Below are 66,074 nucleotides of genomic sequence, written 5' to 3' on the forward strand. Positions count from 1 at the left end.
GCTCTGTGTGTGTTGGGGGGGGGAGAGCGCCGGGTGAGGGGAGAGCCGCGTGCTCTGTGTGTGGGGGGGGGGGGGTGAGGGAGAGCGCCGGGTGATGGGAGAGCCGCGTGCTCTGTGTGTGGGGGGGGGGAGAGCGCCGGGTGAGGGGAGAGCCGCGTGCTCTGTGTGTGGGGGGTGGGGGGGTGAGGGAGAGCGCCGGGTGAGGGGAGAGCCGCGTGCTCTGTGTGTGTGGGGGGGTGAGGGAGAGCGCCGTGTGAGGGGAGAGCCGCGTGCTCTGTGTGTGGGGGGGGGAGAGTGCCTGGTGAAGGGAGAGCCACGTGCTCTGTGTGGGGGGGGGGTGAGGGAGAGCGCCGGGTGAGGGTAGAGCCGCGTGCTCTGTGTGTGTGGGGGGGTGAGGGAGAGCGCCGGGTGAGGGGAGAGCCGCATGCTCTGTGTGTGGGGGGGGGAGAGCGCCGGGTGAGGGGAGAGCCGCGTGCTCTGTGTGTGGGGGGGAGGGGTGAGGGAGAGCGCCGGGTAAGGGGAGAGCCACGTGCTCTGTGTGGGGGGGGGGGTGAGGGAGAGCACCGGGTGAGGGGAGAGCCACGTGCTCTGTGTGTGGGGGGGGGAAAGTCATGTGCTCTGTGTGTGGGGGGGGGTGAGGGAGAGCGCCGGGTGAGGGGAGAGCCGCGTGCTATGTGTGTGGGGGGGGGGGTGAGGGGAGAGCCGCGTGCTCTGTGTGTGTGTGGGGGGGGGGGTGAGGGAGAGCGCCGGGTGAGGAGAGAGCCGCGTGCTCTGTGTGTGTGGGGGGGGAGAGCGCCGTGTGAGGGGAGAGCCGCATGCTCTGTGTGTGTTGGGGGGGGGGGAGAGCGCCGGGTGAGGGGAGAGCCGCGTGCTCTGTGTGTGGGGGGGGGGGGTGAGGGAGAGCGCCGGGTGAGGGGAGAGCCGCGTGCTCTGTGTGTGGGGGGGGGAGAGCGCCGGGTGAGGGGAGAGCCGCGTGCTCTGTGTGTGGGGGGTGGGGGGGTGAGGGAGAGCGCCGAGTGAGGGGAGAGCCGCGTGCTCTGTGTGTGTGTGGGGGGTGGGGGTGAGGGAGAGCGCCGGGTGAGGGGAGAGCCGCGTGCTCTGTGTGTGTGTGTGTGGGGGGGTGAGGGAGAGCGCCGGGTGAGGGGAGAGCCGCGTGCTCTGTGTGTGTGGGGGGGGGTGAGGGAAAGCGCCGGGTGAGGGGAGAGCCGCGTGCTCTGTGTGTGGGGGGTGGGTGAGGGAGAGCGCCTGGTGAGGGGAGACCCGCGTGCTCTGTGTGGGGGGGGGGGGGTGAGGGAGAGCGCCGGGTGAGGGGAGAGCCGCGTGCTCTGTGTGTGTGTGGGGGGGGGGGAGGGGGGGAGGGAGAGCGCCGGGTGAGGGAGTGGCCTATGGGTGCTGAGAGCCGTGACTGTAGCGGCGCCGGGGGGGAGAGGGGGGAGTAAAAAGTGCGGGAAACCGGGAGAACTGGGGAGAGGAAGAGGTGCGCGGGGTCACGATGAGCGCTGTGTGTGTGTGTGTGTGTGTGTGTGTGTGTGTGTTTTGGCCCGTCACTCCGCCTCAGGCCAATGAGAGGTGCGGGGGCAGGCGGCCCAAGGGACCAATGAGATTTCCCCTAGGGACACAGGCCATGCAGACAAACATACAGTGCTTTCACAAATATATAGTAGATATAACACACACATACATACATACATATAGATACACACACACACACACACACACACACACACTAATATACATATATACATACACATATATATATATATACATACACTTTCCCCATCATCACCCAGCATACAGCACTTCCACTGCAGCAAGGGATTCTGGGAAATGACATGCAAATGAGCACACAGTGTCACTTTTTGCCTCAATAACCATTTTTAACATGGTTCCCTATAGGCTTAAGCTTGCTGCATGGTCACAGCTTTGAGCACAGCCAGGGTTAAGGTGCATACCCAGAAAACCACCCACAGACAGCTTTTTCGACCTTGATGGGCCTCTCTTGCATTCCCAGTAAAGCCAACCCCACACTGATGAGACCCATCAAGGTCGAAACAGCTGTCTGTGGGTGGTTTTCTGGGTATGCACCTTAACCCTGGCTGTGCTCAAAGCTGTGACCATGCAGCAAGCTTAAGCCTATAGGGAACCATGTTAAAAATGGTTATTGAGGCAAAAAGTGACACTGTGTGCTCATTTGCATGTCATTTCCCAGAATCCCTTGCTGCAGTGGAAGTGCTGTATGCTGGGTGATGATGGGGAAAGGCGGGGTTGCAGACCTGCCTAAGACATGCAGATGAGCATACAGTTATATTTGCATATATATATATATATATATATATATATACATACACACGCTAATTATATATATTGTGACAGAGTCACTGACTCAGTAGGCTGTGACAGTGAATGGAGAGATGCTGCAGCCAGTTCACAGAGTGTTAATCTCCTCAGACAGAAAGAAGCACACCTGCAGCCTAATTAAACAGGGGCTGAACTATCAGTGAAACAAGTGCTTTAAAAAGCAGGAAGTTGCTCACACAAGGTGAGCTTGTTTTTCCACAGGAAGGTGGAGAGAACTCTCCCGGCTTGGAAGCCGTAGCAGCTGCTGCTGCCCTGGTCCCCAGTCCTGCGAGAAGCTTTGCTGCTGGGACCAGCTGGGACCCCAACCCAGGATAAAGATAAACATTGCTGCGCGGCTAGACACAGCCTGCTCCCCGGAACCGTGTTCCTGTTTGCTGTTTGGAGCTGAAACAGATAAGACTTTATTCTTATTATGCTTATTGGTTATCGTTTGTGTAGCATGTTTTGGGCATGACCAGATTAGCTGGCTGTCCTGTTAGTAAGGGCTCAAGAAGTGAGTTAGTTTCCCTAAAGGGAACAGGCTTTAATTTGCAAGAAAGTAGTTTCTTAAAGGGACAGTGCACCCGTACTTATTTTGGTTGTGGCTAATAAACCACTAGTGTTTAAAGTTTCCCATCATGTCAAGCGTCTTACTGACCCCGCCGCGAGGCCGTCCTGCCACAGGTGGTGTCAGAAGTGGGATGCTACGCCTCTGGGGGTCAGTAGATGAAGATGTGTTGAGACACTGAACTCAAGCAGAAAAAAAAATGATTTTTTGCTGAAGCGTGGAATTTGCAGCTAGCAAGTGCTGTGAGGTAAAGTTTGCCCTGTCTGGTAAAAAGAAAGTGAAAATGGATTTTTGCAAAGAAGTTGCCCTAAGAAGAACCCAGAAGGTTCAAGTATTGTAAAGCAAGTACAACTTATGTGTGTTGTGCAAAGTCTGCCTCGTCGAGTGTGAAAAAAACAAAAAAAAAACGGGGTTTTAAAATGGCTGCTGTCAAGTGTCAGTTTTGCAATGTACTTAATCATACAAAACAGTGTCCCTTCAGGCCATATGATGATTATGATGACGACGCATATGTGGCCCCGAGAAGAGAGACGTACCCGCAGATGAAAGCTGCAAAAGTGTCCAGTGTGTGTGTGCCCAGTACCACTGATGTCTCTGGAACTAATAAAACAAAGAGAAAGAAGAAAAATAAAAATATTTGTCAAGTCACAGAGGAAGTGACTGAACCACTTGAGCCTGCGATATTAGGACAACAGGCGCCAGCAAGCCACCGAGATGTGCTGCAGACCGGAGTGATGGGCAGAATTGTCACAGGAACGGTGGCAAAGGAAAAGGAGGAGCAAAGGGAAGCTGAATCCTTGATCCAGGGAAAAGAGGCCTTAATTTCTGCACTCCAAACTGCCCAGCGTGATTATGATGTCTTGCAGAAACAATTGAATAGGGAGCGAGAAGCTAATGCAGAGGTACAGAGATGTATACTCCCAGCTATACAAGAGTATGCGGCTTTAAAGAAAACAGAGCAGCTCTTGCGGAGTGAGTTGGAGGAGCTGACGACAAGCTTGAATAAAGCCAACACCGCAATTGCTAACATGGAATCAGAGAGAACAAGTCCTGACTGGAGACTGTGCTATCAGATGTCCCAGAGAGATGTGCAAAACTTCATCAAAGACTTAGAAGTTTCTCACCAAGAAGCTAGCGCGCTCAAAACAGAGCTGGGTACTTTGAAGAAAGCCAATGAGACGGTCCTAAGGGATATAGAGACTGTGAAAATGGAGAATATAAACCTGAAAGAAGAGGTTTTAAACCTGACCGGTCAGGTCAGTGATGGGACTGAGAAGCTTCACCAAGCGCAGAAAGTGAAGGCGCAATTGGCGCAAGAAAAATTAGAGGTGCAGGAAGCACTGCAGAATGCAGAGAGGATGCAACGTGTCTCCCTGGAGCAGCACACACAAGCAGCGCACCTATGGCAGAGCCAGCTGCAAGAGATACATGCAAGTCTGCAAGCGGCCAAGGAGAAGCAGCAAGTGCTACAGGAACGGCTGAGTACCCAGTATGTCCCCACAGAACAGCATGAGGAGCTGAGGGCCACGCTGTATGCCACAAGTGCATCGCTGGGGGCGGAGCTTGAAAGCCAGGTGATTCTGTGTGAGAGGGAGCGCGAAAAGGTCCAGAGACTGGAGCAAGAGCTGGAGAAGCAGAGAGGCAACTCCATCTCCATGAGTCAGTACACTGGCGACACACTTTATGCTAGCTCGGCTAGTCCCACGAATTCGGGTATACCCGGGTGTATTGAGGTTTGTGACTGTTTTCTGCCCGAGTGCATTGGGTTATTTTCCAGGCAGGGATTGAAGCATTTTATTCCCGCTGGCTGCAATACTGCACAGTATATATATATATATATATATATACTGCATTACAATTCATGAATTTATGCCATCTGGTAGACACGCGAAGCATTGCAGCCTATTAAATCCTAATCATTATCATTTAACAGATCAGCCGCCCGTCAGCCAGGCATGAACCCAGGCTGGGAAGGCAAACGCAACGGGGCTTGTCAGAGGTGAGGAGCGGCGCATTCCAGGTATCTGCCAGGTACATACTGGGTATTTGCTCGAATAAAGTGTGTCGGTGCAGTATGCCAAGGAGAAAGAAGCCTGGAAAACAGAAGCAGCGGCGATACTGGCGACAAAAACTACAGAGCTCCAAAAGATGAAGGCGGCGCTGACGCAAGCCCAGAGCAAGCACCGGGAAGAGGTGAAGGCCCTGAGAGGGGATTTGCAGGATCAAATTGAAGAGCTGCAGATGCAGATTGCTGAGCGCAAAATACAACTCGCCGAGAGGGAGGTGACCGTCCGTCAGGTGGCTTGCCTGACATTGCGCTATGAAATCAAGATGGCTGATACCCACAGGCTGCTGGACGACACGGCTAATGAGAGGGACCGACTGCAGCTGGAGCTGGACAAGGTCTGGGAGGAGCACAGGCAATTGCAGGTCAGAAATAGAGGAAAAGAAACAGATTTAAGCCTTGCGCTGAACCTGCTAAGAGATGTGGAGTCGCGACTTAACGCCAAAGAGGATGAACTGGCAGCGGCACTGAGTGAAAAAAGATATGCAGAAGGACAGCTTCATGACCTGAGGAAGGACCTGGAGTCTGAGCGTGCTGGCCGCAAGTTGGCGGAGAAACAAAAGCGTGACCTGGACGAGATACTCAAGGCCCTAAAGACTGAGCATGTGGCTATGTTGGACACCGCTCAGTTGGAAAATAAGATGAGAAAGACATCACAGGTTATCCAGCAACACTCCCAACGGAGTAAATTAAAGGGACAAGAAAGAAAGGCCCAAGCCTACGAGTCTGCCGACGGTAATAGAGCGGCATCATGGGGTGCACTTAGGGTTGATAAGACCCCCACCCAAATTGAAGTTATAAAGATAAATGAGGTGAAAAACAACACTAAAAATACGCTGATGGAGAAAGGTCCAGAAGCCATCACCACTGAAGCGGAGTTACTGTCTTCACAAGAGAAGGCTAAGCTTCAAGGTAGCCCTCTAAGGAAGCTTTTCACTGGATCTGGTTTAAAGAAGCTTTCAGGCAAGAAGCATAAAGGAAAGAAGGAAGAAGAGACAAAGGCAGAGTATGTGACAGAACAAGTACCTGTCTCATTGGAGTCTCGTGATCCTGCAGAGGTAGATGGAGGAGACAGTTCGCCCTCTTCTCCTGATGAGTCTATAGAGACCTCTCCTACAGAAAATGTAATGGGAGACACAGCACAGACTGTTGAAACAGAAGGTGAAGGGGCCACTTCTGATGGAGAAAGAAAGAAGGAAGGCATTACACCATGGGCCTCTTTTAAAAAAATGGTCACCCCTAAAAAGCGTGCAAAGCTGCCTTCTGAAAGTGACAAAGAAGATGAGGTTGAAAAAGCAAAGAGTGCTACCATGTCCTCTACTGGTAGTGCTGGTTCTGTTGAAAATCAAGAGGAAGCTAAAGAAAATGGTGAGGAACAAAAGCTGGAAAAGAGCCCGGAAGATAAGAAAAAGGTTGACAGCTCTGTATCATGGGAAGCTTTAATCTGTGTGGGTTCTTCTAAGAAAAGGGACAGGAAGACTTCTGATTCAGACGAAGAAGTACAAAAATCCTTTGAGGAAGGTCAAAAAACAGAGGGAGAAGCAGGACAAGCACTGGTTAGTGAATACTATGAGCTACTGTAACTGAGGTCTTGGCTCTTCTACAGGGTAAGGGAGACTGTGAGCCCAAGAGGAAGAAGGCAGAGATAGCTGATAGACAGCAGGAGGCTTGGACATTTGCAAAAGGGGACACAACAAAGGCGGAGCTTCAACCCTAGACTCAGGATGGCACAAGAGAAAGAGGTAGAGAAGGATGAGTGTTCAGGCCCAGATGGCCTGGTAATTACCCAAAAAAGAAAATGCCTAAATTGGAAGGCAAGAAAAAAAAAAGGGGGAGGGAAGGGCCGACGTCAGACATTTTCGCCAAAAATGCTGGTGCACGGGAATGGTGCACGGGCCGCTCCACAGGACAATGTTTCACTGGGGAGAGGGATATGTGACAGAGTCACTGACTCAGTAGGCTGTGACAGTGAATGGAGAGATGCTGCAGCCAGTTCACAGAGTGTTAATCTCCTCAGACAGAAAGAAGCACACCTGCAGCCTAATTAAACAGGGGCTGAACTATCAGTGAAACAAGTGCTTTAAAAAGCAGGAAGTTGCTCACACAAGGTGAGCTTGTTTTTCCACAGGAAGGTGGAGAGAACTCTCCCGGCTTGGAAGCCGTAGCAGCTGCTGCTGCCCTGGTCCCCAGTCCTGCGAGGAGCTTTGCTGCTGGGACCCCAACCCAGGATAAAGATAAACATTGCTGCGAGGCTGGACACAGCCTGCTCCCCGGAACCGTGTTCCTGTTTGCTGTTTGGAACTGAAACAGATAAGACTTTATTCTTATTATGCTTATTGGTTATCGTTTGTGTAGCATGTTTTGGGCATGACCAGATTAGCTGGCTGTCCTGTTAGTAAGGGCTCAAGAAGTGAGTTAGTTTCCCTAAAGGGAACAGGCTTTAATTTGCAAGAAAGTAGTTTCTTAAAGGGACAGTGCATCCGTACTTATTTTGGTTGTGGCTAATAAACCACTAGTGTTTAAAGTTTCCCATCGTGTCAAGCGTCTTACTGACCCCACCGCGAGGCCGTCCTGCCACAATATATATATATAGGATAATAAAGAACCCTAGGCACTCCGTCTGAATGACTAATAAAGTGGGTGCAAATCCTGTACAGAAAGATAGGCAAAACCATACCGCTCGTGGACGAATATCAGAGGCAGCACTCCAGATGGTTATCAAAAAATAATGTATTTGTTCAACAAGACATCATTCCAACGTTTCGGTCCGCAAACGGGACCTTTGTCAAGGTGATGATTAACAGAGTGAACTAAGAACACATATAAATACCCCCAGAAACCCCAAAATATACAGGTGAAGCATATAACGCCCCTCTACAATCCCTGACTGATATCACCCAATTTCTTGGCTCCATTTCCTCTCTGAATGAGAAGAGTGAGCTGCTAGTTCTTGGAGATTTCAACTTCAATTGGCTTGACCCTAAAAACCACAAAATCCAGATACAACTCAAGTCACTTAACATAGCGCAACTAATTTCCCAACCCACACGGACAAACCTGAAATCGCATAACCATTCCTTGCTAGACTGGATTCTCTCCTCAAACCCCAGCAGAATCCAATCCTCTGGCATACTTCCTGACATTTTCAGTGACCATGCAATAGTGTACTGTGTAAGGAAAATTAAAACGCCCCATTCAAGCCCTAAAGTTCTCCTCACTAGAACATTTAAAAACTTTAACCCACAACAGTTTCTGGATGACCTTACCAACTGCCCATGGCAGAATCGATTTAATTCCTGACCCTGATTCTGCATTCAACTATTTCCAATCCGAGTTCTTAAAACTCTGCGATACCCATGCTCCACTACACAAAATAAGGGTACAGGGGGCCCACCTTCCATGGGTTACAACTGACCTTATTGCACTCTACCAGCTCAGGGATACCTTGTGGAAAAGCTACAAAGTAAATGGCACTACCAAGGATCTCAATCACTACAGATGCATGCGGAACATGTGCACAAGGCAAACACGACATGCAAAAGCACAATATTACTCTGACAATCTCCACCAAAATACATCAAACCCAGCTAACTTCTGGAAGGTTATCAACAATATATTCCAGCCTCCTAACCATCAACAACCAAGTAATATCACTAAGGGGGATATTATTCTGACAAACCCCACTGACATTGCAAATGCATTCAATGATTACTTTGTGGAGTGCGCCACTAACTTATTAGCAAAACGCAGCCCAAACCACAAACCTGAATCTCATCCTGGGAGTACCCCTATAGTCCCACCCCCTCCCAACACTGCCCACAATTTTCAATTTGGCCCAGTATCTGAAGAGGAGATTATACAAGCTCTCCTCAAACTAAAACTAAGCAGCCAATGTGGACCTGACTTACTACAATCTAGGTTCCTACGACTTGGTGCCCCAGCCATTGCCAAACCAATTGCGTCCATAGTCAACTCTATCCTGTCTGCAGGCCATATCCCTAAGACCTGGAAAACTGCCAGAGGTGTCCCAATCTTCAAAAGTGGGGAGAAAAACACTGTCTCAAACTACAGGCCAATCTCACTTCTCCCAATTCTATCCAAAGTCATGGAAAAATGTGTCCACTCCCAATTAAGCGATTTCTATACCAAGACAAATTTCCCTAGCCAATTCCAATCTGGGTTTCGTCCCAAACACTCCACCGTAACTACCCTGCTAAAAGTTTGCAATGAAATCCAGTGAGGAATGGAACGGGGACAACTCACTGGTGCAGTATTCCTAGATTTTGCAAAGGCTTTTGACACTGTTGATCATGCTATCCTGCTTAACAAACTCCAGAGCTCTGGAATAGGGAAGCATGCTTTAAACTGGTTTCAGTCCTACCTATCAGGAAGATCCCAACATGTGTCCATCTCAGGCTCTAACTCCAACCCCCTGAATATCACCTGTGGTGTCCCGCAAGGCTCTGTTCTGGGGCCCTGTAACAGGGGACTTATCCCTGTTCAGTAATGTGCCTTTAATCTAGCAGTGTGGTGGTTAACTTCTGGTAGTTAATTACTAAACACCACCTGCCTGATTGAGATGGCTTACAAAAGCCTGTCTGTTCAAACAGCAAGTGAGAACTCTTTAGCTGACACCTGAGATGAACTTGGAGACACACTTGTTTTGAGCTCTGCCAAAGTTAGCAGAGCTGCTTTCAAGACACAAGGCCCAAATAAGACTTCTAAACCTGGATGCTGATTTTCTGTGCACGCTCAGTGCGGTTCCAGGAGAGCAGAGAAGCTTACTCTACAGCTGATAAACAGATAAGACTTTCATTATTAAGAGACTGCTTATACTGTATCTGCTTATTTTCATGCTATGTTTGGGGCTGGGGAGAAATGCTTGACTAGGGAGATGTGAATTGGTTGCATAGTGTTTTCACTAGAATTACTCCCAAGTGAAAGGAAGCTTTGTTCCCCCCCCCCCCCCCCCCTGTGTTTGGATAATTTTCCTGATGAAAAGGAACAGGCACAATAAAGCCTATTATAATTTCACGTTATAAAGCCTCCTAATTGCGTACCTCTGTGAACGTCCGTCCACATATGGTGTCAGAAGTGGGATAAGAGGTGTCTTTGTAGTTAAAAAGGACCGGAGTTTTTATGTGAAATTTTTTGTTATGTTTTTTTGCCTACAAACAGTCTAAACAACTTGGAGAGAAAAAAACCCCTCATGCAGCAGAGATCAGATTTAAAGGGACACACACCACTGAAATTTACACTGCACTGAAACTTACAAAACCACAGATGGACTCTTTTCCCCAATCCCAAGAGACTGCTGAAGCAGGTAAACCTTTAATTACCTATCACAAAGTGTAATACGGTCATTGAAATAGGGATTTTGCCTTCTAGCCATAGTCAGGGTTCAAGAAGTGAGTCAGCCCTTAAAAAGGGATAGGTTTATCTTGTTTTCAAAATTTCGCTGAAGCAGTGAAAACAGATGGTGACCCACGAGTGGTACTGATTTTGCAAATAAAGGTTGCCACACCGCATAGGGCTACCAGCTGTGAATGGAGTATATGCAGAAAAGTGTGAAAATTGATACAAAGACTGTGCTGAAGCAAGGGTATTTTTAGCAAACAAATGCTGAGTGTAAAATTGCCCTATAAAGAAAAAGTTTTTTCAAAGCCAATTGCTGAGTGTTGAGTCCACTGCAAAGAATGTTTTTTTTCTGCAAGTAAAAAAGTATGCCTATTATCTTGGGAGCAAAACAGACACCCAAAGTGTGAAGTGTGAATGCCATAATACCCAAAGATGAGACTGAAAATTACTGAACTCAGGCAGAAAACCAAATTCTGTTGCTGAAGCGGAGGGATTTCACCTAGCAAATAAATGGTGTATAGCAAATAGACTTTTTTTTACCTAGCAACTGCACAATCTTGTATACCCGATAAGAGAAAATGCATGCACAGTACTGCTGATATTGAAAAAAAAAAAAATTACCCAAGAAAGAAAAATCTACAGAGATGCCTGTGAGAGCCATGACCTCTACAAGCAAAATATACCCATCTGTAGGACTATCACAATTGGGGGTTCTAGCAAATACAGTGGCAACAGCTGCAATAGCGCCTCCTGAGGTCAGGAAGAAAATGACACCTGATAGCCTAAAAATGGAGGACAAGATGCAGCGTTCCTGTAATGAACCCTACCCCACTGAAGAGTGGCCCTTCCAGTCCAATAAAGAGGAAGACATCTCTTACGGGTAGGGTGACCATTCGTACCGGTTTTACCGGTACAGTCCCGTTTTTTTGTGGCCTGTCCCGGTTTAAGTCTGTACCGGTTTTTGTCCCGGTTTTTGTCCCTGGTCCCGGTATTGCGGCGGTGCGGCGGCGGCCGGTAAGTATTTTCTATATGTGAATGCTGCCGGGGGGACTGAGTGATGGAGAATGCCGGGGGCGGGACTTAGAATGCCGGCCGGCCCGCAGGGGATTGGTCGCAGGCATGTCAGAGGAAGCCGGGGGCGGGGCTTCCGCTTTGTGAAGTGCACACGTGACTGCCTTCCCGCTCCCGGCTTCCCTGTGTGCGGTGAGTGTCCCCCTTCTGTCCCGGGTCCCAGCCAGGGGGGGTGCGCAATAGGAGGTGGTAGCGGTGGTGCGCCTGCCCTTGCCCCCCGGCGCGCGCGCCTGCCCTTGCCCCCCAGCGCGCGCGCCTGCCTTTGCCCCCCCGGCGCGCGCCTGCCTTTGCCCCCTGGCGCGCGCCTGCCTTTGCCCCCCGGCGCGCGCGCCTGCCTTTGCCCCCCGGCGCTCACTTCCCCCCCGTCCACTTGGTATGGGAGATAGGCTCGGGGGCGGGCAGTGGTGGCTGCGCGTTGTGCGGGCGGTGCAGGGGCTGGCGGGGTGTGTGTGTGTGTGTGTGTATCTGTGTGTGTGTGTGTGTGTATCTGTGTGTGTGTGTGTGTGTGTGTGTGTGTATCAGTGTGTGTGTGTGTGTGTGTGTGTGTGTGTGTGTGTGTGTGTGTGTGTGTGTGTGTGTGTGTGTGTGTGTGTGTGTGTGTATCAGTGTGTGTGTGTGTTTGTATCTATCAGTGTGTGTGTGTGTGTGTGTGTGTGTGTGTGTGTGTGTGTTTGTATCTATCAGTGTGTGTGTGTGTGTATCAGTGTGTGTGTGTGTGTGTGTGTATCAGTGGGTGTGGGTTTGTGTGTGTGTGTATCAGTGGGGGTGTGTGTGTGTGTGTGTATCAGTGGGGGGGTGTGTGTGTGTGTGTGTGTATCAGTGGGTGTGTATCAGTGTGTGTGTGTATCAGTGGGTGTGTGTGTGTGTATCAGTGGGTGGGTGTGTTTGTATCTGTGTGTGTGTGTATGTGTGTGTGTGTGTGTGTGTATCAGTGGGTGTGTGTGTGTGTGTGTGTGTGTGTATCAGTGTGTGTGTGTGTGTGTGTGTGTGTATCAGTGTGTGTGTGTGTGTGTGTGTGTGTGTGTATCAGTGCGTGTGTGTGTATCAGTGGGTGGGTGTATCAGTGGGTGTGTGTATCAGTGGGTGTGTGTATCAGTGGGTGTGTGGGTGTGTGTATCAGTGTGTGTGTGTGTGTGTGTGTGTGTGTATCAGGGTGTGTGTGTGTGTGTATCAGGGTGTGTGTGTGTGTGTGTGTGTGTATCAGGGTGTGTGTGTGTGTATCGGGGTGTGTGTGTATCAGGGTGTGTGTGTATATCAGGGGGGGTGTGTGTATCAGGGTGTGTGGGTGTATCAGGGTGTGTGTGTGTGGGTGTGTATCATGTGGGTGTGTATCATGTGGGTGTGTGTATGTGTGTGTGCGTGTATCGTGTGTGTGTGTGTGTGTGTGTGTGTGTGTATCAGTGGGTGTATGTGTGTATCAGTGTGTGTGTGTATCAGGGTGTGCATGTGTGTGTGTGTGTGTGTGTGTGTGTATCAGTGGGTGTGTGTGTGTGTATCAGTGTGTGTGTGTATCAGGGTCTGCATGTGTGTGTGTGTGTGTATATATCAGTGGGTTTGTGTGTGTATATCAGCGTGGGTGTGTGGGTATCAGTGGGTGGGTGTGGGTATCAGTGGGTGGGTGTGGGTATCAGTGGGTGTGTGTGTGTGGGTATCAGTGGGTGGGTGTGTGTGGGTATCAGTGGGTGTGGGTATCAGTGGGTGTGTGGGTATCAGTGGGTGTGTGTATCAGTGGGTGGGTGTGTGTGTGTGTATCAGTGGGTGGGGGTGTGTGTGTATCAGTGGGTGGGGGTGGGGGTGTATCAGTGGGTTGGGTGGGTGGGTGTCTGCCTCACCCTCCCTGTCTCTCCCTCCCTGTCACTCCCTGTCTCTCCCTCTCCCTCCCTCCCTGTCTCTCCCTCTCCCTCCCTCCCTGTCTCTCCCTCTCCCTCCCTGTCTCTCCCTCTCCCTCCCTGTCTCTCCCTCCCTCCCTGTCTCTCCCTCTCCCTCCCTCCCTCCCTGTCTCTCCCTCCCTCCCTGTCTCTCCCTCTCCCTCCCTCCCTGTCTCTCCCTCCCTGTCTCTCCCTCTCCCTCCCTGTCTCTCCCTCTCCCTCCCTCCCTGTCTCTCCCTCCCTCCCTGGCTCTCCCTCTCCCTCCCTCCCTGTCTCTCCCTCCCTCCCTCCCTCCCTGTCTCTCCCTCCCTCTCTCTCCCCCCCTGTCTCCCTCCCTCTCTCTCCCCCCCTGTCTCCCTCTCCCCCCCTGTCTCCCTCTCCCTCCCTCCCTCTCTCTCCCCCCCTGTCTCCCTCTCCCTCCCTCCCTCTCTCTCCCCCCTGTCTCCCTCTCTCTCCCCCTGTCTCCCTCTCTCTCCCCCCTGTCTCCCTCTCTCTCCCCCCCTGTCTCCCTCTCTCTCCCCCCTGTCTCCCTCTCTCTCCCCCCCCTGTCTCCCTCTCTCTCCCCCCCTGTCTCCCTCTCTCTCCCCCCCCTGTCTCCCTCTCTCTCCCCCCCTGTCTCCCTCTCTCTCCCCCCCTGTCTCCCTCTCTCTCCCCCCCTGTCTCCCTCTCTCTCCCCCCCTGTCTCCCTCTCTCTCCCCCCCTGTCTCCCTCTCTCTCCCCCCCCTGTCTCCCTCTCTCTCCCCCTGTCTCCCTCTCTCTCCCCCTGTCTCCCTCTCTCTCCCCCTGTCTCCCTCTCTCTCCCCCTGTCTCCCTCTCTCTCCCCCTGTCTCCCTCTCTCTCCCCCTGTCTCCCTCTCTCTCCCCCCCTGTCTCCCTCTCTCTCCCCCTGTCTCCCTCTCTCTCCCCCTGTCTCCCTCTCCCCCTGTCTCCCTCTCCCTGTCTCTCCCCCTGTCTCCCTCTCCCCCTGTCTCCCTCTCTCTCCCCCTGTCTCCCTCTCTCTCCCCCTGTCTCCCTCTCCCTCTCTCTCCCCGTCTCCCTCTCTCTCCCCCTGTCTCCCTCTCTCTCCCCCTGTCTCCCTCTCCCTCTCTCTCCCCCTGTCTCCCTCTCCCCCTGTCTCCCTCTCTCTCCCCCTGTCTCCCTCTCTCTCCCCCTGTCTCCCTCTCTCTCCCCCTGTCTCCCTCTCTCTCCCCCTGTCTCCCTCTCTCTCCCCCTGTCTCCCTCTCTCTCCCCCTGTCTCCCTCTCTCTCCCCCTGTCTCCCTCTCTCTCCCCCTGTCTCCCTCTCTCTCCCCCTGTCTCCCTCTCTCTCCCCCTGTCTCCCTCTCTCTCCCCCTGTCTCCCTCTCTCTCCCCCTGTCTCCCCCTGTCTCCCTCTCTCTCCCCCTGTCTCCCTCTCTCTCCCCCTGTCTCCCTCTCTCTCCCCCTGTCTCCCTCTCTTTCTCTCTCTCCCCCTGTCTCCCTCTCTCTCTCCCCCTGTCTCCCTCTCTCTCTCCCCTGTCTCTCTCTCTCTCTCCCTCTCTCTCTCTCTCCCCCTGTCTCTCTCTCCCCCCCTGTCTCTCTCTCTCCCCGTCTCTCTCTCTCTCTCCCCCTGTCTCTCTCTCTCTCTCTCTCCCCCTGTTTCTCTCTCCCCCTGTCTCTCTCTCTCCCCCTGTCTCTCTCTCTCTCTCTCCGTCTCCCTCCCTCTCCGTCTCCCTCCCTCTCCGTCTCCCTCCCTGTCTCCCTCTCTCTCCGTCTCCCTCCCTGTCTCCGTCTCCCTCCCTGTCTCCCTCTCTCTCCGTCTCCCTCCCTGTCTCCCTCACCCTCTATGTCTTATCTTAACTTCCGTATACCTACATTGAAGTAACCTACACTTCTTTCTTCCAGATCTGACTCAAGTTTCACGCGGGAGACATCGGAAGACAGGTAGGGAACACCTCCCCTCCAGTATAGTACCTTGAGGGACTGCGGATCAGGTAAGATCCCAGGCGGGATTGCTGCTTTAGAAATTGTGAAGAGGGGGCGTCCTGACACTGGTTAAGGGGTTCAGATTCATTCACATCTGGGTTTTTTTTTTCGATTAGTGAGGTCATCCGACGCACGCGCACACACGCACGTAACAAGGACTAATGGTAGTAAAGTATAAGTATACTACAATAAATAAACTGTTATGTAAAAAAAAAAATGTGTCCCGGTTTTTCATTTTCAAAATCTGGTCACCCTACTTACGGGGAACCCGAACCGAGTCACACCCACAAAACACCCCAAAAATGGTGGGGGTGCCTGAACTCGGCACGAACAGAAAAGACCGCTCCCTTTGATGACGAATATGATCAGCAGGAGACAGAGCGGGAGCAGTGGATCACCGAATATTTCCGTCAGCTATTACAGTTGCAAAAAAAGCCGGGTGGATCCAGTGACGCTGCTAAAACTTCAAATGAAGATGGAGACCCCAGTATCCCTGAAGGGACGGTGTCATCCAAATCAAAAAGGAAGAAAAAGAAAAGCGGTTCTTCACTTACTGTGGAAGTAACAGACACGTCCGCAGATCCTGTGGAGAAAAAGGGGGACCGAGATGCCCTGCAGGCTAGAGAAAATGGAGAATTCGTCCCACGTATAACTGAATATCCAGAGGGCCCAAGGCAGAAGTCGTGTACCCCAAAGAAGTGTCTGTCCAGTGCCAACAGTGAGGAACCCTCAACCAGTCATCCCAGGGAAGTGGAGCCGGAACCAGTGAGTGACGATCCCTTGACCAGCCCTGAAGACGCCCTGAAAATTGACAGGCATGACTGTGATCTGGTCTGTGAAGAATTGGAAAGGGAAAAAAATAATAATGCTGAGCTACAGAAGACTGTGCTCGCAATTTACTCTGCGGCCAAGACTGAATTGGAGGATCTCAAGACTGAGCTAGATACTGCAAAGGCTACTATTTCCGCCATGGATGTAAAGCAGAGCCAGTCTGACAAAATGGTGGCTACGCTAAAGCGGAAGTATGAGGAGGCACTGAAGCAGATGACAGTCTTCCAGCAAGAGGTTCACACTCTGCGCATAGAGTTGAATGCCTCACGACAGGAGGTCAACTGTGGCCGGATAGAAGTGGACGTAGCTCAGAAAGAGGTTCAGACACTCCACAGAGCACTGGATGCCTCACATCATGAGACCAACAGCTGCCACACAGACCTGGAAGTTTCCAGAAAAGAACTACACAGTCTCACTGAGGAGCTGGACATTTCAAGGAAAACTATCCTACATCTTAACTTAGATCTCAAAGTTTCTCAGAAGGAGCTTCAGAACTTAAACCTGGAGATGGAAGTCTCACGCCAGGAGACAGCCCGCCTCCAAGCAGAGCGCAGAGAGAGAAAGAGAAAGAAAGAGCGCAGAGAGAGAGAGAGAGAGAGCGCAGAGAGAGAGAGAGCGCAGAGAGAGAAAGAGCGCAGAGAGAGAAAGAGCGCAGAGAGAGAAAGAGCGCAGAGAGAAAGAAAGAGCGCAGAGAGAGAGAGAGCGCAGAGAGAGAGAGAAAGAAAGAGCGCAGAGAGAGAGAGAAAGAAAGAGCGCAGAGAGAGAGAAAGAAAGAGTGCAGAGAGAGAGAGAGCGCAGAGAGAGAGAGAGCGCAGAGAGAGAGAAAGAAAGAGCGCAGAGAGAGAGAAAGAGCGCAGAGAGAGAGAGAAAGAAAGAGCGCAGAGAGAGAGGAAGAAAGAGAGCAGAGAGAGAGCGCAGAGAGAAAGAGAGCGCAGACAGAGAGAGAGCGCAGACAGAGAGAGAGCGCAGAGAGAGAGAGAGCGCAGAGAGAGAGACAGCGCAGAGAGAAAGAGAGCATAGAGAGAGAGATAGAAAGAGCGCAGAGAGAGAGAGCGCAGAGAGAGAGAAAGGAAGAGCGCAGAGAGAGAAAGAAATAGCGCAGAGAGAGAAAGAAAGAGCGCAGAGAGAGAAAGAAAGAGCGCAGAGAGAGAAAGAAAGAGCGCAGAGAGAGAAAGAAAGAGCGCAGAGAGAGAGAGAATGAGCGCAGAGAGAGAGAAAGAAAGCAGAGAGAGAGAAAGAAAGAGCGCAGAGAGAGAGAGGAAGAAAGAGCGCAGAGAGAGAGAGAAAGAGCGCAGAGAGAAAGAGCGCAGACAGAGAGAGAGCGCAGAGAGAGAGAGAGAGACAGCGCAGAGAGAAAGAGAGCGTAGAGAGAGAGAAAGAAAGAGCGCAGAGAGAGAGAGCGCAGAGAGAGAGAGATAGAAAGAGCGCAGAGAGAGAGAGCGCAGAGAGAGAGAAAGGAAGAGCGCAGAGAGAGAAAGAAAGAGCGCAGAGAGAGAAAGAAAGAGCGCAGAGAGAGAAAGAAAGAGCGCAGAGAGAGAAAGAAAGAGCGCAGAGAGAGAGAGAATGAGCGCAGAGAGAGAGAAAGAGAGCGCAGAGAGAGAGAGGAAGAAAGAGCGCAGAGAGAGAGATAAAGAGCGCAGAGAGAAAGAGAGCGCAGACAGAGAGAGAGCGCAGAGAGAGAGAGACAGCGCAGAGAGAAAGAGAGCGTAGAGAGAGAGAAAGAAAGAGCGCAGAGAGAGAGAGCGCAGAGAGAGAGATAGAAAGAGCGCAGAGAGAAAGAAAGAGCACAGAGAGAGAGAGAGAGAGAGCGCAGAGAGAGAGAGCGCAGAGAGAAAGAAAGAGCACAGAGAGAGAGAGAGAGCGCAGAGAGAGAGAGAAAGAGCGCAGAGAGAAAGAGAGAGCGCAGAGAGAGAGCACAGACAGAGAGAGAGCGCAGAGAGAGAGAAAGAAAGAGCGCAGAGAGAGAGAGCGTAGAGAAAAAAAGCGCAGAGAGAGAGGAAGAAAGAGCGCACACAGAGAAAGAAAGAGCGCAGAGAGAGAGAGAGCGCAGAGAGAGAAAGAAAGAGCGCAGAGAGAGAGAGCGCAGAGAGAGAGCGCAGAGAGAGAGCGCAGAGAGAGAGCGCAGAGAGAGAGCGCAGAGAGAGAGAAAGAGCGCAGAGAGAGAAAGAAAGAGCGCAGAGAGAGAGAGACAGAAAGAGCGCAGAGAGAGAGAGACAGAAAGAGCGCAGAGAAAAAGAAAGAAAGAGCGCAGAGAGAGAGAGAGCGCAGAGAGAGAGAGAGCGCAGAGAGAGAGAGCGCAGAGAGAGAGAGAGAAAGAGCGCAAAGAGAGAGAGAAAGAGCGCAGAGAGAAAGAAAGAGCGCAGAGAGAAAGAAAGAGCGCAGAGTGAAAGAAAGAGCGCAGAGAGAAAGAAAGAGCGCAGAGAGAAAGAAAGAGCGCAGAGAGAGAGAGAAAGATCGCAGAGAGAGAGAAAGAGCGCAGAGAGAGAGAGAGAGTGCAGAGAGAGAAAGAGAAAGAAAGAGCGCAGAGAGAGAGAGAGAAAGAAAGAGCGCAGAGAGAGAGAAAGAAAGAGCGCAGAGAGAGAAAGAAAGAGCGCAGAGAGAGAAAGAAATAGCGCAAAGAGAGAAAAAAAGAGCGCAGAGAGAAAGAAAGAAAGAGCGCAGAGAGAGAAAGAGAATGAAAGAGCGCAGAGAGAGAAAGAGCGCAGAGAGAAAGAAAGAGCGCAGAGAGAGAGAGAGAGAAAGAGAGAGCGCAGAGAGAGAAAGAGAAAGAAAGAGCGCAGAGAGAAAGAGAATGAAAGAGCGCAGAGAGAGAGAGAGCGCAGAGAGAGAAAGAGAAAGAAAGAGCGTAGAGAGAGAGAGAGAAAGAAAGAGCGCAGAGAGAGAAAGAGAAAGAAAGAGCGCAGAGAGAGAAAGAGAATGAAAGAGCGCAGAGAGAGAGAGAGCGCAGAGAGAGAAAGAGAAAGAAAGAGCGCAGAGAGAAAGAGAATGAAAGAGCGCAGAGAGAGAAAGAGCGCAGAGAGAGAGAGAGCGCAGAGAGAGAGAGAGCGCAGAGAGAGAAAGAGAAAGAAAGAGCGCAGAGAGAGAGAGAGAAAGAAAGAGCGCAGAGAGAGAAAGGGAAAGAAAGAGCGCAGAGAGAGAAAGAGAATGAAAGAGCGCAGAGAGAGAAAGAGCGCAGAGAGAGAAAGAGCGCAGAGAGAAAGAAAGAGCGCAGAGAGAGAGAGAATGAAAGAGCGCAGAGAGAGAGAGAGCGCAGAGAGAGAGAGAAAGAAAGAGCGCAGAGAGAGAAAGAGAGTGCAGAGAGAGAGAAAGAGCGCAGAGAGAGAGAGAGCGCAGAGAGAGAGAAAGAGCACAGAGAGAGAGAGAAAGAAAGAGCGCAGAGAGAGAAAGAGCGCAGAGAGAGAGAGAGCACAGAGAGAGAAAGAGAAAGAAAGAGCGCAGAGAGAGAAAGAGAAAGAAAGAGCGCAGAGAGAGAAAGAGAATGAAAGAGCGCAGAGAGAGAGAGCGCAGAGAGAGAAAGAGCGCAGAGAGAAAGAAAGAGCGCAGAGAGAGAGAGAATGAAAGAGCGCAGAGAGAGAGAGAGAGAGCGCAGAGAGAGAAAGAGTAAGAAAGAGCGCAGAGAGAGAAAGAGAAAGAAAGAGCGCAGAGAGAGAAAGAGAATGAAAGAGCGCAGAGAGAGAGCGCAGAGAGAGAAAGAGCGCAGAGAGAAAGAAAGAGCGCAGAGAGAGAGAGAATGAAAGAGCGCAGAGAGAGAGAGAGCGCAGAGAGAGAGAGAGCGCAGAGAGAGAGAGAAAGAAAGATTTCAGAGAGAGAAAGAAAGAGTGCAGAGAGAGAGAAAGAGCGCAGAGAGAGAGAAAGAGCGCAGAGAGAGAGAAAGAGCGCAGAGAGAGAGAAAGAGCACAGAGAGAGAGAGAGAGAGAAAGAGCACAGAGAGAGAGAGAGAGCGCAGAGAGAGAAAGAAAGAGCGCAGAGAGAGAGAGAGCGCAGAGAGAAAGAGCGCAGAGAGAGAGAAAGAAAGAGCGCAGAGAGAGAAAGAAAGAGCACAGAGAGAGAGAAAGAAGGAGCGCAGAGAGAGAGAGAAAGAGCGCAGAGAGAAAGAAAGAGTGCAGAGAGAGAGAGAGAGCGCAGAGAGAGAGAGAGCACAGAGAGAAAGAAAGAGCGCAGAGAGAAAGTAAGAGCGCAGAGAGAGAAAGTAAGAGCGCAGAGAGAGAAAGTAAGAGCGCAGAGAGAGAAAGAAAGAGCGCAGAGAAAGAAAGAGCGCAGAGAGAGAGAGAAAGAAAGAGCGCAGAGAGAGAGAAAGAAAGAGCGCAGAGAGAGAGAGAAAGAAAGAGCTAAAGTTGAAGTATGAGGATGCACTGAAGCAGATGACTGTGGCCGGATAGAAGTGGACGTAGCTCAGAAAGAGGTTCAGACACTCCACAGAGCACTGGATGCCTCACATCATGAGACCAACAGCTGCCACACAGACCTGGAAGTTTCCAGAAAAGAACTACACAGTCTCACTGAGGAGCTGGACATTTCAAGGAAAACTATCCTACATCTTAACTTAGATCTCAAAGTTTCTCAGAAGGAGCTTCAGAACTTAAACCTGGAGATGGAAGTCTCACGCCAGGAGACAGCCCGCCTCCAAGCAGAGCGCAGAGAGAGAAAGAGAAAGAAAGAGCGCAGAGAGAGAAAGAGTGCAGAGAGAGAAAGAGTGCAGAGAGAGAAAGAGTGCAGAGAGAGAAAGAGTGCAGAGAGAGAGAGAGCGCAGAGAGAGAAAGAGCGCAGAGAGAAAGAAAGAGCGCAGAGAGAGAGAGAGAAAGAGCGCAGAGAGAGAGAAAGAGCGCAGAGAGAGAGAAAAAGCGCTGAGAAAGAAAGAGCGCAGAGAGAGAGAGGAAGAAAGAGCGCAGAGAGAGAGAGAAAGAAAGAGCGCAGAGAGAGAAAGAGCGCAGAGAGAGAGAAAGAGCGCAGAGAGAGAGAAATAGCGCAGAGAGAGAAAGAGCGCAGAGAGAGAGAGAGCACAGAGAGAGAGAAAGAAAGAGCGCAGAGAGAGAGAGAGTGCAGAGAGAGAGAAAGAGTGCAGAGAGAGAAAGAGTGCAGAGAGAGAAAGAGTGCAGAGAGAGAAAGAGCGCAGAGAGAGAGAGCGCAGAGAGAGAAAGAGCGCAGAGAGAAAGAAAGAGCGCAGAGAGAGAGAGGAAGAAAGAGCGCAGAGAGAGAAAGAAAGAGCGCAGAGAGAGAGAAAGAGTGCAGAGAGAGAGAAAGAGCGCAGAGACAGAGAAAGAGCGCAGAGACAGAGAAAGAGCACACAGAGAGAGAAAGAAAGAGCGCAGAGAGAAAGAAAGAGCGCAGAGAGAGAGAAAGAGCGCAGAGAGAGAGAAAGAGCGCAGAGAGAGAGAAAGAGCGCAGAGAGAGAGAAAGAGTGCAGAGAGAAAGAAAGAGTGCAGAGAGAGAGAGCGCAGAGAGAGAGAGCGCAGAGAGAGAAAGAAAAGGCGCAGAGAGAAAGAAAGAGCGCAGAGAGAGAAAGAAAGAGCGCAGAGAGAGAGAAAGAAAGAGCGCAGAGAGAAAGAAAGAGCGCAGAGAGAGAAAGAAAGAGCGCAGAGAGAGAGCGCAGAGAGAAAGAAAGAGCGCAAAGAGAGAGAAAGTGCGCAGAGAGAGAGAAAGTGCGCAGAGAGAAAGAAAGAGCGCAGAGAGAGAGAAAGGAAGAGCGCAGAGAGAGAAAGAAAGAGCGCAGAGAGAGAAAGAAAGAGCGCAGAGAGAGAAAGATAGAGCGCAGAGAGAGAAAGAAAGAGCGCAGAGAGAGAAAGAAATAGCGCAGAGAGAGAGAGAATGAGCGCAGAGAGAGAGAAAGAGCGCAGAGAGAGAGAAAGAGCGCAGCGAGAGAGAGAGAGAGCGCAGAGAGAGAGAAAGAAAGAGCGCAGAGAGAGAGAGAGAGCGCAGAGAGAGAAAGAAAGAGCGCAGAGAGAGAGAGAGAGCGCAGAGAGAGAGGAAGAAAGAGCGCAGAGAGAGAGAGAGAGCGCAGAGAGAGAGAGCGCAGAGAGAGAGAGCGCAGAGAGAAAGAGAGTGCAGACAGAGAGAGAGCGCAGAGAGAAAGAGAGCGTAGAGAGAGAGATAGAAAGAGCGCAGAGGGAGAGAGCGCAGGGAGAGAGAAAGGAAGAGCGCAGAGAGAGAAAGAAAGAGCGCAGAGAGAGAAAGAAAGAGCGCAGAGAGAGAAAGAAAGAGCGCAGAGAGAGAGAGAATGAGCGCAGAGAGAGAGAAAGAAAGAGCGCAGAGAGAGAGAGGAAGAAAGAGCGCAGAGAGAGAGAGAAAGAGCGCAGAGAGAAAGAGAGCGCAGACAGAGAGTGAGCGTAGAGAGAGAGAGAGACAGCGCAGAGAGAAAGAGAGCGTAGAGAGAGAGAAAGAAAGAGCGCAGAGAGAGAGAGCGCAGAGAGAGAGATAGAAAGAGCACAGAGAGAAAGAAAGAGCACAGAGAGAGAGAGAGAGCGCAGAGAGAGAGAGAGAAAGAGCGCAGAGAGAAAGAGAGAGCGCAGAGAGAGAGCACAGACAGAGAGAGAGCGCAGAGAGCGCAGAGAGAGAGAAAGAAAGAGCGCAGAGAGAGAGAAAGAGCGTAGAGAAAAAAAGCGCAGAGAGAGAGGAAGAAAGAGCGCACACAGAGAAAGAAAGAGCGCAGAGAGAGAGAGAAAGAAAGAGCGCAGAGAGAGAGAAAGAGCGCCGAGAGAGAGAAATAGCGCCGAGAGAGAAAGAAAGAGCGCAGAGAGAGAGAGACAGAAAGAGCGCAGAGAGAAAGAAAGAAAGAGCGCAGAGAGAGAGAGAGCACAGAGAGAGAGAGAGCGCAAAGAGAGAGAGAGAGAAAGAGCGCAAAGAGAGAGAAAAAGAAAGAGCGCAGAGAGAAAGAAAGAGCGCAGAGAGAAAGAAAGAGCGCAGAGAGAAAGAAAGAGCGCAGAGAGAGAGAGAGAGCGCAGAGAGAGAGAGAAAGAGCGCAGAGAGAGAAATAAAGAGCGCAGAGAAAGAAAGAGCGCAGAGAGAGAGAAAGAAAGAGCGCAGAGAGAGAAAGAGAATGAAAGAGCGCAGAGAGAAAGAAAGAGCGCAGAGAGAGAGAATGAAAGAGCGCAGAGAGAGAAAGAGCGCAGAGAGAGAAAGAGCGCAGAGAGAGAGAGAGAGCGCAGAGAGAGAAAGAGAAAGAAAGAGCGCAGAGAGAGAAAGAGAAAGAAAGAGCGCAGAGAGAGAAAGAGAAAGAAAGAGCGCAGAGAGAGAAAGAGAATGAAAGAGATCAGAGAGAGAAAGAGCGCAGAGAGAGAGAGAGCGCAGAGAGAGAGAGAGCGCAGAGAGAGAAAGAGCGCAGAGAGAGAAAGAGCGTAGAGAGAAAGAAAGAGCGCAGAGAGAGAGAATGAAAGAGCGCAGAGAGAGAAAGAGCGTAGAGAGAGAGAGCGCAGAGAGAGAGAGAGCGCAGAGAGAGAGAGAGAAAGAAAGAGCGCAGAGAGAGAAAGAAAGAGTGCAGAGAGAGAGAAAGAGCGCAGAGAGAAAGAAAGAGCGCAGAGAGAGAGAGAGAGCACAGAGAGAGAGAGAAAGAAAGAGCGCAGAGAGAGAAAGAGCGCAGAGAGAGAGAGAGAGCGCAGAGAGAGAAAGAGAAAGAAAGAGCGCAGAGAGAGAAAGAGAAAGAAAGAGCGCAGAGAGAGAAAGAGAAAGATAGAGCGCAGAGAGAGAAAGAGAATGAAAGAGCGCAGAGAGAGAAAGAGCGCAGAGAGAGAAAGAGCGCAGAGAGAGAAAGAGCGCAGAGAGAAAGAAAGAGCGCAGAGAGAGAGAGAATGAAAGAGCGCAGAGAGAGAAAGAGCGCAGAGAGAGAGAGAGAGCGCAGAGAGAGAAAGAGTAAGAAAGAGCGCAGAGAGAGAAAGAGAGAGAAAGAAAGAGCGCAGAGAGAGAAAGAGAATGAAAGAGCGCAGAGAGAGAAAGAGCGCAGAGAGAGAAAGAGCGCAGAGAGAGAAAGAGCGCAGAGAGAAAGAAAGAGCACAGAGAGAGAGAGAATGAAAGAGCGCAGAGAGAGAGAGAGCGCAGAGAGAGAGAGAGCGCAGAGAGAGAGAGAAAGAAAGAGCGCAGAGAGAGAAAGAAAGAGTGCAGAGAGAGAGAAAGAGTGCAGAGAGAGAGAAAGAGTGCAGAGAGAGAGAAAGAGTGCAGAGAGAGAGAAAGAGCGCAGAGAGAGAGAAAGAGCGCAGAGAGAGAGAAAGAGCGCAGAGAGAACGAGCGCAGAGAGAGAGAAAGAAAGAGCGCAGAGAGAGAAAGAAAGAGCACAGAGAGAGAGAAAGAAAGAGCGCAGAGAGAGAGAGAAAGAGCGCAGAGAGAAAGAAAGAGTGCAGAGAGAGAGAGAGCGCAGAGAGAGAGAGAGAGAGTACAGAGAGGGAAAGAAAGAGCGCAGAGAGAGAAAGTAAGAGCGCAGAGAGAGAAAGTAAGAGCGCAGAGAGAGAAAGAAAGAGCGCAGAGAAAGAAAGAGCGCAGAGAGAGAGAGAAAGAAAGAGCGCAGAGAGAGAGAGAGAAAGAGCGCAGAGAGAGAGAAAGAAAGAGCGCAGAGAGAGAGAAAGAAAGAGCTAAAGCGGAAGTATGAGGAGGCACTGAAGCAGATGACAGTCTTCCAGCAAGAGGTTCACACTCTGCGCATAGTGTTGAATGCCTCATGACAGGAGGTCAACTGTGGCCGGATAGAAGTGGACGTAGCTCAGAAAGAGGTTCAGACACTCCACAGAGCACTGGATGCCTCACATCATGAGACCAACAGCTGCCACACAGACCTGGAAGTTTCCAGAAAAGAACTACACAGTCTCACTGAGGAGCTGGACATTTCAAGGAAAACTATCCTACATCTTACTGTAACTTAGATCTCAAAGTTTCTCAGAAGGAGCTTCAGAACTTAAACCTGGAGATGGAAGTCTCACGCCAGGAGACAGCCCGCCTCCAAGCAGAGCGCAGAGAGAGAAAGAGAAAGAAAGAGCGCAGAGAGAGAAAGAGTGCAGAGAGAGAGAAAGAGCGCAGAGAGAGAGAAAAAGCGCTGAGAAAAAAGAGCGCAGAGAGAGAGGAAGAAAGAGCGCAGAGAGAGAGAGAAAGAAAGAGCGCAGAGAGAGAAAGAGAGCGCAGAGAGAGAGAGAGCGCAGAGAGAGACAGCGCAGAGAGAAAGAGAGCGTAGAGAGAGAGATAGAAAGAGCGCAGAGAGAGAGCGCAGAGAGAGAGAAAGAAAGAGCGCAGAGAGAAAGAAAGAGCACAGAGAGAGAGAAAGAGCGCAGAGAGAGAGAGAGAGCGCAGAGAGAAAGAGAGAGCGCAGAGAGAGAGCGCAGACAGAGAGAGAGCGCAGAGAGAAGAGAGAGAGAAAGAGCGCAGAGAGAGAGAAAAAGCGCTGAGAAAAAAGAGCGCAGAGAGAGAGAGGAAGAAAGAGCGCAGAGAGAGAGAGAAAGAAAGAGCGCAGAAAGAGAAAGAAAGAGTGCAGAGAGAAAAAGAGCGCAGACAGAGAGAGAGCGCAGAGAGAGAGAGAGCGCAGAGAGAGACAGCGCAGAGAGAAAGAGAGCGTAGAGAGAGAGATAGAAAGAGCGCAGAGAGAGAGCGCAGAGAGAGAGAAAGAAAGAGCGCAGAGAGAAAGAAAGAGCACAGAGAGAGAGAAAGAGCGCAGAGAGAGAGATAGAGCGCAGAGAGAGAGAGAGAGCGCAGAGAGAAAGAGAGAGCGCAGAGAGAGAGCGCAGACAGAGAGAGAGCGCAGAGAGAAAGAGAGAGCGCAGAGAGAGAGAAAGAAAGAGTGCAGAGAGAGAGAAAGAGCGTAGAGAGAGAGGAAGAAAGAGCGCAGACAGAGAAAGAAAGAGCGCAGAGAGAGAAAGAAAGAGCGCAGAGAGAGAGAAAGAGCGCAGAGAGAGAAAGAAAGAGCGCAGAGAGAGAGAAAGAAAGAGCGCAGAGAGAGAGCGCAGAGATAGAGAAAGAGCGCAGAGAGAGAAAGAAAGAGCGCAGAGAGAGAAAGAAAGAGCGCAGAGAGAGAGAGACAGAAAGAGCGCAGAGAGAGAGACAGAAAGAGCGCAGAGAGAAAGAAAGAAAGAGCGCAGAGAGAGAGAGCGCAGAGAGAAAGAGAGAGAGAGAGCGCAAAGAGAGAGAGAGAGAAAGAGCGCAAAGAGAGAGAGATAGAAAGAGCGCAGAGAGAAAGAAAGAGCACAGAGGGAGAGAGAAAGAGCGCAGAGAGAGAGAGCGCAGAGAGAGAAATAAAGAGCGCAGAGAGAGAAAGAAAGAGCGCAGAGAAAGAAAGAGCGCAGAGAGAGAGAAAGAAAGAGCGCAGAGAGAGAAAGAAAGAGCGCAAAGAGAGAAATAAAGAGCGCAGAGAGAAAGCAAGAAAGAGCGCAGAGAGAGAAAGAGAATGAAAGAGCGCAGAGAGAGAAAGAGCGCAGAGAGAGAAAGAGCGCAGAGAGAGAAAGAGCGCAGAGAGAGAAAGAGCGCAGAGAGAAAGAAAGAGCGCAGAGAGAGAGAGAATGAAAGAGCGCAGAGAGAGAAAGAGCGCAGAGAGAGAAAGAGCGCAGAGAGAGAGAGCGCAGAGAGAGAGAGAGCGCAGAGAGAGAAAGAGAAAGAAAGAGCGCAGAGAGAGAAAGAGAATGAAAGAGCGCAGAGAGAGAAAGAGCGCAGAGAGAAAGAAAGAGCGCAGAGAGAGAGAGAGAAAGAGCGCAGAGAGAGAGCGCAGAGAGAGAGCGCAGAGAGAGAGAAAGAGCGCAGAGAGAGAAAGAAAGAGCGCAGAGAGAGAGAGAGACAGAAAGAGCGCAGAGAGAGAGACAGAAAGAGCACAGAGAGAAAGAAAGAAAGAGCGCAGAGAGAGAGAGAGAGAGAGCGCAAAGAGAGAGAGAAAGAAAGAGCGCAGAGAGAAAGAAAGAGCGCAGAGAGAAAGAAAGAGCGCAGAGAGAGAGAGAGAGCGCAGAGAGAGAGAGAAAGAGCGCAGAGAGAGAAATAAAGAGCGCAGAGAGAGAAAGAAAGAGCGCAGAGAAAGAAAGAGCGCAGAGAGAGAGAAAGAAAGAGCGCAGAGAGAGAAAGAAAGAGCGCAGAGAGAGAAAGAAAGAGCGCAAAGAGAGAAAAAAAGAGCGCAGAGAGAAAGAAAGAGCGCAGAGAGAGAGAGAATGAAAGAGCGCAGAGAGAGAAAGAGCGCAGAGAGAGAAAGAGAATGAAAGAGCGCAGAGAGAGAAAGAGCGCAGAGAGAGAAAGAGCGCAGAGAGAGAAAGAGCGCAGAGAGAAAGAAAGAGCACAGAGAGAGAGAGAATGAAAGAGCGCAGAGAGAAAGAGCGCAGAGAGAGAAAGAGCGCAGAGAGAGAAAGAGCGCAGAGAGAGAAAGAGCGCAGAGAGAGAAAGAGCGCAGAGAGAGAGAGAGCGCAGAGAGAGAAAGAGAAAGAAAGAGCGCAGAGAGAGAAAGAGAATGAAAGAGCGCAGAGAGAGAAAGAGCCCAGAGAGAGAAAGAGCGCAGAGAGAAAGAAAGAGCGCAGAGAGAGAAAGAAAGAGCGCAGAGAGAGAGAGAGACAGAAAGAGCGCAGAGAGAGAGACAGAAAGAGCACAGAGAGAAAGAAAGAAAGAGCGCAGAGAGAGAGAGAGAGAGAGCGCAAAGAGAGAGAGAAAGAAAGAGCGCAGAGAGAAAGAAAGAGCGCAGAGAGAAAGAAAGAGCGCAGAGAGAGAGAGAGAGCGCAGAGAGAGAGAGAAAGAGCGCAGAGAGAGAAATAAAGAGCGCAGAGAGAGAAAGAAAGAGCGCAGAGAGAAAGAAAGAGCACAGAGGGAGAGAGAAAGAGCGCAGAGAGAGAGAGCGCAGAGAGAGAAATAAAGAGCGCAGAGAGAGAAAGAAAGAGCGCAGAGAAAGAAAGAGCGCAGAGAGAGAGAAAGAAAGAGCGCAGAGAGAGAAAGAAAGAGCGCAAAGAGAGAAATAAAGAGCGCAGAGAGAAAGCAAGAAAGAGCGCAGAGAGAGAAAGAGAATGAAAGAGCGCAGAGAGAGAAAGAGCGCAGAGAGAGAAAGAGCGCAGAGAGAGAAAGAGCGCAGAGAGAGAAAGAGCGCAGAGAGAAAGAAAGAGCGCAGAGAGAGAGAGAATGAAAGAGCGCAGAGAGAGAAAGAGCGCAGAGAGAGAAAGAGCGCAGAGAGAGAGAGCGCAGAGAGAGAGAGAGCGCAGAGAGAGAAAGAGAAAGAAAGAGCGCAGAGAGAGAAAGAGAATGAAAGAGCGCAGAGAGAGAAAGAGCGCAGAGAGAAAGAAAGAGCGCAGAGAGAGAGAGAGAAAGAGCGCAGAGAGAGAGCGCAGAGAGAGAGCGCAGAGAGAGAGAAAGAGCGCAGAGAGAGAAAGAAAGAGCGCAGAGAGAGAGAGAGACAGAAAGAGCGCAGAGAGAGAGACAGAAAGAGCACAGAGAGAAAGAAAGAAAGAGCGCAGAGAGAGAGAGAGAGAGAGCGCAAAGAGAGAGAGAAAGAAAGAGCGCAGAGAGAAAGAAAGAGCGCAGAGAGAAAGAAAGAGCGCAGAGAGAGAGAGAGAGCGCAGAGAGAGAGAGAAAGAGCGCAGAGAGAGAAATAAAGAGCGCAGAGAGAGAAAGAAAGAGCGCAGAGAAAGAAAGAGCGCAGAGAGAGAGAAAGAAAGAGCGCAGAGAGAGAAAGAAAGAGCGCAGAGAGAGAAAGAAAGAGCGCAAAGAGAGAAAAAAAGAGCGCAGAGAGAAAGAAAGAGCGCAGAGAGAGAGAGAATGAAAGAGCGCAGAGAGAGAAAGAGCGCAGAGAGAGAAAGAGAATGAAAGAGCGCAGAGAGAGAAAGAGCGCAGAGAGAGAAAGAGCGCAGAGAGAGAAAGAGCGCAGAGAGAAAGAAAGAGCACAGAGAGAGAGAGAATGAAAGAGCGCAGAGAGAAAGAGCGCAGAGAGAGAAAGAGCGCAGAGAGAGAAAGAGCGCAGAGAGAGAAAGAGCGCAGAGAGAGAAAGAGCGCAGAGAGAGAGAGAGCGCAGAGAGAGAAAGAGAAAGAAAGAGCGCAGAGAGAGAAAGAGAATGAAAGAGCGCAGAGAGAGAAAGAGCCCAGAGAGAGAAAGAGCGCAGAGAGAAAGAAAGAGCGCAGAGAGAGAGAGAGAGAGAGAAAGAGCGCAGAGACAGAGAAAGAGCGCAGAGAGAGAGAAAGAAAGAGCGCAGAGATAGAGAAAGAAAAAGCGCAGAGAGAGACAAAGAGCGCAGAGAGAGAGAAAGAAAGAGCGCAGAGAGAGAAAGAAAGAGCGCAGAGAGAGAAAGAAAGAGCGCAGAGAGAGAAAGAGCGCAGAGAGAAAGAGCGCAGAGAGAGAAAGAGCGCAGAGAGTGAGAGAGAAAGAGCGCAGAGAGAGAGAAAGAAAGAGCGCAGAGAGAAAGAAAGAGCGCAGAGAGAAAGAAAGAAAGAGCGCAGACAGAGAGAGAGAGAGCGCAAAGAGAGAGAGAGAAAGAGCGCAGAGAGAAAGAGAGAGCGCAGAGAGAGAGAGTGCAGACAGAGAGAGAGCGCAGAGAGAGAGAGCGCAGAGAGAAAGAGAGACCGCAAAGAGAGAGAAAGAAAGAGCGCAGAGAGAGAGAAAGAGCGTAGAGAAAAAAATAGCGCAGAGAGAGATAGGAAGAAAGAGCGCAGAGAGAGAAAGAAAGAGCGCAGAGAGAGAGAAGAGCGCAGAGAGAGAGAGAAAGAAAGAGCGCAGAGAGAGAGAGAAAGAAAGAGCGCAGAGAGAGAGAGAAAGAAAGAGCGCAGAGAGAGAAAGAAAGAAAGAGCGCAGAGAGAGAGAGCGCAGAGAGAGAGGAAGAAAGAGCGCAGAGAGAAAGAGAAAGAAAGAGCGCAAAGAGAGAGAGAGCGCGCATAGAGAGAGAAAGAAAGAGCGCAGAGAGAGAGAAAGAGCGCAGAGAAAGAAAGAGCGCAGAGAGAGAGAGAGGAAGAAAGAGCGCAGAGAAAGAAAGAAAGAGCGCAGAGAGAGAAAGAAAGAGCGCAGAGAGAGAGAGCGCAGAGAGAGAGAGTGCAGAGAGAGAGAGTGCAGAGAGAAAGAAAGAGCGCAAAGAGAGAGAGAGCGCAGAGAGAGAGAGTGCGCAGAGAGAAAGAAAGAGCGCAGAGAGAGAGAAAGGAAGAGCGCAGAGAGAGAAAGAAAGAGCACAGAGAGAGAGAATGAGCGCAGAGAGAGAGAAAGAGCGCAGCTAGAGAGAGAGAGAGCGCATAGAGAGAGAAAGAAAGAGCGCAGAGAGAGAGAGAAAGAAAGGGCGCAGAGAGAGAGAAAGAAAGAGCGCAGAGAGAGAGAGAGAGCGCAGAGAGAGGAAGAAAGAGTGCAGAGAGAGAGAGAGAGCGCAGAGAGAGAGAAAGAGCGCAGAGAGAAATAGAGCGCAGACAGAGAGAGAGCGCAGAGAGAGAGAGAGTGCAGAGAGAGCGTAGAGAGAGAGAAAGAAAGAGCGCAGAGAGAGAGAGCGCAGAGAGAGAGAAAGAAAGAGCGCAGAGAGAAAGAAAGAGCACAGAGAGAGAGAAAGAGCGCAGAGAGAGAGAAAGAGAGAGAGAAAGAGCGCAGAGAGAGAGAGAAAGAGCGCAGAGAGAAAGAAAGAGCGCAGAGAGAAAGAAAGAGCGCAGAGAGAAAGAAAGAGCGCAGAGAGAAAGAAAGAGCGCAGAGAGAAAGAAAGAGCGCAGAGAGAGAAAGAGCGCAGAGAGAGAAAGAAAGAGCGCAGAGAAAGAAAGAGCGCAGAGAGAGAGAAAGAAAGAGCGCAGAGAGAGAAAGATAGAGCGCAGAGAGAGAAAGATAGAGCGCAAAGAGAGAAAAAAAGAGCGCAGAGAGAAAGAAAGAGCACAGAGAGAGAGAAAGAGCGCAGAGAGAGAGATAGAGCGCAGAGAAAGAGAGAGAGCGCAGAGAGAAAGAGAGAGCGCAGAGAGAGAGAGCGCAGAGAGAAAGAGAGAGCGCAGAGAGAGAGAAAGAAAGAGCGCAGAGAGAGAGAAAGAGCGTAGAGAAAAAAAGCGCAGAGAGAGAGGAAGAAAGAGCGCAGACAGAGAAAGAAAGAGCGCAGAGAGAGAAAGAAAGAGCGCAGAGAGAGAAAGAGCACAGACAGATAGAAAGAGCGCAGAGAGAGAGAAAGAAAGAGCGCAGAGAGAGAAAGAAAGAGCGCAGAGAGAGAAAGAAAGAGCGCAGAGAGAGAAAGAAAGAGCGCAGAGAGAGAGAAAGAAAGAGCGCAGAGAGAGAGAAAGAAAGAGCGCAGAGAGAGAGCGCAGAGAGAGAGCGCAGAGAGAGAGAGAAAGAGCACAGAGAGAGAGAGAAAGAGCACAGAGAGAGAGAGAAAGAGCGCAGAGAGAGAAATAAAGAGCGCAGAGAGAGAAAGAAAGAGCGCTGAGAAAGAAAGAGCGCAGAGAGAGAGAAAGAAAGAGCGCAGAGAGAGAAAGAAAGAGCGCAGAGAGAGAAAGAAAGAGCGCAAAGAGAGAAAAAAAGAGCGCAGAGAGAAAGAAAGAAAGAGCGCAGAGAGAGAAAGAGAATGAAAGAGCGCAGAGAGAGAAAGAGCGCAGAGAGAGAAAGAGCGCAGAGAGAGAAAGAGCGCAGAGAGAAAGAAAGAGCGCAGAGAGAGAGAGAATGAAAGAGCGCAGAGAGAGAAAGAGCGCAGAGAGAGAAAGAGCGCAGAGAGAGAAAGAGCGCAGAGAGAGAGAGAGCGCAGAGAGATAAAGAGAAAGAAATAGCGCAGAGAGAGAAAGAGAATGAAAGAGCGCAGAGAGAGAGCGCAGAGAGAGAAAGAGCGCAGAGAGAAAGAAAGAGCGCAGAGAGAGAGAATGAGCGCAGAGACAGAGAAAGAGCGCAGAGATAGAGAAAGAAAAAGCGCAGAGAGAGACAAAGAGCGCAGAGAGAGAGAAAGAAAGAGCGCAGAGAGAGAAAGAAAGAGCGCAGAGAGAGAAAGAAAGAGCGCAGAGAGTGAGAGAGAAAGAGCGCAGACAGAGAGAGAGAAAGAGCGCAGAGAGAGAGAGAAAGAGCGCAGAGAGAAAGAGAGAGCGCAGACAGAGAGAGAGCGCAGAGAGAGAGAGCGCAGAGAGAAAGAGAGAGCGCAAAGAGAGAGAAAGAAAGAGCGCAGAGAGAGAGAAAGAGCGTAGAGAAAAAAATAGCGCAGAGAGAGATAGGAAGAAAGAGCGCAGAGAGAGAAAGAAAGAGCGCAGAGAGAGAAAGAAAGAGCGCAGAGAGAGAGAGAAGAGCACAGAGAGAGAAAGAGCACAGAGAGAGAGAGAGAGCACAGAGAGAGAGAAAGAAAGAGCGCAGAGAGAGAAAGAAAGAAAGAGCGCAGAGAGAGAGAGAGAGAGCGCAGAGAGAGAGGAAGAAAGAGCGCAGAGAGAAAGAGAAAGAAAGAGCGCAAAGACAGAGAGAGCGCGCAAAGAGAGAGAAAGAAAGAGCGCAGAGAGAGAGAAAGAGCGCAGAGAAAGAAAGAGCGCAGAGAGAGAGAGGAAGAAAGAGCGCAGAGAAAGAAAGAAAGAGCGCAGAGAGAGAAAGAAAGAGCGAAGAGAGAGAAAGAAAGAGCGAAGAGAGAGAAAGAAAGAGCGCAGAGAGAGAGAAAGAGTGCAGAGAGAGAGAAAGAAAGAGCGCAGAGAGAGAAAGAAAGAGCGCAGAGAGAGAGAGCGCAGAGAGAGAGAGAGTGCAGAGAGAGAGTACAGAGAGAAAGAAAGAGCGCAAAGAGAGAGAGAGCGCAGAGAGAGAGAAAGTGCGCAGAGAGAAAGAGAGAGCGCAGAGAGAGAGCGCAGAGAGAGAGAGAGCGCAGAGAGAAAGAGAGAGCGCAGAGAGAGAGAAAGAAAGAGCGCAGAGAGAGAGAAAGAGCGTAGAGAAAAAAAGCGCAGAGAGAGAGGAAGAAAGAGCGCAGACAGAGAAAGAAAGAGCGCAGAGAGAGAAAGAAAGAGCGCAGAGAGAGAAAGAGCACAGAGAGATAGAAAGAGCGCAGAGAGAGAGAAAGAAAGAGCGCAGAGAGAGAGAAAGAGCGCAGAGAGAGAAAGAAAGAGCGCAGAGAGAGAGAAAGAAAGAGCGCAGAGAGAGAGCGCAGAGAGAGAGCACAGAGAGAGAGCGCAGAGAGAGAAAGAACGCAGAGAGAGAAAGAAAGAGCGCAGAGAGAGAGAGACAGAAAGAGCGCAGAGAGAAAGAAAGAAAGAGCGCAGAGAGAGAGAGCGCAGAGAGAGAGAGAGATAGAGCGCAAAGAGAGAGAGAGAGAAAGAGCGCAAAGAGAGAGAGATAGAAAGAGCGCAGAGAGAAAGAAAGAGCGCAGAGAGAAAGAAAGAGCGCAGAGAGAGAGAGAAAGAGCGCAGAGAGAGAAAGAAAGAGCGCTGAGAAAGAAAGAGTGCAGAGAGAGAGAAAGAAAGAGCGCAGAGAGAGAAAGAAAGAGCGCAGAGAGAGAAAGAAAGAGCGCAGAGAGAGAGAAAGAAAGAGCGCAGAGAGAGAGCGCAGAGAGAGAGCGCAGAGAGAGAGCGCAGAGAGAGAGAGAAAGAGCACAGAGAGAGAGAGAAAGAGCGCAGAGAGAGAAATAAAGAGCGCAGAGAGAGAAAGAAAGAGCGCTGAGAAAGAAAGAGCGCAGAGAGAGAGAAAGAAAGAGCGCAGAGAGAGAAAGAAAGAGCGCAGAGAGAGAAAGAAAGAGCGCAAAGAGAGAAAAAAAGAGCGCAGAGAGAAAGAAAGAAAGAGCGCAGAGAGAGAAAGAGAATGAAAGAGCGCAGAGAGAGAAAGAGCGCAGAGAGAGAAAGAGCGCAGAGAGAAAGAAAGAGCGCAGAGAGAGAGAGAATGAAAGAGCGCAGAGAGAGAAAGAGCGCAGAGAGAGAAAGAGCGCAGAGAGAGAGAGAGCGCAGAGAGAGAAAGAGAAAGAAATAGCGCAGAGAGAGAAAGAGAAAGAAATAGCGCAGAGAGAGAAAGAGAATGAAAGAGCGCAGAGAGAGAGAGCGCAGAGAGAGAAAGAGCGCAGAGAGAAAGAAAGAGCGCAGAGAGAGAGAAAGAGCGCAGAGACAGAGAAAGAGCGCAGAGATAGAGAAAGAAAAAGCGCAGAGAGAGACAAAGAGCGCAGAGAGAGAGAAAGAAAGAGCGCAGAGAGAGAAAGAAAGAGCGCAGAGAGAGAAAGAAAGAGCGCAGAGAGAGAGAAAGAAAGAGCGCAGAGAGAGAGAAAGAAAGAGCGCAGAGAGAGAGCGCAGAGAGAGAGAGAAAGAGCACAGAGAGAGAGAGAAAGAGCACAGAGAGAGAGAGAAAGAGCGCAGAGAGAGAAATAAAGAGCGCAGAGAGAGAAAGAAAGAGCGCTGAGAAAGAAAGAGCGCAGAGAGAGAGAAAGAAAGAGCGCAGAGAGAGAAAGAAAGAGCGCAGAGAGAGAAAGAAAGAGCGCAAAGAGAGAAAAAAAGAGCGCAGAGAGAAAGAAAGAAAGAGCGCAGAGAGAGAAAGAGAATGAAAGAGCGCAGAGAGAGAAAGAGCGCAGAGAGAGAAAGAGCGCAGAGAGAGAAAGAGCGCAGAGAGAAAGAAAGAGCGCAGAGAGAGAGAGAATGAAAGAGCGCAGAGAGAGAAAGAGCGCAGAGAGAGAAAGAGCGCAGAGAGAGAAAGAGCGCAGAGAGAGAGAGAGCGCAGAGAGAGAAAGAGAAAGAAATAGCGCAGAGAGAGAAAGAGAATGAAAGAGCGCAGAGAGAGAAAGAGCGCAGAGAGAAAGAAAGAGCGCAGAGAGAGAGAATGAGCGCAGAGACAGAGAAAGAGCGCAGAGATAGAGAAAGAAAAAGCGCAGAGAGAGACAAAGAGCGCAGAGAGAGAGAAAGAAAGAGCGCAGAGAGAGAAAGAAAGAGCGCAGAGAGAGAAAGAAAGAGCGCAGAGAGTGAGAGAGAAAGAGCGCAGACAGAGAGAGAGAAAGAGCGCAGAGAGAGAGAGAAAGAGCGCAGAGAGAAAGAGAGAGCGCAGACAGAGAGAGAGCGCAGAGAGAGAGAGCGCAGAGAGAAAGAGAGAGCGCAAAGAGAGAGAAAGAAAGAGCGCAGAGAGAGAGAAAGAGCGTAGAGAAAAAAATAGCGCAGAGAGAGATAGGAAGAAAGAGCGCAGAGAGAGAAAGAAAGAGCGCAGAGAGAGAAAGAAAGAGCGCAGAGAGAGAGAGAAGAGCACAGAGAGAGAAAGAGCACAGAGAGAGAGAGAGAGCACAGAGAGAGAGAAAGAAAGAGCGCAGAGAGAGAAAGAAAGAAAGAGCGCAGAGAGAGAGAGAGAGCGCGCAGAGAGAGAGGAAGAAAGAGCGCAGAGAGAAAGAGAAAGAAAGAGCGCAAAGAGAGAGAGAGCGCGCAAAGAGAGAGAAAGAAAGAGCGCAGAGAGAGAGAAAGAGCGCAGAGAAAGAAAGAGCGCAGAGAGAGAGAGGAAGAAAGAGCGCAGAGAAAGAAAGAAAGAGCGCAGAGAGAGAAAGAAAGAGCGAAGAGAGAGAAAGAAAGAGCGAAGAGAGAGAAAGAAAGAGCGCAGAGAGAGAGAAAGAGTGCAGAGAGAGAGAAAGAAAGAGCGCAGAGAGAGAAAGAAAGAGCGCAGAGAGAGAGCGCAGAGAGAGAGAGAGTGCAGAGAGAGAGTACAGAGAGAAAGAAAGAGCGCAAAGAGAGAGAGAGCGCAGAGAGAGAGAAAGTGCGCAGAGAGAAAGAGAGAGCGCAGAGAGAGAGCGCAGAGAGAGAGAGAGCGCAGAGAGAAAGAGAGAGCGCAGAGAGAGAGAAAGAAAGAGCGCAGAGAGAGAGAAAGAGCGTAGAGAAAAAAAGCGCAGAGAGAGAGGAAGAAAGAGCGCAGACAGAGAAAGAAAGAGCGCAGAGAGAGAAAGAAAGAGCGCAGAGAGAGAAAGAGCACAGAGAGATAGAAAGAGCGCAGAGAGAGAGAAAGAAAGAGCGCAGAGAGAGAGAAAGAGCGCAGAGAGAGAAAGAAAGAGCGCAGAGAGAGAGAAAGAAAGAGCGCAGAGAGAGAGCGCAGAGAGAGAGCACAGAGAGAGAGCGCAGAGAGAGAAAGAACGCAGAGAGAGAAAGAAAGAGCGCAGAGAGAGAGAGACAGAAAGAGCGCAGAGAGAAAGAAAGAAAGAGCGCAGAGAGAGAGAGCGCAGAGAGAGAGAGAGATAGAGCGCAAAGAGAGAGAGAGAGAAAGAGCGCAAAGAGAGAGAGATAGAAAGAGCGCAGAGAGAAAGAAAGAGCGCAGAGAGAATGAAAGAGCGCAGAGAGAGAGAGAAAGAGCGCAGAGAGAGAAAGAAAGAGCGCTGAGAAAGAAAGAGTGCAGAGAGAGAGAAAGAAAGAGCGCAGAGAGAGAAAGAAAGAGCGCAGAGAGAGAAAGAAAGAGCGCAGAGAGAGAGAAAGAAAGAGCGCAGAGAGAGAGCGCAGAGAGAGAGCGCAGAGAGAGAGCGCAGAGAGAGAGAGAAAGAGCACAGAGAGAGAGAGAAAGAGCGCAGAGAGAGAAATAAAGAGCGCAGAGAGAGAAAGAAAGAGCGCTGAGAAAGAAAGAGCGCAGAGAGAGAGAAAGAAAGAGCGCAGAGAGAGAAAGAAAGAGCGCAGAGAGAGAAAGAAAGAGCGCAAAGAGAGAAAAAAAGAGCGCAGAGAGAAAGAAAGAAAGAGCGCAGAGAGAGAAAGAGAATGAAAGAGCGCAGAGAGAGAAAGAGCGCAGAGAGAGAAAGAGCGCAGAGAGAAAGAAAGAGCGCAGAGAGAGAGAGAATGAAAGAGCGCAGAGAGAGAAAGAGCGCAGAGAGAGAAAGAGCGCAGAGAGAGAGAGAGCGCAGAGAGAGAAAGAGAAAGAAATAGCGCAGAGAGAGAAAGAGAATGAAAGAGCGCAGAGAGAGAGAGCGCAGAGAGAGAAAGAGCGCAGAGAGAAAGAAAGAGCGCAGAGAGAGAGAAAGAGCGCAGAGACAGAGAAAGAGCGCAGAGATAGAGAAAGAAAAAGCGCAGAGAGAGACAAAGAGCGCAGAGAGAGAGAAAGAAAGAGCGCAGAGAGAGAAAGAAAGAGCGCAGAGAGAGAAAGAAAGAGCGCAGAGAGTGAGAGAGAAAGAGCGCAGACAGAGAGAGAGAAAGAGCGCAGAGAGAGAGAGAAAGAGCGCAGAGAGAAAGAGAGAGCGCAGACAGAGAGAGAGCGCAGAGAGAGAGAGCGCAGAGAGAAAGAGAGAGCGCAAAGAGAGAGAAAGAAAGAGCGCAGAGAGAGAGAAAGAGCGTAGAGAAAAAAATAGCGCAGAGAGAGATAGGAAGAAAGAGCGCAGAGAGAGAAAGAAAGAGCGCAGAGAGAGAAAGAAAGAGCGCAGAGAGAGAGAGAAGAGCACAGAGAGAGAAAGAGCACAGAGAGAGAGAGAGAGCACAGAGAGAGAGAAAGAAAGAGCGCAGAGAGAGAAAGAAAGAAAGAGCGCAGAGAGAGAGAGAGAGAGAGCGCAGAGAGAGAGGAAGAAAGAGCGCAGAGAGAAAGAGAAAGAAAGAGCGCAAAGAGAGAGAGAGCGCGCAAAGAGAGAGAAAGAAAGAGCGCAGAGAGAGAGAGAGAAAGAGCGCAGAGAAAGAAAGAGCGCAGAGAGAGAGAGGAAGAAAGAGCGCAGAGAAAGAAAGAAAGAGCGCAGAGAGAGAAAGAAAGAGCGAAGAGAGAGAAAGAAAGAGCGAAGAGAGAGAAAGAAAGAGCGAAGAGAGAGAAAGAAAGAGCGCAGAGAGAGAGAAAGAGTGCAGAGAGAGAGAAAGAAAGAGCGCAGAGAGAGAAAGAAAGAGCGCAGAGAGAGAGAGCGCAGAGAGAGAGGGAGTGCAGAGAGAGAGTACAGAGAGAAAGAAAGAGCGCAAAGAGAGAGAGAGCGCAGAGAGAGAGAAAGTGCGCAGAGAGAAAGAGAGAGCGCAGAGAGAGAGCGCAGAGAGAGAGAGAGCGCAGAGAGAAAGAGAGAGCGCAGAGAGAGAGAAAGAAAGAGCGCAGAGAGAGAGAAAGAGCGTAGAGAAAAAAAGCGCAGAGAGAGAGGAAGAAAGAGCGCAGACAGAGAAAGAAAGAGCGCAGAGAGAGAAAGAAAGAGCGCAGAGAGAGAAAGAGCACAGAGAGATAGAAAGAGCGCAGAGAGAGAGAAAGAAAGAGCGCAGAGAGAGAGAAAGAGCGCAGAGAGAGAAAGAAAGAGCGCAGAGAGAGAGAAAGAAAGAGCGCAGAGAGAGAGCGCAGAGAGAGAGCGCAGAGAGAGAAAGAACGCAGAGAGAGAAAGAAAGAGCGCAGAGAGAGAGAGACAGAAAGAGCGCAGAGAGAAAGAAAGAAAGAGCGCAGAGAGAGAGAGCGCAGAGAGAGAGAGAGATAGAGCGCAAAGAGAGAGAGAGAGAAAGAGCGCAAAGAGAGAGAGATAGAAAGAGCGCAGAGAGAAAGAAAGAGCGCAGAGAGAAAGAAAGAGCGCAGAGAGAGAAAGAGCGCAGAGAGAGAAAGAAAGAGCGCTGAGAAAGAAAGAGTGCAGAGAGAGAGAAAGAAAGAGCGCAGAGAGAGAAAGAAAGAGCGCAGAGAGAGAAAGAAAGAGCGCAAAGAGAGAAAAAAAGAGCGCAGAGAGAAAGAAAGAAAGAGCGCAGAGAGAGAAAGAGAATGAAAGAGCACAGAGAGAGAAAGAGCGCAGAGAGAGAAAGAGCGCAGAGAGAAAGAAAGAGCGCAGAGAGAGAGAGAATGAAAGAGCGCAGAGAGAGAAAGAGCGCAGAGAGAGAAAGAGCGCAGAGAGAGAAAGAGCGCAGAGAGAGAGAGAGCGCAGAGAGAGAAAGAGAAAGAAAGAGCGCAGAGAGAGAAAGAGAATGAAAGAGCGCAGAGAGAGAGAGCGCAGAGAGAGAAAGAGCCCAGAGAGAGAAAGAGCGCAGAGAGAGAGAGAGAGAGAAAGAGCGCAGAGACAGAGAAATAGCGCAGAGAGAGAGAAAGAAAGAGCGCAGAGATAGAGAAAGAAAAAGCGCAGAGAGAGACAAAGAGCGCAGAGAGAGAGAAAGAAAGAGCGCAGAGAGAGAAAGAAAGAGCGCAGAGAGAGAAAGAAAGAGCGCAGAGAGAGAGAGAAGAGCACAGAGAGAGAGAAAGAGCACAGAGAGAGAGAGAGAGAAAGAAAGAGCGCAGAGAGAGAAAGAAAGAAAGAGCGCAGAGAGAGAGAGAGAGAGAGCGCAGAGAGAAAGAGAAAGAAAGAGCGCAAAGAGAGAGAGAGCGCGCAAAGAGAGAGAAAGAAAGAGCGCAGAGAGAGAGAAAGAGCGCAGAGAAAGAAAGAGCGCAGAGAGAGAGAGGAAGAAAGAGCGCAGAGAAAGAAAGAAAGAGCGCAGAGAGAGAAAGAAAGAGCGAAGAGAGAGAAAGAAAGAGCGAAGAGAGAGAAAGAAAGAGCGAAGAGAGAGAAAGAAAGAGCGAAGAGAGAGAAAGAAAGAGCGCAGAGAGAGAGAAAGAGTGCAGAGAGAGAGAAAGAAAGAGCGCAGAGAGAGAAAGAAAGAGCGCAGAGAGAGAGAGCGCAGAGAGAGAGAGAGTGCAGAGAGAGAGTACAGAGAGAAAGAAAGAGCGCAAAGAGAGAGAGAGCGCAGAGAGAGAGAAAGTGCGCAGAGAGAAAGAGAGAGCGCAGAGAGAGAGCGCAGAGAGAGAGAGAGCGCAGAGAGAAAGAGAGAGCGCAGAGAGAGAGAAAGAAAGAGCGCAGAGAGAGAGAAAGAGCGTAGAGAAAAAAAGCGCAGAGAGAGGAAGAAAGAGCGCAGACAGAGAAAGAAAGAGCGCAGAGAGAGAAAGAAAGAGCGCAGAGAGAGAAAGAGCACAGAGAGATAGAAAGAGCGCAGAGAGAGAGAAAGAAAGAGCGCAGAGAGAGAGAAAGAGCGCAGAGAGAGAAAGAAAGAGCGCAGAGAGAGAGAAAGAAAGAGCGCAGAGAGAGAGCGCAGAGAGAGAAAGAACGCAGAGAGAGAAAGAAAGAGCGCAGAGAGAGAGAGACAGAAAGAGCGCAGAGAGAAAGAAAGAAAGAGCGCAGAGAGAGAGAGCGCAGAGAGAGAGAGAGATAGAGCGCAAAGAGAGAGAGAGAGAAAGAGCGCAAAGAGAGAGAGATAGAAAGAGCGCAGAGAGAAAGAAAGAGCGCAGAGAGAAAGAAAGAGCGCAGAGAGAGAGAGAAAGAGCGCAGAGAGAGAAAGAAAGAGCGCTGAGAAAGAAAGAGTGCAGAGAGAGAGAAAGAAAGAGCGCAGAGAGAGAAAGAAAGAGCGCAGAGAGAGAAAGAAAGAGCGCAGAGAGAGAGAAAGAAAGAGCGCAGAGAGAGAGCGCAGAGAGAGAGCGCAGAGAGAGAGCGCAGAGAGAGAGAGAAAGAGCACAGAGAGAGAGAGAAAGAGCACAGAGAGAGAGAGAAAGAGCGCAGAGAGAGAAATAAAGAGCGCAGAGAGAGAAAGAAAGAGCGCTGAGAAAGAAAGAGCGCAGAGAGAGAGAAAGAAAGAGCGCAGAGAGAGAAAGAAAGAGCGCAGAGAGAGAAAGAAAGAGCGCAAAGAGAGAAAAAAAGAGCGCAGAGAGAAAGAAAGAAAGAGCGCAGAGAGAGAAAGAGAATGAAAGAGCGCAGAGAGAGAAAGAGCGCAGAGAGAGAAAGAGCGCAGAGAGAGAAAGAGCGCAGAGAGAGAAAGAGCGCAGAGAGAGAAAGAGCGCAGAGAGAAAGAAAGAGCGCAGAGAGAGAGAGAATGAAAGAGCGCAGAGAGAGAAAGAGCGCAGAGAGAGAAAGAGCGCAGAGAGAGAGAGAGCGCAGAGAGAGAAAGAGAAAGAAATAGCGCAGAGAGAGAAAGAGAATGAAAGAGCGCAGAGAGAGAGAGCGCAGAGAGAGAAAGAGCGCAGAGAGAAAGAAAGAGCGCAGAGAGAGAGAAAGAGCGCAGAGACAGAGAAAGAGCGCAGAGATAGAGAAAGAAAAAGCGCAGAGAGAGACAAAGAGCGCAGAGAGAGAGAAAGAAAGAGCGCAGAGAGAGAAAGAAAGAGCGCAGAGAGAGAAAGAAAGAGCGCAGAGAGTGAGAGAGAAAGAGCGCAGACAGAGAGAGAGAAAGAGCGCAGAGAGAGAGAGAAAGAGCGCAGAGAGAAAGAGAGAGCGCAGACAGAGAGAGAGCGCAGAGAGAGAGAGCGCAGAGAGAAAGAGAGAGCGCAAAGAGAGAGAAAGAAAGAGCGCAGAGAGAGAGAAAGAGCGTAGAGAAAAAAATAGCGCAGAGAGAGATAGGAAGAAAGAGCGCAGAGAGAGAAAGAAAGAGCGCAGAGAGAGAAAGAAAGAGCGCAGAGAGAGAGAGAAGAGCACAGAGAGAGAGAAAGAGCACAGAGAGAGAGAGAGCACAGAGAGAGAGAAAGAAAGAGCGCAGAGAGAGAAAGAAAGAAAGAGCGCAGAGAGAGAGAGAGAGAGAGCGCAGAGAGAGAGGAAGAAAGAGCGCAGAGAGAAAGAAAGAAAGAGCGCAAAGAGAGAGAGAGCGCGCAAAGAGAGAGAAAGAAAGAGCGCAGAGAGAGAGAAAGAGCGCAGAGAAAGAAAGAGCGCAGAGAGAGAGAGGAAGAAAGAGCGCAGAGAAAGAAAGAAAGAGCGCAGAGAGAGAAAGAAAGAGCGAAGAGAGAGAAAGAAAGAGCGAAGAGAGAGAAAGAAAGAGCGAAGAGAGAGAAAGAAAGAGCGCAGAGAGAGAGAAAGAGTGCAGAGAGAGAGAAAGAAAGAGCGCAGAGAGAGAAAGAAAGAGCGCAGAGAGAGAGAGCGCAGAGAGAGAGAGAGTGCAGAGAGAGAGTACAGAGAGAAAGAAAGAGCGCAAAGAGAGAGAGAGCGCAGAGAGAGAGAAAGTGCGCAGAGAGAAAGAGAGAGCGCAGAGAGAGAGCGCAGAGAGAGAGAGAGCGCAGAGAGAAAGAGAGAGCGCAGAGAGAGAGAAAGAAAGAGCGCAGAGAGAGAGAAAGAGCGTAGAGAAAAAAAGCGCAGAGAGAGAGGAAGAAAGAGCGCAGACAGAGAAAGAAAGAGCGCAGAGAGAGAAAGAAAGAGCGCAGAGAGAGAAAGAGCACAGAGAGATAGAAAGAGCGCAGAGAGAGAGAAAGAAAGAGCGCAGAGAGAGAGATAGAGCGCAGAGAGAGAAAGAAAGAGCGCAGAGAGAGAGAAAGAAAGAGCGCAGAGAGAGAGCGCAGAGAGAGAGCGCAGAGAGAGAAAGAACGCAGAGAGAGAAAGAAAGAGCGCAGAGAGAGAGAGACAGAAAGAGCGCAGAGAGAAAGAAAGAAAGAGCGCAGAGAGAGAGAGCGCAGAGAGAGAGAGAGATAGAGCGCAAAGAGAGAGAGAGAGAAAGAGCGCAAAGAGAGAGAGATAGAAAGAGCGCAGAGAGAAAGAAAGAGCGCAGAGAGAAAGAAAGAGCGCAGAGAGAGAGAGAAAGAGCGCAGAGAGAGAAAGAAAGAGCGCTGAGAAAGAAAGAGTGCAGAGAGAGAGAAAGAAAGAGCGCAGAGAGTGAAAGAAAGAGCGCAGAGAGAGAAAGAAAGAGCGCAAAGAGAGAAAAAAAGAGCGCAGAGAGAAAGAAAGAAAGAGCGCAGAGAGAGAAAGAGAATGAAAGAGCGCAGAGAGAGAAAGAGCGCAGAGAGAGAAAGAGCGCAGAGAGAAAGAAAGAGCGCAGAGAGAGAGAGAATGAAAGAGCGCAGAGAGAGAAAGAGCGCAGAGAGAGAAAGAGCGCAGAGAGAGAAAGAGCGCAGAGAGAGAGAGAGCGCAGAGAGAGAAAGAGAAAGAAAGAGCGCAGAGAGAGAAAGAGAATGAAAGAGCGCAGAGAGAGAGAGCGCAGAGAGAGAAAGAGCCCAGAGAGAGAAAGAGCGCAGAGAGAGAGAGAGAGAGAAAGAGCGCAGAGACAGAGAAAGAGCGCAGAGAGAGAGAAAGAAAGAGCGCAGAGATAGAGAAAGAAAAAGCGCAGAGAGAGACAAAGAGCGCAGAGAGAGAGAAAGAAAGAGCGCAGAGAGAGAAAGAAAGAGCGCAGAGAGAGAAAGAAAGAGCGCAGAGAGAGAGAGAAGAGCACAGAGAGAGAAAGAGCACAGAGAGAGAGAGAGAGCACAGATAGAGAGAAAGAAAGAGCGCAGAGAGAGAAAGAAAGAAAGAGCGCAGAGAGAGAGAGAGAGGAAGAAAGAGCGCAGAGAGAAAGAGAGCGCGCAAAGAGAGAGAAAGAAAGAGCGCAGAGAGAGAGAGAGCGCGCAAAGAGAGAGAAAGAAAGAGCGCAGAGAGAGAGAAAGAGCGCAGAGAAAGAAAGAGCGCAGAGAGAGAGAGGAAGAAAGAGCGCAGAGAAAGAAAGAAAGAGCGCAGAGAGAGAAAGAAAGAGCGAAGAGAGAGAAAGAAAGAGCGAAGAGAGAGAAAGAAAGAGCGAAGAGAGAGAAAGAAAGAGCGCAGAGAGAGAGAAAGAGTGCAGAGAGAGAGAAAGAAAGAGCGCAGAGAGAGAAAGAAAGAGCGCAGAGAGAGAGAGCGCAGAGAGAGAGAGAGTGCAGAGAGAGAGTACAGAGAGAAAGAAAGAGCGCAAAGAGAGAGAGAGCGCAGAGAGAGAGAAAGTGCGCAGAGAGAAAGAGAGAGCGCAGAGAGAGAGCGCAGAGAGAGAGAGAGCGCAGAGAGAGAGAAAGAAAGAGCGCAGAGAGAGAGAAAGAAAGAGCGCAGAGAGAGAGAAAGAGCGTAGAGAAAAAAAGCGCAGAGAGAGAGGAAGAAAGAGCGCAGACAGAGAAAGAAAGAGCGCAGAGAGAGAAAGAAAGAGCGCAGAGAGAGAAAGAGCACAGAGAGATAGAAAGAGCGCAGAGAGAGAGAAAGAAAGAGCGCAGAGAGAGAGAAAGAGCGCAGAGAGAGAAAGAAAGAGCGCAGAGAGAGAGAAAGAAAGAGCGCAGAGAGAGAGCGCAGAGAGAGAGCGCAGAGAGAGAGCGCAGAGAGAGAAAGAACGCAGAGAGAGAAAGAAAGAGCGCAGAGAGAGAGAGACAGAAAGAGCGCAGAGAGAAAGAAAGAAAGAGCGCAGAGAGAGAGAGCGCAGAGAGAGAGAGAGATAGAGCGCAAAGAGAGAGAGAGAGAAAGAGCGCAAAGAGAGAGAGATAGAAAGAGCGCAGAGAGAAAGAAAGAGCGCAGAGAGAAAGAAAGAGCGCAGAGAGAGAGAGAAAGAGCGCAGAGAGAGAAAGAAAGAGCGCTGAGAGAGAAAGAAAGAGCGCAGAGAGAGAGAAAGAAAGAGCGCAGAGAGAGAGCGCAGAGAGAGAGAGAAAGAGCACAGAGAGAGAGAGAAAGAGCACAGAGAGAGAGAGAAAGAGCGCAGAGAGAGAAATAAAGAGCGCAGAGAGAGAAAGAAAGAGCGCTGAGAAAGAAAGAGCGCAGAGAGAGAGAAAGAAAGAGCGCAGAGAGAGAAAGAAAGAGCGCAGAGAGAGAAAGAAAGAGCGCAAAGAGAGAAAAAAAGAGCGCAGAGAGAAAGAAAGAAAGAGCGCAGAGAGAGAAAGAGAATGAAAGTGCGCAGATAGAGAAAGAGCGCAGAGAGAGAAAGAGCGCAGAGAGAGAGAGCGCAGAGAGAGAAAGAGCGCAGAGAGAAAGAAAGAGCGCAGAGAGAGAGAGAATGAAAGAGCGCAGAGAGAGAAAGAGCGCAGAGAGAGAAAGAGCGCAGAGAGAGAGAGAGCGCAGAGAGAGAAAGAGAAAGAAATAGCGCAGAGAGAGAAAGAGAATGAAAGAGCGCAGAGAGAGAGAGCGCAGAGAGAGAAAGAGCGCAGAGAGAAAGAAAGAGCGCAGAGAGAGAAAGAAAGAGCGCAGAGAGTGAGAGAGAAAGAGCGCAGACAGAGAGAGAGAAAGAGCGCAGAGAGAGAGAGAAAGAGCGCAGAGAGAAAGAGAGAGCGCAGACAGAGAGAGAGCGCAGAGAGAGAGAGCGCAGAGAGAAAGAGAGAGCGCAAAGAGAGAGAAAGAAAGAGCGCAGAGAGAGAGAAAGAGCGTAGAGAAAAAAATAGCGCAGAGAGAGATAGGAAGAAAGAGCGCAGAGAGAGAAAGAAAGAGCGCAGAGAGAGAAAGAAAGAGCACAGAGAGAGAGAGAAGAGCACAGAGAGAGAAAGAGCACAGAGAGAGAGAGAGAGCACAGAGAGAGAGAAAGAAAGAGCGCAGAGAGAGAAAGAAAGAAAGAGCGCAGAGAGAGAGAGAGAGAGAGCGCAGAGAGAGAGGAAGAAAGAGCGCAGAGAGAAAGAGAAAGAAAGAGCGCAAAGAGAGAGAGAGCGCGCAAAGAGAGAGAAAGAAAGAGCGCAGAGAGAGAGAAAGAGCGCAGAGAAAGAAAGAGCGCAGAGAGAGAGAGGAAGAAAGAGCGCAGAGAAAGAAAGAAAGAGCGCAGAGAGAGAAAGAAAGAGCGAAGAGAGAGAAAGAAAGAGCGAAGATAGAGAAAGAAAGAGCGAAGAGAGAGAAAGAAAGAGCGCAGAGAGAGAGAAAGAGTGCAGAGAGAGAGAAAGAAAGAGCGCAGAGAGAGAAAGAAAGAGCGCAGAGAGAGAGAGCGCAGAGAGAGAGAGAGTGCAGAGAGAGAGTACAGAGAGAAAGAAAGAGCGCAAAGAGAGAGAGAGCGCAGAGAGAGAGAAAGTGCGCAGAGAGAAAGAGAGAGCGCAGAGAGAGAGCGCAGAGAGAGAGAGAGCGCAGAGAGAAAGAGAGAGCGCAGAGAGAGAGAAAGAAAGAGCGCAGAGAGAGAGAAAGAGCGTAGAGAAAAAAAGCGCAGAGAGAGAGGAAGAAAGAGCGCAGACAGAGAAAGAAAGAGCGCAGAGAGAGAAAGAAAGAGCGCAGAGAGAGAAAGAGCACAGAGAGATAGAAAGAGCGCAGAGAGAGAGAAAGAAAGAGCGCAGAGAGAGAGAAAGAGCGCAGAGAGAGAAAGAAAGAGCGCAGAGAGAGAGAAAGAAAGAGCGCAGAGAGAGAGCGCAGAGAGAGAGCGCAGAGAGAGCGCAGAGAGAGAAAGAACGCAGAGAGAGAAAGAAAGAGCGCAGAGAGAGAGAGACAGAAAGAGCGCAGAGAGAAAGAAAGAAAGAGCGCAGAGAGAGAGAGCGCAGAGAGAGAGAGAGATAGAGCGCAAAGAGAGAGAGAGAGAAAGAGCGCAAAGAGAGAGAGATAGAAAGAGCGCAGAGAGAAAGAAAGAGCGCAGAGAGAAAGAAAGAGCGCAGAGAGAGAGAGAAAGAGCGCAGAGAGAGAAAGAAAGAGCGCTGAGAAAGAAAGAGTGCAGAGAGAGAGAAAGAAAGAGCGCAGAGAGAGAAAGAAAGAGCGCAGAGAGAGAAAGAAAGAGCGCAAAGAGAGAAAAAAAGAGCGCAGAGAGAAAGAAAGAAAGAGCGCAGAGAGAGAAAGAGAATGAAAGAGCGCAGAGAGAGAGCGCAGAGAGAGAAAGAGCGCAGAGAGAAAGAAAGAGCGCAGAGAGAGAGAGAATGAAAGAGCGCAGAGAGAGAAAGAGCGCAGAGAGAGAAAGAGCGCAGAGAGAGAGAGAGCGCAGAGAGAGAAAGAGAAAGAAAGAGCGCAGAGAGAGAAAGAGAATGAAAGAGCGCAGAGAGAGAGAGCGCAGAGAGAGAAAGAGCCCAGAGAGAGAAAGAGCGCAGAGAGAGAGAGAGAGAAAGAGCGCAGAGACAGAGAAAGAGCGCAGAGAGAGAGAAAGAAAGAGCGCAGAGATAGAGAAAGAAAAAGCGCAGAGAGAGACAAAGAGCGCAGAGAGAGAGAAAGAAAGAGCGCAGAGAGAGAAAGAAAGAGCGCAGAGAGAGAAAGAGCGCAGAGAGTGAGAGAGAAAGAGCGCAGAGAGAAAGAAAGAGCGCAGAGAGAAAGAAAGAAAGAGCGCAGACAGAGAGAGAGAAAGAGCGCAGAGAGAGAGAGAAAGAGCGCAGAGAGAAAGAGAGAGCGCAGAGAGAGAGAGTGCAGACAGAGAGAGAGCGCAGAGAGAAAGAGAGAGCGCAAAGAGAGAGAAAGAAAGAGCGCAGAGAGAGAGAAAGAGCGTAGAGAAAAAAATAGCGCAGAGAGAGATAGGAAGAAAGAGCGCAGAGAGAGAAAGAAAGAGCGCAGAGAGAGAAAGAAAGAGCGCAGAGAGAGAGAAGAGCGCAGAGAGAGAAAGAGCACAGAGAGAGAGAGAGAGAAAGAGCACAGAGAGAGAGAAAGAAAGAGCGCAGAGAGAGAAAGAAAGAAAGAGCGCAGAGAGAGAGAGAGAGAGCGCGCAGAGAGAGAGGAAGAAAGAGCGCAGAGAGAAAGAGAAAGAAAGAGCGCAAAGAGAGAGAGGAAGAAAGAGCGCAGAGAGAGAGAGAGAGAGCACGCAGAGAGAGAGGAAGAAAGAGCGCAGAGAGAAAGAGAAAGAAAGAGCGCAAAGAGAGAGAGAGCGCGCATAGAGAGAGAGAAAGAGCGCAGAGAGAGAGAAAGAGCGCAGAGAAAGAAAGAGCGCAGAGAGAGAGAGGAAGAAAGAGCGCAGAGAAAGAAAGAAAGAGCGCAGAGAGAGAAAGAAAGAGCGAAGAGAGAGAAAGAAAGAGCGCAGAGAGAGAAAGAAAGAAAGAGCGCAGAGAGAGAGAGCACGCAGAGAGAGAGGAAGAAAGAGCGCAGAGAGAAAGAGAAAGAAAGAGCGCAAAGAGAGAGAGAGCGCGCATAGAGAGAGAGAAAGAGCGCAGAGAGAGAGAAAGAGCGCAGAGAAAGAAAGAGCGCAGAGAGAGAGAGGAAGAAAGAGCGCAGAGAAAGAAAGAAAGAGCGCAGAGAGAGAAAGAAAGAGCGAAGAGAGAGAAAGAAAGAGCGCAGAGAGAGAGAAAGAGTGCAGAGAGAGAGAAAGAAAGAGCGCAGAGAGAGAAAGAAAGAGCGCAGAGAGAGAAAGAAAGAGCGCAGAGAGAGAGAGCGCAGAGAGAGAGAGAGTGCAGAGAGAGAGTGCAGAGAGAAAGAAAGAGCGCAAAGAGAGAGAGAGCGCAGAGAGAGAGAAAGTGCGCAGAGAGAAAGAAAGAGCGCAGAGAGAGAGAAAGGAAGAGCGCAGAGAGAGAAAGAAAGAGCGCAGAGAGAGAAAGAAAGAGCGCAGAGAGAGAGAATGAGCGCAGAGAGAGAGAAAGAGCGCAGCGAGAGAGAGAGAGAGCGCAGAGAGAGAGAAAGAAAGAGTGCAGCGAGAGAGAGAGAAAGAGCGCAGAGAGAAAGAGAGAGCGCAGAGAGAGAGAGTGCAGATAGAGAGAGAGCGCAGAGAGAGAGAGCGCAGAGAGAAAGAGAGAGCGCAAAGAGAGAGAAAGAAAGAGCGCAGAGAGAGAGAAAGAGCGTAGAGAAAAAAATAGCGCAGAGAGAGATAGGAAGAAAGAGCGCAGAGAGAGAAAGAAAGAAAGAGCGCAGAGAGAGAGAGAGAGAGAGCGCAGAGAGAGAGGAAGAAAGAGCGCAGAGAGAAAGAGAAAGAAAGAGCGCAAAGAGAGAGAGAGCGCGCATAGAGAGAGAAAGAAAGAGCGCAGAGAGAGAGAAAGAGCGCAGAGAAAGAAAGAGCGCAGAGAGAGAGAAAGAGCGCAGAGAGAGAAAGAAAGAGCGCAGAGAGAGAGAAAGAAAGAGCGCAGAGAGAGAGCGCAGAGAGAGAGCGCAGAGAGAGAGCGCAGAGAGAGAGCGCAGAGAGAGAGAAAGAGCGCAGAGAGAGAAAGAAAGAGCGCAGAGAGAGAGAGCGCAGAGAGAGAGAGAGATAGAGCGCAAAGAGAGAGAGAAAGAGCGCAAAGAGAGAGAGATAGAAAGAGCGCAGAGAGAAAGAAAGAGCGCAGAGACAAAGAAAGAGCGCAGAGAGAGAGAGAAAGAGCGCAGAGAGAGAAAGAAAGAGCGCTGAGAAAGAAAGAGCGCAGAGAGAGAGAAAGAAAGAGCGCAGAGAGAGAGAAAGAAAGAGCGCAGAGAGAGAAAGAAAGAGCGCAAAGAGAGAAAAAAAGAGCGCAGAGAGAAAGAAAGAAAGAGCGCAGAGAGAGAAAGAGAATGAAAGAGCGCAGAGAGAGAAAGAGCGCAGAGAGAGAAAGAGCGCAGAGAGAAAGAAAGAGCGCAGAGAGAGAGAGAATGAAAGAGCGCAGAGAGAGAAAGAGCGCAGAGAGAGAAAGAGCGCAGAGAGAGAAAGAGCGCAGAGAGAGAGAGAGCGCAGAGAGAGAAAGAGAAAGAAAGAGCGCAGAGAGAGAGAGCGCAGAGAGAGAAAGAGCCCAGAGAGAGAAAGAGCGCAGAGAGAGAGAGAGAGAAAGAGCGCAGAGACAGAGAAAGAGCGCAGAGAGAGAGAAAGAAAGAGCGCAGAGATACTGTAGAGAAAGAAAAAGCGCAGAGAGAGACAAAGAGCGCAGAGAGAGAGAAAGAAAGAGCGCAGAGAGAGAAAGAAAGAGCGCAGAGAGAGAAAGAAAGAGCGCAGAGAGTGAGAGAGAAAGAGCGCAGAGAGAGAAAGAAAGAGCGCAGAGAGAAAGAAAGAAAGAGCGCAGACAGAGAAAGAGAGAGAGCGCAGAGAGAGAGAGAAAGAGCGCAGAGAGAAAGAGAGAGCGCAGAGAGAGAGAGTGCAGACAGAGAGAGAGCGCAGAGAGAGAGAGCGCAGAGAGAAAGAGAGAGCGCAAAGAGAGAGAAAGAAAGAGCGCAGAGAGAGAGAAAGAGCGTAGAGAAAAAAATAGCTCTGAGAGAGATAGGAAGAAAGAGCGCAGAGAGAGAAAGAAAGAGCGCAGAGAGAGAAAGAAAGAGCGCAGAGAGAGAGAAGAGCGCAGAGAGAGAAAGAGCACAGAGAGAGAGAGAGAGAAAGAGCACAGAGAGAGAGAAAGAAAGAGCGCAGAGAGAGAAAGAAAGAAAGAGCGCAGAGAGAGAGAGAGAGAGCACGCAGAGAGAGAGGAAGAAAGAGCGCAGAGAGAAAGAGAAAGAAAGAGCGCAAAGAGAGAGAGAGCGCGCATAGAGAGAGAGAAAGAGCGCAGAGAAAGAAAGAGCGCAGAGAGAGAGAGGAAGAAAGAGCGCAGAGAAAGATAGAAAGAGCGCAGAGAGAGAAAGAAAGAGCGAAGAGAGAGAAAGAAAGAGCGCAGAGAGAGAGAAAGAGTGCAGAGAGAGAGAAAGAAAGAGCGCAGAGAGAGAAAGAAAGAGCGCAGAGAGAGAAAGAAAGAGCGCAGAGAGAGAGAGCGCAGAGAGAGAGAGAGTGCAGAGAGAGAGTGCAGAGAGAAAGAAAGAGCGCAAAGAGAGAGAGAGCGCAGAGAGAGAGAAAGTGCGCAGAGAGAAAGAAAGAGCGCAGAGAGTGAGAAAGGAAGAGCGCAGAGAGAGAAAGAAAGAGCGCAGAGAGAGAAAGAAAGAGCGCAGAGAGAGAAAGAAAGAGCGCAGAGAGAGAGAATGAGCGCAGAGAGAGAGAAAGAGCGCAGCGAGAGAGAGAGAGAGCGCAGAGAGAGAGAAAGAAAGAGTGCAGCGAGAGAGAGAGAAAGAGCGCAGAGAGAAAGAGAGAGCGCAGAGAGAGAGAGTGCAGATAGAGAGAGAGCGCAGAGAGAGAGAGCGCAGAGAGAAAGAGAGAGCGCAAAGAGAGAGAAAGAAAGAGCGCAGAGAGAGAGAAAGAGCGTAGAGAAAAAAATAGCGCAGAGAGAGATAGGAAGAAAGAGCGCAGAGAGAGAAAGAAAGAAAGAGCGCAGAGAGAGAGAGAGAGAGAGCGCAGAGAGAGAGGAAGAAAGAGCGCAGAGAGAAAGAGAAAGAAAGAGCGCAAAGAGAGAGAGAGAGCGCAAAGAGAGAGAAAGAAAGAGCGCAGAGAGAGAGAGAGCGCAGAGAAAGAAAGAGCGCAGAGAGAGGAAGAAAGAGCGCAGAGAAAGAAAGAAAGAGCGCAGAGAGAGAAAGAAAGAGCGAAGAGAGAGAAAGAAAGAGCGCAGAGAGAGAGAAAGAGTGCAGAGAGAGAGAAAGAAAGAGCGCAGAGAGAGAAAGAAAGAGCGCAGAGAGAGAAAGAAAGAGCGCAGAGAGAGAAAGAAAGAGCGAGAGAGAGAGCGCAGAGAGAGAGAGAGAGAGCGCAGAGAGAGAGAAAGAAAGAGCGCAGCGAGAGAGAGAGAAAGAGCGCAGAGAGAGAGAAAGAAAGAGCGCAGAGAGAGAGAGAAAGAAAGGGCTCAGAGAGAGAAAGAAAGAGCGCAGAGAGAGAGAGAGCGCAGAGAGAGGAAGAAAGAGTGCAGAGAGAGAGAGAGAGCGCAGAGAGAGAGAAAGAGCGCAGAGAGAAAGAGAGCGCAGACAGAGAGAGAGCTCAGAGAGAGAGAGAGTACAGAGAGAGAGAGAGCGTAGAGAGAGAGAAAGAAAGAGCGCAGAGAGAGAGAGCGCAGAGAGAGAGAAAGAAAGAGCACAGAGAAAGAGAAAGAGCGCAGATATAGAGAGAGCGCAGAGAGAGAGAGAAAGAGCGCAGAGAGAGAGAGAAAGAGCGCAGAGAGAAAGGGAGAGCGCAGAGAGAGAGAGCGCAGAGAGAGAGAGCGCAGAGAGAAAGAGAGAGCACAGAGAGAGAGAAAGAAAGAGCGCAGAGAGAGAGAAAGAGCGTAGAGAAAAAAAGAGCGCAGAGAGAGAGGAAGAAAGAGCGCAGACAGAGAAAGAAAGAGCGCAGAGAGAGAAAGAAAGAGCGCAGAGAGAGAGAAAGAGCACAGAGAGAGAGAAAGAAAGAGCGCAGAGAGAGCGCAGAGAGAGAGAAAGAGCGCAGAGAGAGAAAGAAAGCGCAGAGAGAGAGAGGAAGAAAGAGCGCAGACAGAGAAAGAAAGAGCGCAGAGAAAGAAAGAAATAGCACAGAGAGAGAGAAAGAGCGCAGAGAGAGAGAAAGAAAGAGCGCAGAGAGAGCGCAGAGAGAGAGAGAAAGAGCGCAGAGAGAGAAAGAAAGAGCGCAGAGAGAGAAAGAAAGAGCGCAGAGAGTGAAAGAGCGCAGAGAGAGAGAGCGCAGAGAGAGAGAAAGAGCGCAGAGAGAGAAAGAAAGAGTGCCGAGAGAGAGAGAAAGAAAGAGCGCAGAGAGAGAGAGACAGAAAGAGCGCAGAGAGAAAGAAAGAAAGAGTGCAGAGAGAGAGAGAGAGCGCAGAGAGAGAGAGAGAAAGAGCGCAGAGAGAGAGAGAAAGAGCGCAGAGAGAGAGAGAAAGAAAGAGCGCAGAGAGAGAGAGAGAGAGCGCAGAGAGAGAGAAAGAGCGCAGAGAGAAAGAGATCGCAGACAGAGAGAGAGCGCGCAGAGAGAGAGAGAGTGCAGAGAGAGAGAGAGCGTAGAGAGAGAGAAAGAAAGAGCGCAGAGAGAGAGAGCGCAGAGAGAGAGAAAGAAAGAGCGCAGAGAGAAAGAAAGAGCACAGAGAGAGAAAGAGCGCAGAGAGAGAGAGAGCGCAGAGAGAGAGAGAAAGAGCGCAGAGAGAGAGAGAAAGAGCGCAGAGAGAAAGAAAGAGCGCAGAGAGAAAGAAAGAGCGCAGAGAGAAAGAAAGAGCGCAGAGAGAAAGAAAGAGCGCAGAGAGAGAAAGAGCGCAGAGAGAGAAATAAAGAGCGCAGAGAGAGAAAGAAAGAGCGCAGAGAAAGAAAGAGCGCAGAGAGAGAGAAAGAAAGAGCGCAGAGAGAGAAAGATAGAGCGCAGAGAGAGAAAGAAAGAGCGCAAAGAGAGAAAAAAAGAGCGCAGAGAGAAAGTGCGCAGAGAGAGAGATAGAGCGCAGAGAAAGAGAGAGAGAAAGAGAGAAAGAGAGAGCGCAGAGAGAGAGCGCAGACAGAGAGAGAGCGCAGAGAGAGAGAGAGCGCAGAGAGAAAGAGAGAGCGCAGAGAGAGAGAAAGAAAGAGCGCAGAGAGAGAGAAAGAGCGTAGAGAAAAAAAGCGCAGAGAGAGAGGAAGAAAGAGCGCAGACAGAGAAAGAAAGAGGGCAGAGAGAGAAAGAAAGAGCGCAGAGAGAGAAAGAGCACAGAGAGATAGAAAGAGCGCAGAGAGAGAGAAAGAAAGAGCGCAGAGAGAGAGAAAGAAAGAGCGCAGAGAGAGAGAAAGAGCGCAGAGAGAGAAAGAAAGAGCGCAGAGAGAGAGAAAGAGAGAGCGCAGAGAGAGAGCGCAGAGAGAGAGCGCAGAGAGAGAGAAAGAGCGCAGAGAGAGAAAGAAAGAGCGCAGAGAGAGAGAGACAGAAAGAGCGCAGAGAGAAAGAAAGAAAGAGCGCAGAGAGAGAGAGCGCAGAGAGAGAGAGAGAGAGAGCGCAAAGAGAGAGAGAGAGAAAGAGCGCAAAGAGAGAGAGATAGAAAGAGCGCAGAGAGAAAGAAAGAGCGCAGAGAGAAAGAAAGAGCGCAGAGAGAGAGAGAAAGAGCGCAGAGAGAGAGAGAAAGAGCGCAGAGAGAGAAATAAAGAGCGCAGAGAGAGAAAGAAAGAGCGCTGAGAAAGAAAGAGCGCAGAGAGAGAGAAAGAAAGAGCGCAGAGAGAAAGAAAGAAAGAGCGCAGAGAGAAAAAGAGAATGAAAGAGCGCAGAGAGAGAAAGAGCGCAGAGAGAGAAAGAGCGCAGAGAGAAAGAAAGAGCGCAGAGAGAGAGAGAATGAAAGAGCGCAGAGAGAGAAAGAGCGCAGAGAGAGAGCGCAGAGAGAGAAAGAGCGCAGAGAGAGAAAGAGCGCAGAGAGAGAGAGAGCGCAGAGAGAGAAAGAGAATGAAAGAGCGCAGAGAGAGAGAGAGCGCAGAGAGAGAAAGAGCCCAGAGAGAGAAAGAGCGCAGAGAGAAAGAAAGAGCGCAGAGAGAGAGAGAGAGAAAGAGCGCAGAGACAGAGAAAGAGCGCAGAGAGAGAGAAAGAAAGAGCGCAGAGATAGAGAAAGAAAAAGCGCAGAGAGAGACAAAGAGCGCAGAGAGAGAGAAAGAAAGAGCGCAGAGAGAGAAAGAAAGAGCGCAGAGAGAGAAAGAAAGAGCGCAGAGAGTGAGAGAGAAAGAGCGCAGAGAGAGAGAAAGAAAGAGCGCAGAGAGAAAGAAAGAGCGCAGAGAGAAAGAAAGAAAGAGCGCAGACAGAGAGAGAGAAAGAGCGCAGAGAGAGAGAGAAAGAGCGCAGAGAGAGAGAGAGAGCGCAGAGAGAGAGAGAGTGCAGACAGAGAGAGAGCGCAGAGAGAGAGAGCGCAGAGAGCAAGAGAGAGCGCAAAGAGAGAGAAAGAAAGAGCGCAGAGAGAGAGAAAGAGCGTAGAGAAAAAAATAGCGCAGAGAGAGATAGGAAGAAAGAGCGCAGAGAGAGAAAGAAAGAGCGCAGAGAGAGAAAGAGCACAGAGAGAGAGAGAGAGAGAGAAAGAGCACAGAGAGAGAGAGAAAGAGCGCAGAGAGAGAGAGAAAGAAAGAGCGCAGAGAGAGAGAGAAAGAAAGAGCGCAGAGAGAGAGAGAAAGAAAGAGCGCAGAGAGAGAAAGAAAGAGCGCAGAGAGAGAGAGAGAGCGCGCAGAGAGAGAGGAAGAAAGAGCGCAGAGAGAAAGAGAAAGAAAGAGCGCAAAGAGAGAGAGAGCGCGCATAGAGAGAGAAAGAAAGAGCGCAGAGAGAGAGAAAGAGCGCAGAGAAAGAAAGAGCGCAGAGAGAGAGAGGAAGAAAGAGCGCAGAGAAATAAAGAAAGAGCGCAGAGAGAGAAAGAAAGAGCGAAGAGAGAGAAAGAAAGAGCGCAGAGAGAGAGAAAGAGTGCAGAGAGAGAGAAAGAAAGAGTGCAGAGAGAGAGAAAGGAAGAGCGCAGAGAGAGAAAGAAAGAGCGCAGAGAGAGAAAAAAAGAGCGCAGAGAGAGAGAATGAGCGCAGAGAGAGAGAAAGAGCGCAGCGAGAGAGAGAGAGAGCGCAGAGAGAGAGAAAGAAAGAGCGCAGCGAGAGAGAGAGAAAGAGCGCAGAGAGAGAGAAAGAAAGAGCGCAGAGAGAGAGAAAGAAAGAGCGCAGAGAGAGAGAGAAAGAAAGGGCGCAGAGAGAGAGAAAGAAAGAGCGCAGAGAGAGAGAGAGAGCGCAGAGAGAGGAAGAAAGAGTGCAGAGAGAGAGAGAGAGAGTGCAGAGAGAGAGAAAGAGCGCAGAGAGAAAGAGAGCGCAGAGAGAGAGAGTGCAGAGAGAGAGAGAGCGTAGAGAGAGAGAAAGAAAGAGCGCAGAGAGAGAGAGCGCAGAGAGAGAGAAAGAAAGAGCACAGAGAGAGAGAAAGAGCGCAGAGAGAGAGAGAGCGCAGAGAGAGAGAGAAAGAGCGCAGAGAGAAAGGGAGAGCGCAGAGAGAGAGAGCGCAGAGAGAGAGAGCGCAGAGAGAAAGAGAGAGCGCAGAGAGAGAGAAAGAAAGAGCGCAGAGAGAGAGCGCAGAGAGAGAGAAAGAGCGCAGAGAGAGAAAGAAAGAGCGCAGAGAGAGAGACAGAAAGAGCGCAGAGAGAAAGAAAGAAAGAGCGCAGAGAGAGAGAGCGCAGAGAGAGAGAGAGAGAGAGCGCAAAGAGAGAGAGAGAGAAAGAGCGCAAAGAGAGAGAGATAGAAAGAGCGCAGAGAGAAAGAAAGAGCGCAGAGAGAAAGAAAGAGCGCAGAGAGAGAGAGAAAGAGCGCAGAGAGAGAGAGAAAGAGCGCAGAGAGAGAGAGAAAGAGCGCAGAGAGAGAAATAAAGAGCGCAGAGAGAGAAAGAAAGAGCGCTGAGAAATAAAGAGCGCAGAGAGAGAGAAAGAAAGAGCGCAGAGAGAAAGAAAGAAAGAGCGCAGAGAGAAAAAGAGAATGAAAGAGCGCAGAGAGAGAAAGAGCGCAGAGAGAGAAAGAGCGCAGAGAGAAAGAAAGAGCGCAGAGAGAGAGAAAATGAAAGAGCGCAGAGAGAGAAAGAGCGCAGAGAGAGAAAGAGCGCAGAGAGAGAAAGAGCGCAGAGAGAGAAAGAGCGCAGAGAGAGAAAGAGCGCAGAGAGAGAGAGAGAGCGCAGAGAGAGAAAGAGAATGAAAGAGCGCAGAGAGAGAGAGAGAAAGAGCGCAGAGAGAGAGAGAAAGAGCGCAGAGAGAGAGAAAGAGTGCAGAGAGAGAAAGAGCGCAGAGAGAGAAAGAGCGCAGAGAGAGAGCGCAGAGAGAGAGCGCAGAGAGAGAAAGAGCCCAGAGAGAGAAAGAGCGCAGAGAGAAAGAAAAAGCGCAGAGAGAGACAAAGAGCGCAGAGAGACAGAAAGAAAGAGCGCAGAGAGAGAAAGAAAGAGCGCTGAGAAAGAAAGAGCGCAGAGAGAGAGAAAGAAAGAGCGCAGAGATAGAGAAAGAAAAAGCGCAGAGAGAGACAAAGAGCGCAGAGAGACAGAAAGAAAGAGCGCAGAGAGAGAAAGAAAGAGCGCTGAGAAAGAAAGAGCGCAGAGAGAGAGAAAGAAAGAGCGCAGAGAGAAAGAAAGAAAGAGCGCAGAGAGAAAAAGAGAATGAAAGAGCGCAGAGAGAGAAAGAGCGCAGAGAGAGAAAGAGCGCAGAGAGAAAGAAAGAGCGCAGAGAGAGAGAGAATGAAAGAGCGCAGAGAGAGAAAGAGCGCAGAGAGAGAGCGCAGAGAGAGAAAGAGCGCAGAGAGAGAAAGAGCGCAGAGAGAGAAAGAGCGCAGAGAGAGAGAGAGCGCAGAGAGAGAAAGAGAATGAAAGAGCGCAGAGAGAGAGAGAGCGCAGAGAGAGAAAGAGCCCAGAGAGAGAAAGAGCGCAGAGAGAAAGAAAGAGCGCAGAGAGAGAGAGAGAGAAAGAGCGCAGAGACAGAGAAAGAGCGCAGAGAGAGAGAAAGAAAGAGCGCAGAGATAGAGAAAGAAAAAGCGCAGAGAGAGACAAAGAGCGCAGAGAGAGAGAAAGAAAGAGCGCAGAGAGAGAAAGAAAGAGCGCAGAGAGATAAAGAAAGAGCGCAGAGAGTGAGAGAGAAAGAGCGCAGAGAGAGAGAAAGAAAGAGCGCAGAGAGAAAGAAAGAGCGCAGAGAGAAAGAAAGAAAGAGCGCAGACAGAGAGAGAGAAAGAGCGCAGAGAGAGAGAGAAAGAGCGCAGAGAGAAAGAGAGAGCGCAGAGAGAGAGAGTGCAGACAGAGAGAGAGCGCAGAGAGAGAGCGCAAAGAGAGAGAAAGAAAGAGCGCAGAGAGAGAGAAAGAGCGTAGAGAAAAAAATAGCGCAGAGAGAGATAGGAAGAAAGAGCGCAGAGAGAGAAAGAAAGAGCGCAGAGAGAGAAAGAGCACAGAGAGAGAGAGAGAGAGAGAAAGAGCACAGAGAGAGAGAGAAAGAGCGCAGAGAGAGAGAGAAAGAAAGAGCGCAGAGAGAGAGAGAAAGAAAGAGCGCAGAGAGAGAGAGAAAGAAAGAGCGCAGAGAGAGAAAGAAAGAGCGCAGAGAGAGAGATTGAGAGAGAGCGCAGAGAGAGAGGAAGAAAGAGCGCAGAGAGAAAGAGAAAGAAAGAGCGCAAAGAGAGAGAGAGCGCGCATAGAGAGAGAAAGAAAGAGCGCAGAGAGAGAGAAAGAGCGCAGAGAAAGAAAGAGCGCAGAGAGAGAGAGGAAGAAAGAGCGCAGAGAAAGAAAGAAAGAGCGCAGAGAGAGAAAGAAAGAGCGAAGAGAGAGAAAGAAAGAGCGCAGAGAGAGAGAAAGAGTGCAGAGAGAGAGAAAGAAAGAGCGCAGAGAGAGAGAAAGGAAGAGCGCAGAGAGAGAAAGAAAGAGCGCAGAGAGAGAAAAAAAGAGCGCAGAGAGAGAGAATGAGCGCAGAGAGAGAGAAAGAGCGCAGCGAGAGAGAGAGAGAGCGCAGAGAGAGAGAAAGAAAGAGCGCAGCGAGAGAGAGAGAAAGAGCGCAGAGAGAGAGAAAGAAAGAGCGCAGAGAGAGAGAAAGAAAGAGCGCAGAGAGAGAGAGAAAGAAAGGGCGCAGAGAGAGAGAAAGAAAGAGCGCAGAGAGAGAGAGAGAGCGCAGAGAGAGGAAGAAAGAGTGCAGAGAGAGAGAGAGTGCAGAGAGAGAGAAAGAGCGCAGAGAGAAAGAGAGCGCAGAGAGAGAGAGCGCAGAGAGAGAGAGAGTGCAGAGAGAGAGAGAGCGTAGAGAGAGAGAAAGAAAGAGCGCAGAGAGAGAGAGCGCAGAGAGAGAGAAAGAAAGAGCACAGAGAGAGAGAAAGAGCGCAGAGAGAGAGAGAGCGCAGAGAGAGAGAGAAAGAGCGCAGAGAGAAAGGGAGAGCGCAGAGAGAGAGAGCGCAGAGAGAGAGAGCGCAGAGAGAAAGAGAGAGCGCAGAGAGAGAGAAAGAAAGAGCGCAGAGAGAGAGCGCAGAGAGAGAGAAAGAGCGCAGAGAGAGAAAGAAAGAGCGCAGAGAGAGAGAGACAGAAAGAGCGCAGAGAGAAAGAAAGAAAGAGCGCAGAGAGAGAGAGCGCAGAGAGAGAGAGAGAGAGCGCAAAGAGAGAGAGAGAGAAAGAGCGCAAAGAGAGAGAGATAGAAAGAGCGCAGAGAGAAAGAAAGAGCGCAGAGAGAAAGAAAGAGCGCAGAGAGAGAGAGAAAGAGCGCAGAGAGAGAGAGAAAGAGCGCAGAGAGAGAAATAAAGAGCGCAGAGAGAGAAAGAAAGAGCGCTGAGAAAGAAAGAGCGCAGAGAGAGAGAAAGAAAGAGCGCAGAGAGAAAGAAAGAAAGAGCGCAGAGAGAAAAAGAGAATGAAAGAGCGCAGAGAGAGAAAGAGCGCAGAGAGAGAAAGAGCGCAGAGAGAAAGAAAGAGCGCAGAGAGAGAGAGAATGAAAGAGCGCAGAGAGAGAAAGAGCGCAGAGAGAGAGCGCAGAGAGAGAAAGAGCGCAGAGAGAGAAAGAGCGCAGAGAGAGAAAGAGCGCAGAGAGAGAAAGAGCGCAGAGAGATAGAGAGCGCAGAGAGAGAAAGAGAATGAAAGAGCGCAGAGAGAGAGAGAGCGCAGAGAGAGAAAGAGCCCAGAGAGAGAGAGAGCGCAGAGAGAAAGAAAGAGCGCAGAGAGAGAGAGAGAGAAAGAGCGCAGAGACAGAGAAAGAGCGCAGAGAGAGAGAAAGAAAGAGCGCAGAGATAGAGAAAGAAAAAGCGCAGAGAGAGACAAAGAGCGCAGAGAGAGAGAAAGAAAGAGCGCAGAGAGAGAAAGAAAGAGCGCAGAGAGAGAAAGAAAGAGCGCAGAGAGTGAGAGAGAAAGAGCGCAGAGAGAGAGAAAGAAAGAGCGCAGAGAGAGAGAGAAAGAGCGCAGAGTGAAAGAGAGAGCGCAGAGAGAGAGAGTGCAGACAGAGAGAGAGCGCAGAGAGAGAGAGCGCAGAGAGCAAGAGAGAGCGCAAAGAGAGAGAAAGAAAGAGCGCAGAGAGAGAGAAAGAGCGTAGAGAAAAAAATAGCGCAGAGAGAGATAGGAAGAAAGAGCGCAGAGAGAGAAAGAAAGAGCGCAGAGAGAGAAAGAGCACAGAGAGAGAGAGAGAGAAAGAGCACAGAGAGAGAGAGAAAGAGCGCAGAGAGAGAGAGAAAGAAAGAGCGCAGAGAGAGAGAGAAAGAAAGAGCGCAGAGAGAGAGAGAAAGAAAGAGCGCAGAGAGAGAAAGAAAGAGCGCAGAGAGAGAGAGAGCGCAGAGAGAGAGGAAGAAAGAGCGCAGAGAGAAAGAGAAAGAAAGAGCGCAAAGAGAGAGAGAGCGCGCATAGAGAGAGAAAGAAAGAGCGCAGAGAGAGAGAAAGAGCGCAGAGAAAGAAAGAGCGCAGAGAGAGAGAGGAAGAAAGAGCGCAGAGAAAGAAAGAAAGAGCGCAGAGAGAGAAAGAAAGAGCGAAGAGAGAGAAAGAAAGAGCGCAGAGAGAGAGAAAGAGTGCAGAGAGAGAGAAAGAAAGAGCGCAGAGAGAGAAAGAAAGAGCGCAGAGAGAGAAAGAAAGAGCGCAGAGAGAGAGAGTGCAGAGAGAGAGTGCAGAGAGAAAGAAAGAGCGCAAAGAGAGAGAGAGCGCAGAGAGAGAGAAAGTGCGCAGAGAGAAAGAAAGAGCGCAGAGAGAGAGAAAGGAAGAGCGCAGAGAGAGAAAGAAAGAGCGCAGAGAGAGAAAAAAAGAGCGCAGAGAGAGAGAATGAGCGCAGAGAGAGAGAAAGAGCGCAGCGAGAGAGAGAGAGAGCGCAGAGAGAGAGAAAGAAAGAGCGCAGCGAGAGAGAGAGAAAGAGCGCAGAGAGAGAGAAAGAAAGAGCGCAGAGAGAGAGAGAAAGAAAGGGCGCAGAGAGAGAGAAAGAAAGAGCGCAGAGAGAGAGAGAGAGCGCAGAGAGAGGAAGAAAGAGTGCAGAGAGAGAGAGAGAGAGTGCAGAGAGAGAGAAAGAGCGCAGAGAGAAAGAGAGCGCAGAGAGAGAGAGCGCAGAGAGAGAGAGAGAGTGCAGAGAGAGAGAGAGCGTAGAGAGAGAGAAAGAAAGAGCGCAGAGAGAGAGAGCGCAGAGAGAGAGAAAGAAAGAGCACAGAGAGAGAGAAAGAGCGCAGAGAGAGAGAGCGCAGAGAGAGAGAGAAAGAGCGCAGAGAGAAAGGGAGAGCGCAGAGAGAGAGAGCGCAGAGAGAAAGAGAGAGCGCAGAGAGAGAGAAAGAAAGAGCGCAGAGAGAGAGAAAGAGCGTAGAGAAAAAAAGAGCGCAGAGAGAGAGGAAGAAAGAGCGCAGACAGAGAAAGATAGAGCGCAGAGAGAGAAAGAAAGAGCGCAGAGAGAGAGAAAGAGCGCAGAGAGAGAGAAAGAAAGAGCGCAGAGAGAGCGCAGAGAGAGAGAAAGAGCGCAGAGAGAGAAAGAAAGAGCGCAGAGAGAGAAAGAAAGAGCGCAGAGAGAGAAAGAAAGAGCACAGAGAGAGAAAGAAAGAGCGCAGAGAGAGAAAGAAAGAGCGCAGAAAGAGAGCGCAGAGAGAGAGAGAGTGCAGAGAGAGAGAGAGCGCAGAGAGAGAGAAAGAAAGAGCGCAGAGAGAGCGCAGAGAGAGAAAGAGCGCAGAGAGAGAGAGAAAGAGCGCAGAGAGAGAGAGAAAGAGCGCAGAGAGAGAAAGAAAGAGCGCAGAGAGAGAAAGAAAGAGCGCAGAGAGAGAAAGAAAGAGCGCAGAGAGAGAAAGAAAGAGCGCAGAGAGAGAAAGAAAGAGCGCAGAGAGAGAGAGCGCAGAGAGAGAGAGAGTGCAGAGAGAGAGAGAGCGCAGAGAGAGTGAAAGAGAGCGCAGAGAGAGAGAAAGAAAGAGCGCAGAGAGAGAGAGAGAGCGCAGAGAGAGGAAGAAAGAGTGCAGAGAGAGAGAGAGAGTGCAGAGAGAGAGAAAGAGCGCAGAGAGAAAGAGAGCGCAGAGAGAGAGAGCGCAGAGAGAGAGAGAGTGCAGAGAGAGAGAGCGTAGAGAGAGAGAAAGAAAGAGCGCAGAGAGAGAGAGCGCAGAGAGAGAGAAAGAAAGAGCACAGAGAGAGAGAAAGAGCGCAGAGAGAGAGAGAGCGCAGAGAGAGAGAGAAAGAGCGCAGAGAGAAAGGGAGAGCGCAGAGAGAGAGAGCGCAGAGAGAGAGAGCGCAGAGAGAGAGAAAGAGAGAGCGCAGAGAGAGAGAAAGAAAGAGCGCAGAGAGAGAGAAAGAGCGCAGAGAGAGAAAGAAAGAGCGCAGAGAGAGAGAGACAGAAAGAGCGCAGAGAGAAAGAAAGAAAGAGCGCAGAGAGAGAGAGCGCAGAGAGAGAGAGAGAGAGAGCGCAAAGAGAGAGAGAGAGAAAGAGCGCAAAGAGAGAGAGATAGAAAGAGCGCAGAGAAAGAAAGAGCGCAGAGAGAAAGAAAGAGCGCAGAGAGAGAGAGAAAGAGCGCAGAGAGAGAGAGAAAGAGCGCAGAGAGAGAAATAAAGAGCGCAGAGAGAGAAAGAAAGAGCGCTGAGAAAGAAAGAGCGCAGAGAGAGAGAAAGAAAGAGCGCAGAGAGAAAGAAAGAAAGAGCGCAGAGAGAAAAAGAGAATGAAAGAGCGCAGAGAGATAAAGAGCGCAGAGAGAAAGAAAGAGCGCAGAGAGAGAGAGAATGAAAGAGCGCAGAGAGAGAAAGAGCGCAGAGAGAGAGCGCAGAGAGAGAAAGAGCGCAGAGAGAGAAAGAGCGCAGAGAGAGAGAGAGCGCAGAGAGAGAAAGAGAATGAAAGAGCGCAGAGAGAGAGAGAGCGCAGAGAGAGAGAGAGCGCAGAGAGAGAAAGAGCCCAGAGAGAAAGAGCGCAGAGAGAAAGAAAGAGCGCAGAGAGAGAGAGAGAGAAAGAGCGCAGAGACAGAGAAAGAGCGCAGAGAGAGAGAAAGAAAGAGCGCAGAGATAGAGAAAGAAAAAGCGCAGAGAGAGACAAAGAGCGCAGAGAGAGAGAAAGAAAGAGCGCAGAGAGAAAGAAAGAGCGCAGAGAGAGAAAGAAAGAGCGCAGAGAGTGAGAGAGAAAGAGCGCAGAGAGAGAGAAAGAAAGAGCGCAGAGAGAGAGAAAGAAAGAGCGCAGAGAGAAAGAAAGAGCGCAGAGAGAAAGAAAGAAAGAGCGCAGACAGAGAGAGAGAAAGAGCGCAGAGAGAGAGAAAGAGCGCAGAGAGAGAGAAAGAGCGTAGAGAGAAAGAGAGAGCGCAGAGAGAGAGAGTGCAGATAGAGAGAGAGCGCAGAGAGAAAGAGAGAGCGCAAAGAGAGAGAAAGAAAGAGCGCAGAGAGAGAGAAAGAGCGTAGAGAAAAAAATAGCGCAGAGAGAGATAGGAAGAAAGAGCGCAGAGAGAGAAAGAAAGAAAGAGCGCAGAGAGAGAGAGAGAGCGCAGAGAGAGAGGAAGAAAGAGCGCAGAGAGAAAGAGAAAGAAAGAGCGCAAAGAGAGAGAGAGAGCGCGCATAGAGAGAGAAAGAAAGAGCGCAGAGAGAGAGAAAGAGCGCAGAGAAAGAAAGAGCGCAGAGAGAGAGAAAGAGCGCAGAGAGAGAAAGAAAGAGCGCAGAGAGAGAGAAAGAAAGAGCGCAGAGAGAGAGTGCAGAGAGAGAGCGCAGAGAGAGAGCGCAGAGAGAGAAAGAGCGCAGAGAGAGAAAGAAAGAGCGCAGAGAGAGAGACAGAAAGAGCGCAGAGAGAGAGAGACAGAGCGCAGAGAGAAAGAAAGAAAGAGCGCAGAGAGATAGAGAGATAGAGCGCAAAGAGAGAGAGAGAGAAAGAGCGCAAAGAGAGAGAGAAAGAAAGAGCGCAGAGAGAAAGAAAGAGCGCAGAGAGAAAGAAAGAGCGCAGAGAGAGAGAGAAAGAGCGCTGAGAAAGAAAGAGCGCAGTGAGAGAGAAAGAAAGAGCGCAGAGAGAGAAAGAAAGAGCGCAGAGAGAGAAAGAAAGAGCGCAAAGAGAGAAAAAAAGAGCGCAGAGAGAAAGAAAGAAAGAGCGCAGAGAGAGAAAGAGAATGAAAGAGCGCAGAGAGAGAAAGAGCGCAGAGAGAAAGAAAGAGCGCAGAGAGAGAGAGAATGAAAGAGCGCAGAGAGAGAAAGAGCGCAGAGAGAGAAAGAGCGCAGAGAGAGAGAGAGCGCAGAGAGAGAAAGAGAAAGAAAGAGCGCAGAGAGAGAAAGAGAATGAAAGAGCGCAGAGAGAGAGAGCGCAGAGAGAGAAAGAGCCCAGAGAGAGAAAGAGCGCAGAGAGAGAGAGAGAGAAAGAGCGCAGAGACAGAGAAAGAGCGCAGAGAGAGAGAAAGAAAGAGCGCAGAGATACTGTAGAGAAAGAAAAAGCGCAGAGAGAGACAAAGAGCGCAGAGAGAGAGAAAGAAAGAGCGCAGAGAGAGAAAGAAAGAGCGCAGAGAGAGAAAGAAAGAGCGCAGAGAGAGAAAGAAAGAGCGCAGAGAGTGAGAGAGAAAGAGCACAGAGAGAGAAAGAAAGAGCGCAGAGAGAAAGAAAGAGCGCAGAGAGAAAGAAAGAAAGAAAGAGCGCAGACAGAGAGAGAGAAAGAGCGCAGAGAGAGAGAGAAAGAGTGCAGAGAGAAAGAGAGAGCGCAGAGAGAGAAAGCTCAGAGAGAGAGAGCGCAGAGAGAATGAGAGAGCGCAAAGAGAGAGAAAGAAAGAGCGCAGAGAGAGAGAAAGAGCGTAGAGAAAAAAATAGCGCAGAGAGAGATAGGAAGAAAGAGCGCAGAGAGAGAGAGAGCACAGAGAGAGAGAGAGAGAAAGAGCACAGAGAGAGAGAAAGAAAGAAAGAGCGCAGAGAGAGAAAGAAAGAAAGAGCGCAGAGAGAGAAAGAAAGAGCGCAGAGAGGGAGAATGAGCGCAGAGAGAGAGAAAGAGCGCAGCGAGAGAGAGAGAGAGCGCAGAGAGAGAGAAAGAAAGAGTGCAGCGAGAGAGAGAGAAAGAGCGCAGAGAGAAAGAGAGAGCGCAGAGAGAGAGAGTGCAGATAGAGAGAGAGCGCAGAGAGAGAGAGCGCAGAGAGAAAGAGAGAGCGCAAAGAGAGAGAAAGAAAGAGCGCAGAGAGAGAGAAAGAGCGTAGAGAAAAAAATAGCGCAGAGAGAGATAGGAAGAAAGAGCGCAGAGAGAGAAAGAAAGAAAGAGCGCAGAGAGAGAGAGAGAGAGAGCGCAGAGAGAGAGAGAGAGAGAGCGCAGAGAGAGAGGAAGAAAGAGCGCAGAGAGAAAGAGAAAGAAAGAGCGCAAAGAGAGAGAGAGCGCGCATAGAGAGAGAAAGAAAGAGCGCAGAGAGAGAGAAAGAGCGCAGAGAAAGAAAGAGCGCAGAGAGAGAGAGGAAGAAAGAGCGCAGAGAAAGAAAGAAAGAGCGAAGAGAGAGAAAGAAAGAGCGCAGAGAGAGAGAAAGAGTGCAGAGAGAGAGAAAGAAAGAGCGCAGAGAGAGAAAGAAAGAGCGCAGAGAGAGAAAGAAAGAGCGCAGAGAGAGAAAGAAAGAGCGCAGAGAGAGAGAGCGCAGAGAGAGAGAGAGTGCAGAGAGAGAGTGCAGAGAGAAAGAAAGAGCGCAAAGAGAGAGAGAGCGCAGAGAGAGAGAAAGTGCGCAGAGTTAAAGAAAGAGCGCAGAGAGAGAGAAAGGAAGAGCGCAGAGAGAGAAAGAAAGAGCGCAGAGAGAGAAAGAAAGAGCGCAGAGAGAGAGAATGAGCGCAGAGAGAGAGAAAGAGCGCAGCGAGAGAGAGAGAGAGCGCAGAGAGAGAGAAAGAAAGAGCGCAGCGAGAGAGAGAGAAAGAGCGCAGAGAGAGAGAAAGAAAGAGCGCAGAGAGAGAGAGAAAGAAAGGGCGCAGAGAGAGAAAGAAAGAGCGCAGAGAGAGAGAGAGCGCAGAGAGAGGAAGAAAGAGTGCAGAGAGAGAGAGAGAGCGCAGAGAGAGAGAAAGAGCGCAGAGAGAAAGAGAGCGCAGACAGAGAGAGAGCGCAGAGAGAGAGAGAGTACAGAGAGAGAGAGAGCGTAGAGAGAGAGAGAAAGAGCGCAGAGAGAGAGAGAAAGAGCGCAGAGAGAAAGGGAGAGCGCAGAGAGAGAGAGCGCAGAGAGAAAGAGAGAGCACAGAGAGAGAGAAAGAAAGAGCGCAGAGAGAGAGAAAGAGCGTAGAGAAAAAAAGAGCGCAGAGAGAGAGGAAGAAAGAGCGCAGACAGAGAAAGAAAGAGCGCAGAGAGAGAAAGAAAGAGCGCAGAGAGAGAGAAAGAGCGCAGAGAGAGAGAAAGAAAGAGCGCAGAGAGAGCGCAGAGAGAGAGAAAGAGCGCAGAGAGAGAAAGAAAGAGCGCAGAGAGAGAGAGGAAGAAAGAGCGCAGACAGAGAAAGAAAGAGCGCAGAGAGTGAAAGAGCGCAGAGAGAGAGAAAGAGCGCAGAGAGAGAAATAAAGAGCGCAGAGAGAGAAAGAAAGAGCGCAGAGAGAGAAAGAAAGAGCGCAGAGAGAGAAAGAAAGAGCGCAGAGAGAGAGAGACAGAAAGAGCGCAGAGAGAAAGAAAGAAAGAGTGCAGAGAGAGAGAGAAAGAGCGCAGAGAGAGAGAGAGAAAGAGCGCAGAGAGAGAGAGAAAGAGCGCAGAGAGAGAGAGAAAGAAAGAGCGCAGAGAGAGAGAGAGAGAGCGCAGAGAGAGAGAAAGAGCGCAGAGAGAAAGAGATCGCAGACAGAGAGAGAGCGCAGAGAGAGAGAGAGTGCAGAGAGAGAGAGCGTAGAGAGAGAGAAAGAAAGAGCGCAGAGAGAGAGAGCGCAGAGAGAGAGAAAGAAAGAGCGCAGAGAGAAAGAAAGAGCACAGAGAGAGAGAAAGAGCGCAGAGAGAGAGAGAGCGCAGAGAGAGAGAGAAAGAGCGCAGAGAGAGAGAGAAAGAGCGCAGAGAGAAAGAAAGAGCGCAGAGAGAAAGAAAGAGCGCAGAGAGAAAGAAAGAGCGCAGAGAGAAAGAAAGAGCGCAGAGAGAGAAAGAGCGCAGAGAGAGAAATAAAGATCGCAGAGAGAGAAAGAAAGAGCGCAGAGAGAGAGAAAGAAAGAGCGCAGAGAGAGAAAGATAGAGCGCAGAGAGAGAAAGAAAGAGCGCAAAGAGAGAAAAAAAGAGCGCAGAGAGAAAGAAAGAGCACAGAGAGAAAGTGCGCAGAGAGAGAGATAGAGCGCAGAGAAAGAGAGAAAGAGAGAGCGCAGAGAGAGAGCGCAGACAGAGAGAGAGCGCAGAGAGAGAGAGA

This window comes from Ascaphus truei, unplaced genomic scaffold (genome assembly GCF_040206685.1).
Source record: "Ascaphus truei isolate aAscTru1 unplaced genomic scaffold, aAscTru1.hap1 HAP1_SCAFFOLD_81, whole genome shotgun sequence".
NCBI lineage: Eukaryota > Metazoa > Chordata > Amphibia > Anura > Ascaphidae > Ascaphus > Ascaphus truei.